Here is a 72089-nt window from a genome sequence, read left to right as displayed (position 1 = left end):
ATAAAGTGTATTCAGACACAGGGAAAGCTTTTTAATTGTGTTTGGCCGAAAATTTGGCTTCCAAGAGGTCAAAGTTCAAAAGATTTGACCTTTGCGGTCAAGCAAACTACTAAGCCAATTTTGGGTCTAAACATTTGAAATTTTACATAAAGAGTATTCAGACATGCAGCAAGCTTTTTAATCAGTTTTGGGCGAAATTTTGGCTGCCAAGAGGTCAAAGTTGAAAGAGTTGACCTTTGTAAACTCTACCAAACTCCACAAATTTTGGGTCTAAACACTTGAAATCTTAGATGTAGGTTACCTGGACATCAGTCAAACTTTTTAATATATATATACATATGCATATAAAGTTATGAACAGTACATAGGGCCCGAGCAAAGTTAGGCTAAACTGCTAGTATATATATATATATATATATATATATATATATATATATATATATATATATATATATATATATATATATATAAATGCAACGTTGTGCGTGTGTGTGAGTGCGTTCTTTATAGACTCCGAAATGACTGAACAGATTTTCTTTAAAATTTACAGAACTTTAGTGTATAAGTCTGGGAGTGATCTTAGTTAAGTTTTGTCTCAGAATACCCCTGATAATTACCGATGTTAGTTCAAACTCTGCACATAAATTTCTTAATTTTATTTCCATTAACTCCAAATAATTTTATAAGACGTGAAAATTTACGTGCTTTTTTTTTTTTTGCATGACGTGTTCAACACCGCACGTAAATTTCTTAATGTGTTTTTTTAAAAATCAAAATATTATATTTAAGCGTATTTTATGACTGGAAAACACCGGGTGGCCTGCTAGCATATAATAAAAAGAACTTTATCTGTGTGCCTGTGAGGTCGTTCCCTATGGACTCGAAAACGACTGGGCCGATTTTTCTGAAATTTCATGGGCCTGACAGTGTTCTTAGATAGGTTTTGTATCAGAATGATAATTATCGATAATCGAAATAATCCGATATAAGAAAGAACAGGCGATTTTGATCAAAATTAGCACATTATACAGCAGCTTTGCACAGAGGCGCAGAAGCTATTCTTGGCCTTCGGGCCAGGAGCGGAAAGGGAAGTAATCAGTTCTGGTCAATGTGGGGGCAACCCTTCATATTGGACAATTACTTTTTAAGGCAATTAGTTTGGTCAATGTGGGGGAAACCCTTCATATCAGAGAATTGCTAATTTTGGACCCTGCCAGAGTGCCCCCTTGGGGAAGCTGATTTTTCCTCTCCACACTAAAAAACGGCCTTGTGCCTAATTTGCTCAGTGAGGAAGCAAATAAATAAATAACACATTACACAGCAAAGCACCGACATATAAAATCAATAGTAGGTTCTTTGTTATGGCAGGGACGCATTCTGAATGAATGTCCCTGTTTAGAGCACAACTGGAGTATGATATTTGACCTTTTCATTTTAAACTTTATTTGAAGTCATTATATATAAATGTAAATATATTTTTATAAAATCAATAGTACGTTCTCTACAGTGCTATGTAGACTATAATGCATTGGGAAATGTGGACTTCCTTTCCGTGCACCGCGATGGGTCCCTAACTAGAGCAGGCAATCAATCGATTTAATTGAAAATGGGTGATTTCACCGATTTCGATGACAATAAAAATATGGGAGTGTGAAATATTCGTTGATCATCTTTCAATTCCGGGCAACGTCGGGTCACCATTCTAATATATATATATATATATATATATATATATATATATATATATATATATATATATATATATATATATATATAAACCATGCTTATTAGCTCTTCACGATTTCTCTATTTTATACTGAACCAAAACCCAGATCAATTCGAAACCATCGTAACAGGAGAATTGTTTACAGCAACAAATAAGATTGAGATGAACTTTGCTTTCCGACCCGCATTGATCGATGTTCATTCTAAACAATAGACCCTGAGGTTGGGACCAATCAAGCTTATAAGGGTTTCTACCTATCTTTTTTAAACCGTGAAGCAAAAAAAAAAAAAAAAAATTAAATAAAAATCTGATCATTTTTATTTAATAAACATGTTTTTTTTTCATATTAATATTTTGTAAATTTTCTTAACGATTCAATTTCATAATGGACCGCCTCTCCCCCTGATCTTAATCAACTATATACACTGTCTGCAAGTAATGAATAATACACACACTAGTTATTTACGAGAGACGTTCCAACAAGTAATTCCTCCTATTTTTTTTATTCCGCCATAATGGATTAGAGAGGACTGCAAATTACATTGTTATGATGACTGAACTAATGCATTCATGACCTGAAAGTTTCACCTATCTGTTGCAAATATTGCCGGTATGAGACTCTAAGAAAACAACCCCTGTCATGGACATGCTTCAGAAGCAGAGAAGCGTCATTGAATTCCTCCATGCAGAAAAAAATTGAACCGATCAACATTCATTGGCGCCCGTCGAACGTTTAGTCGAAAGCCAATGTAGTTGATGTCAGCGCAGTCAGGAGATGGGTTAATTGATTTAAGAGTGGCAAAAAGATGTTAGTGACAAGGCGCACTCTCGATCCTACGATCAAGGTATCGTATAACAGAGCGTGGACGCGGATATGACAAATGACCGAGCCTTGTGCGAGGTGACGTGACGGCAAGGTAGAAGGAAAAAAGATTATGAAAAAGAAGAACTTGTGCGCAGACCGATAATCACGTTAGAAAGAGGACAGAGATGGGTCTAGAGCGAGAGGTTTGAAAAAGAGACAAGGTGTTATTCAGAAAAGTACTCGGAAATAGAAGTTTGTTGTTTAAACTGGAAAAAAAGGAGTTGAATTCTTTCCTTGTCTTTGTCTCCTTGCGACGGTGTCTACATGTTAACATGTATGTAAATGTGTACTACGTTACAGGAGCATCGTTCATCACTGGCTAAAATGCATTGAGAATGCTGGTGACTATGTCGAAAAATAAATTCTGGAGCACAAAAGGTCGTCCGTTTTAATGGTACACCGATGGTCTTCGTAACTCTTCAACGTTTTAGTTCAAAAATAGGAGGCATTACTTTTGGAACGATCTTCGTATCTTGGAGATTTTCTAAAATCTGCTCCTAATGAATCTGAGAACTTTTATAGCTTGACTTTAAAGTCCAGAAACATTTGAGAGACCGGCGTAGACGTGTATCCAGCTAGTATATGGGGGATGATATCAGTGTGCACTATTAAATAGCTTAATTTGTTTATGTGTGCGGCTGCGTTAGTGTGGCGCATTGCGAGTGTACTTATACGTGTTCTTAGTATGGAAGCACAAGTGTATAAATTAAGCCCGCGTTTGTAAATGCACTGAAGGGCCCGTTCTTGTTAGCAAATACCAAAACCTTGTCTGTTTGTTCCGTCTCATGTTATTACATGACCGGTTTTTTTTTTCCGAATTTCCTTGGGCGTTGGTAATACGTGAATCTCGCGCGAGATTGACGAGACTTTTAAAAGGGCGCGAACGTGGCGCTACGACCTCCCTCTCTCTCTCTTCCTATCCAGTTTTCAATCCGTTTCTTTTTCTCAGTCTCTTTCTCTCCACCTCCATCTGTGAAGCGATTTTTTTTTTATACATCGTCCCTTCTTCCGCACCAACCCTCATCCCGCGGGCGTAAGCATAAAATTCCAGCTAACAGGCCAAAAACAAATATCGTTTTCGACCATTTATCAAACTTTTAATAAAAACCTTTTTTAATATTGCAGCAATACGCGAGAAGAACCAGGAGAACCTAGCTTTAATAGACGGCCAAAAAGAAACGCAGCTGAGAAAACGTCCTGGGGCAATTGGATGCCATTATATATATATATATATATATATATATATATATATATATATATATATATATATATATATATGTGTGTGTGTGTGTGTGTGTGTGTGTGTGTGTGTATGTGTGTGTGTGTGTGTGTTTATGTCTATATATGTATTCGTCTGTGAGTGTCTATCATTCTCTCTTCCATTCGAATCCCTTTCTCTTTCTCCATCTTTTTGTCTCTACATGCGCGCGAATAGCCAAGAGGGCACGTGCTATTACTTCCGTGTATTTGTGTTTATTCCACACCTTTTTTTTTGTACTCAGGATAAATTGTTCACCCTTGCTTCCACCCCTTCTCTCATTACACAGTCAATTGTAATTTGGCGGGAAATTGGGGTTCCGTGTTGCTTTTTCGCGGCAATGCAAGCGAATATTTTGATTTGATTCGCCGCACGCGGAGGCCTATTTATGAACCCAAGGACGGTACTGACGCGCTAATATAATCACGTGTCGACGTTTCTGAGATTGCGGGTGTGCTCACATGCGTGCATTTATACTGTCTGCTACTCAACAGATCGAATGCAGATTCGAATGATCGAAGTGCAAATTTTATGTGCAGCATCCTTCGAAATTTAGAATCGAAAATATTTCCATTATATTTTATTTTTAGAAGATACGAAGATTTTATTATCTTTTGTAATTTTCGTTTTCTAATGTTCCCTTTTCTTAATTATCACTCTTTTCATTTCATACCAATTTTTCCTTTGTTAACTCAAACCACCTCCGCCAGGGCACCAATAATGTAATCGGAAGTTGGTCCCGGCACACTAGTAAAATGTTCCACAGTCAACATAAATAGCAAAACTTGAAGGTTGTGGTCGAAGAAGAAAAAACAAAGACAAAAATAAAACAGAAGGTTCTTAATACGAAGTACGAGTTTATAGCTATGTGTAAGCATTAAAATAAATATCTTTTTTGTCACCTTGAAACAGAGAAGCGGGTCTAGTTAAGTCAATAATATAATGCATCACTCTCTAAGTACACGACAATAATAATTCAAACTCTCATAATAACTGAATAAAAATTAACTGTTGCGCATCATATTATTTGGCAAGGTTACTTGGCACTGCCCGGCTAAATTCGCACATATTTTTCCTAGAAACATTTGGATTGGTTCCTTACTTTACCAGTGACCCTTCTCTGGCGGCTTTCTGAGACAATCACATATCCCCAATTTTTCCCAAGGAGAGTAGAAAGTTGATTTTGGGATAACTGTCGACAGCCTCGTAACTCATGCCTCTCCTTATTCAGTCTCCAAATTTCATGAGCGAGATTTCTTCTTACACATTTTAATTTCTTCTGACTGATTTTTAACCACGAAGTATCTGTTTTAACTCCTTACATCAAGTGGCTTCATAGCTTGTCTGTAGCGACTTCTATAATAAAAAATGCGATCGAAACTAGTCACATCGCATTAATAATGCACTGTACCACTAGTTGGTACGCAACACCAATAATGTAATTGTCTGTATTTTTGAGATGAGGTGTTTTCATTGCAACATTTGAAAGTATATCGCAAGCCTACCTTCACCGGACAATACCTTAATTAAATACCTTAATTAAATACAATTACCTTGGGAGTTGAAGTGAAGGTATTATCCGGTGAATGGCTGACCCACTCAAATAAGACTGATGAGGAGGGGAGGTTCTGTCATGATTTTGCAATTGCCTATGACCTCACTCAGATTGTCCACGAGTCCACTCGTGTGCCCGATAGTACCGGTCAGTTCGCAAGCCTCCTAGACCTTTTTCTATCCACTTCCCCTGAGCTATGCTCATGTTCCGTTCTATCTCCTCTGGGATCCTCCGACCACTGCGTAATATCAGTTAAGATAAACATGAAATATAATAAATTTACAGACGTACCTCTCCACCGTACTGTATACCGATACTCTATGGCGGACTGGGATAACTTCCGTACATTCATATCTGATCTCCCTCTCCATTCCATGTTTAAAAAGGATGTGTCCTCTATAGTATCAGATCTGACCGAATAGCTAATTGTAGACATAGGCCAATTCATACCATCCAAAAAATTCCAACAAAAACCTAACAGCCAGCCATGGTTATCCCCCGAATATGCTGCTGCTATCGTACACAGAAATCACTTTTTCCATAGCTACCAACGTAATAGATGCACTGAAACTAAAGCTGCTTTCAGAACCGCCAGCAACCATTGTAAAAGAGTAATAAAAAATGCAAGAGAACTATATGCGCAATCCGTTAAGTCCAAAGTAGCTGAGCAGCGGCTTGGTTCCCACCAGTTCTGGCAAATAGCAAATAGGATCTTGAACAGAAACGTGCGTTCTATCACAACCATTATCAATGGACCAGAGGTCATCTCGACAGCATCCGACAAGGCCAAACTATTTGCCAAAAACTTTGCGGCAAATTCTACCCTATGTGACGAAGGCCATCAACTCCCCATATTCCCTCCTATAACAGACAACACGCTATGCAAAATACAAATATCTGTGCAGGAGGTCGCCAAGCTAATCAAGAACCTTGACTCCAGTAAAGCAGCTGGTCCCGACGGTATTCCAATTATAGTGTTAAAAAAATTACAACCAGAACTTGCCCCCATACTTTCCAAACTGTTTAAGCGTTGCCTTAAGGAGAAGTGCTTTCCAACACCCTGGAAAACCTCATCAGTATGCCCTGTATTTAAGAATTCAGGTGATAAGTCATCCCCCTCTCAGTACAGACCAATAAGTCTCCTGTGTGTCATGAGTAAGTTGCTGGAATCCACATTAAATAGAGAAGTAGTCAACCACCTCAGCAGAAATAACCTTCTTAGCGACACGCAATATGGTTTCCGCTCTGCTAGATCTACAGCAGATGTGCTAACGGTTATATCTAATAGGATTAGCGAATCTCTCGACAAAGGCTTCCTTTCTAGGGCAATTGCTCTCGACATATCAAAGGCCTTCGATAAGGTTTAGCATAAAGGCCTACTACACAAGATTTCCAGCTACAGTGTAACTGGAAATGTTTTCTCTATCATTAAATCATTTCTATCTGATAGGCTCATAAGAGTAGTGGTTGATGGGCAGAAATCAGAGGCCCACAGTATTAATGCTGGAGTCCCTCAGGGGTCCATACTGTGCCCAACTCTCTTCCTGATCTACATCAATGATCTCCCAAAACACATACTAAAATCTTTCGTTGACATCTATGCTGATGACACGACCATCTATGGCAACACATCAAAGGCCGTAAATGATGATGTTCTCTCTGATTCTCTCTCCTCTGATCTGAAGCGCGTGGTACAGTGGGGAAAGAGGTGGCTGGTTACCTTTAATGCATCTAAGACCAAGCTCCTATCTCTACATCATAAACGCTCTGATCGCCATCTGGCATCAATTGAAATGGGTGGCTCTCATCTAAGGGAGGCCCCAGGATTTGATAAGCTCCTGGGTTTGACCTTTACACCTGATCTTAAATGGAACACATACATCAAGTCTGTGGCCAAGGTCTCTGGGAAAATGGTGGGATCCTTCTACTGCTCCAGAAGATATCTCACTAATGATGCAATTCTCTATCTATATAAGAGATAAGTACGTCCAAAAATGGAGTACTGCTGCCACATCTGGGCGGGGGCTGCAAAAAACAGCCTATCCTGACTTGACGGAGTACAAAATAGATTCCGTGGGTTGGTGGGGGATGCCCATTTCTCTACCCTGCAACCTCTTTCCCACAGAAGAGACGTAGCGAGCCTGTCATTGTTCTATCGTTACTTCCATGGCAGGTGCTCGTCTGAGCTCCATTCTCTGGTCCCCCCCTCGCCAATCTTTCTAAAAAAACACCCGACTAGCTGAAACCACCGTCAATAATTTTCCCCACTCCCTATCTGTGCCTAAATCAAAACGTAGATACCATGAACAAAGCTTCTTTCTTAGAACTGCACGCCTGTGGAACTCTGTTCCGCTTGCCTGTTTCCCTCCCGACTTCAACCTGGATGTCCTCAAGTCCAACACAAACAAATTCCTGATGAACCGCCCCCCCTAAGTAATGACACCTTACCAATTCTCCAATACTATTGCTACACTATCCCTTTGATTACTGTACACACAATAACCCTTATCCCTGAGTGGCCATTGGGCCTTGATAAGTGGTGAACTTATGATAAGTGGTGAACTAAAAAAAAAAAAAAAAGTCAGTCCGACAATCTCAATCAACCAATAATGTAACTGTGAAACTGGTCACGGCACGTTAATACTATAATCTGTATCTTCAGACAGAAAACCAATAAAATATATGACAATCCTTTATTGCGGTCAATGATGAAGTTTTCACGCTTGGTTGCTTGTATTGGTTGATATGGTATTGCTACTTTGACCTTATTCTCAGGACACCAACTATGATGAAAATTTCAGTTTCCCTGAAGAATATTTGTATTTAACTTAATTCAATTTATTTGACAAAATAAATAAACAAATAAAAATATAAAATAAATAAATAAAACAGTTCTGCCTCTCTTGCAATGTAAAGAAAAGGTGGTAAAAATTTACAAAGAAGACCCAGTAATCCAGCGCCTTACATTGAATTGTTGGGTTACTGTTGCATTTATTATCTCACTTGAAAGTCTATTCTACAGACCAGGGATTCTGTTTGAGAACTTAGTCTTTCTTCGGTTCAATCGAAAAGTAGTATCATAACGACTTTGTCGATCGGGCTGGATCTCCCCTATACTGTTTTGATTGATCAGAAGTCGGAACCAAGTTCAATTAGAGAATTGGACGTCAACCGAGGAAGCAGAAATACATCTGTTATATACATCTCAGTTGTCTGTTTGTGTGTGTGTTTATATATTCTCGCTAAAACTTTCGAAATCCAATTCGAATAAGAATGATTCCGTCACTGTCTTAAAGAACAGGGACTCGGATGCATAATATGTGAAATTTAGAACAAAATATTCATTTTTTCTACCTTAACAACGGAAGAATCTGATAGGGGGTCACGTAAAATCGTCTTTTTCGAAACGATTTCATCATCTGCGCATGCGTGAACCGTTCATTTCTCGGATACGTTAAATACACAAATTTTCAACACCATGCTATGACCATCGCAGTAGTCGAATGAGTTAGAGGATTGTTTCACATTTATTAGTTTTTGCGTTCGTACCCATTTTACTGGCGGACGTTTTGTTGTTTTATTTTTAGCATATTTTTGAAAACGTTTATTTCTGTTTAGGGTTAAAAGATCTCAAAAAAAATTTTTTTTTTGTACTTCATATTATTTACTTGGCATTTTTTTTTAAGGGCGTTTAATTAAATTTGAAACAAAAATAATTTTTCTTGATTCAGCTGGGGGTTGATTTAAACATCAGATTACTATTAAATGCATGGTCACTAGGGCTATGGCAACAGCATACTCTTTTTCTTGTTTTAATTCTCACGTGTGTATCCATTGATATCTTATATGTTTTTATAGAGTGATGTGGTTCTCGATTGGTTAACTATATCTAACAGTGTCGAATATATACCCAAGAGTCAAAACAATAAAAACAATATTATGTTGTCATAGCCGTAGTAGTGATCATTAGGACTATGCCAACAGCATATTCTTTTAATTGTTTTGACTCTCAAGTATATATTCGACACAGACACAATTAATCAACCGAGAACCATATCACTCCACATAAAAACATATATCAATGGATATATACCTGAGAATTAAAAACAGGAAAATAATATGCTGTTGGTATAGCCCTAGTGACCATGCATTTAATAATAATCTGATCCTTAAATCAACCCCCAGCTGAATCAAGAAATATTATTTTTGTTTCAAATTTAATTAACCGCCGATAAAAAAAATGCATAGTAAATAATACAAAAAAAAAAAAAATCTTTTAACCCTGTTTAAACGCAAAAGCTAACAGAAATAAACGTTTTCCAAAATATTATTAACGGATACACACTCGAGAGTCAAAACAATGAAAAGAATATGCTGTTGTCCTAGCCCTAATCATTATTTATGTAAATAACAAATATTAAAAAAAATGTTTTAAATCGTAACCGCTTAAGACTTCTTTTTTTTTTTTTTTTTAAAATATTTTTAAAACTTTTTTTTTTCTCACTCACATGCCCTGTACCGAATTCGTAGCAGTGGGCCGGCATCAGTGGATTTTTTTTCAAACTGATATAAATTATTGCACAGTAAAGATAATTAAATTAACGCAACTTCATGTTCTTTTCTTATATAGCCCGGGCAACGCAAGGTACCGCTGTTAGTTTAAAGTAAGTCAGGTATAGAAAACTCGACGAAAAATTCTTCACATGAATTTCTTTTTTTTTTTTAGAAATCGCCCCAGACAAGGCGCGAAGCCACTTGATGCAATGAGCTAACAAGAACACAAGATGATTATTTAAAGACAGAAAATGCTTATTGATATTAGTCTTGAAAAGATCAAGGTTATAGATAGGAGGAAAACAGTCAGCAGGAAGAGAGTTCTACAAGCGCGTGGTTATCTGAAAGAAGCTTCTGAAATTTGTCACGCTTTATTCGAATGCGCAGTTTACGTTGGTCTACCAAGTTTTGGTTTGAAATCGCATTTTGGCATGCTTGTCATGTTTTAGTTTAAAAATAATATGTGCGTCGATTTTTCACGTTTAATTTGAAATAACATTTCCTTTCTATGATTTGTCACGTTTCCGTTATATTCGTCTACTTGATTTTTTTTTCATTCTAAACTCACAGATTGACTGTACATGCCGTTGTAGTTCTATTTTTGTTTGTCTTGTGCATAGCTAATGCTTGCATAGAATGCAACGTGCGCAATATTACTCATTCATTAAATATTTTTCTTACTCTTCAACTTCCGTTTTCCCCTTCTCTCTGTTCTTTTTCTATGTTCCACTCTGTCTTCAACACTCGTACATACAAACATACACACAGGCGCACACACACAAACTCATATATGATAAGTTTTGAAAATATATATGATTATTAAATCTGTTGCCAAGGCCGCTGGAAAAATGGTCGGATCCTTCTATCGATCCAGTAGATATCTCATTGCTGATGCAATTCTCTATCTATATAAGAGCCAGGTACGTCCAAGGATAGAATACTGTTGCCACATCTGGGCAGGAGCTGCTAGAAAGGACTTATCCTGCCTTGATAGGGTTCAAAATAGACTTTGTTGCCTCGTAGGAGATGTCCTTTTTCTCTTCCCTGCAATCTTTACCTCACAGAAGAGATGTTGCGAGTTTTTCTCTGCTTTATCGTTATTTTCATGGAACGTCTTCGACTGAGCTTCGGTCTATGGTCCCCCCCCCGCCAAACTTTCACAAGAAATACTCGTCTAGCTGAAAACACTATCAATAATTCCCCCAACTCTTTATCTGTGCCTAAGCCTAAACGTAGACTCCATGATCAAAGCTTCTTTCTTAGAACTGCACGCCTGTGGAATTGTCTTCCATATTCCTGCTTTCCAACTGTCTATAATATGGTTGTCTTCAAGTCCAACGTGAACAAGTTTCTGATGAGCCGTTCCACTTGTTAACAAATTTACTGAACTTCCATTACTATCAATTACTATATTGTCCTTTTGACTACTGTACACTCTTTAACCCTTATCCTTGAGTGGCCTCTCGGCCTTGATAAGTGGTGACTCCTATGTAAAAAAAAGAAAGCTACACAAAATTTTCCCCGTTTCAGCCTCACGAGAATTCGTTACGCTATTGCATAGAATTGAGGTGGCTACGCGTTTTTATATGTCCTCGTGGTACTGTTCTTTTTTTTTTTTTTTTTTTTTTTTTTTTTTTTTTTTTTGTGACCAGCCACTCAAGTTCTTTTAGTGATTCGCTAATGTTGTTTTTATTTGGCGTTTTTCGTTTTTGAATATACTTCATAGAAGTCTACGTTTAAAATCCAAGGATGTCATTTCTCCACAACGGGGAGCTCAATGACAAGTAGACGATCGTCGATAGTAGAGTAGGGAAATAGTACGGCAGTTCAGCACATATAGGAACTTAGACAACGTGTAGACTATATTTAAATGAAAAATTAGCTATCCTAAACTTTAAAGAACTCCGATATTTAACTACAGGAGTGAAATAGCAAACGTACGTCTACAGAGAATAAATTTTACCTTAGAATAACAACATACATATAAACACAAACATGAATAAATGATAATAATAATAATAATAATAATGATGATGATGATTATGATGATGATGATGATAATTAATAAATAAACAAATACCTAAACAAATACACTAATTTACTATAAAATGTAAGTGAAAAACACCCCGGGTTAAAACTAGATCAGTTCCCAACACAAATCAAAGAAAAAAGAGACAGGTGAAACAGAGGCCAAATTACCCTTGCCTGAAAAACGCGCGCCTATTTGCTACAATAAATAGATGTGCGAATAGCAAAGAATGTGATTGGCTGACTAGAAAACCCAATACTACGGGAACATAAAACGCATAGCAACATCGATTCCATGCAATAGCTGACGAGTTCTGTGTACCTTAATTGCCATATATATTTACACAAACTTACCGCCCAGCTCTACTTACGTATCGAGCACTGCGGAGTAAATACTGAAAATAGATACAAAATATTCTATGTAGATACACACACACACACACACACACACACACACACACACACACACACACACATAGACAAATATTACATAGTCGCTACACTGAACATGCTAATGTATTGGTATATATATATATATATATATATATATATATATATATATATATATATATATATATATATATATATAACTACTTCATTTACTCACATAAATTTAATATACGAAAGTATAGATTTATGCGTAAACTTTAAGTATTTACTTCGAAAGTGCTCAATACGTAGGTAGAGCTAGTTAGTAATTTATAAAAGCCAGGCTTTGCGCATAAGCCTGACGAATCCTAAAGTGGATGAAACGCAGAATATTCAGTGTAGCTTAATCGCCATATATATTTTATAAATTACTATATATATATATATATATATATATATATATATATATATATATATATATATATATATATATGCATATATTTTTTCAATTATTCACCTTTATTTCGTATACCTTGTTTTGAATAAAATATTGTAAATTCAATTCTACATCTTGACTTTTTCTACTTATATATATATATATATATATATATATATATATATATAGTCTCGCACGTATGTCTGATGTTTCGCATTCATAGAATACATACCAATTCACACAGCTGTTGTGACATGGATCCATCCCTTTTCCCAAGTCTCCATCTTCATCGAATTTGCCATCACTGAACAATGGACAACGGCAAAAGACAAAACCGAAACTCCAACTTTTTTTTACATCCTGGAAAGAACTGAGCGGATACTGATAATGCTGACCATGACGGTGATGCCGACTATGATAGCCGGACAACGACGGTCACCTGGCAATGGCAGTCGTTGGTGACTCCCTGTTGCGTCCTGTTTGGACCACCCACCGTGTGAACATTCACTGGCGTAATTGGTCACTTAGATCTGATTCGGACTCAGCGGGACTGGATACACTTGTCCACAAATTGAATCAACTTAATTAATCACACAAGATGCGTTCATTTTGTTTTTTTGCCTTTAGCTTTTTTTCGTATATTTTTATTTACTTTTTAACAAATTTATTATTAAACTAGAGATAATTAACAGAGTTGATGCGTAAAAAGAGAAGCCATCTTGTCACGTTCAGCGTTTTGTAAGACTCAGTGCGAAAGGCGGGAAGGTAAGGATACGGAGGATCACGGGAAATTAAGCTTGAATACAAAGAAAGGAAATTGGCAATTAGACCAAATCTCAGCCATTTTGTGTGTTTGTATATTTTTTGAGGGGGGGAGTTAGACACGTCCAAGCAGCTCTGCAGACACTAGCCATCGTTTGGTCTGTCACAATTACGTTATAAATAACATTTCCTTTGGTCTGTTATGTTTGTTTTAAATTCTATTAACGATGCATTTATTATATTTTCAATATATATATATATATATATATATATATATATATATATATATATATATATATATATATATATATATACATGAGTCTTTTATCGCCGCTCATCGTCGTTTCAATTTTTCATTGAGATTTCGCTGCCGTATTGATTCTTCAAATGGTCGTTGTATTCCATCGTCTCATCAGTTTAGCTAACTTCTTTTTATGCAGGAAGAAATACAGAGATGTTCCTGTGAGTGTCTAAAAGATTTTATTTTTGGAGAGAACTGACTCACCCTGGAGAGAGAGAGAGAGAGAGAGAGAGAGAGAGAGAGAGAGAGAGAGAGAGAGAGAGAGAGAGCATAGCCAATTAATTATTGTTCTTCAATCTTTGGTTGATGTGCGAACAGATGTTAAGTCGGTTATTTCGCTTTTAGCGATTACCAAAATTTTCTTACAGCATTATCGGCAGTGTGTTTTGAACTCGCTTTTATAGACAGCTGATTGGAAAACCTTTGTTTTCTTTTAGTTCGAAAAATGCGAGATCATTCGCCATCTCAACTAATATCCTTTGTTTTGTTTAACTGATCTGATCTCTCGTTTTGTTTTAAGCTCATTCATCTTTGATTCAATTCTGATGATTATTTTTTTTACAAATTTGGGTCATTATGATATGTACTCAACGTGCCAAATGAAAAAGTTATGCTAGCTAACTTAATTGCAATTGACATAATAGGGTCTCTAATATGTAACGCATTGACGCATCTTTAAAAACGGCCGTGTTTGTCATTCAATCAATGCTTCGATCTGTCACACTTAAGTTAGAAATAGCATTTTTCTTGAATTGGAAGCCATGTTTAATTTCAAAAGAGTTTCCAATGGGTAACTATTCTGTACAAGCCTTGGAGATGAAGAATTTTCAGTTATAATTTTGCATGCAAAGAGCAAAAGATCCTTCTTGTGTTAACAAAAAAAAAAAAAAAATAAATATGTGCTGAAATGCTCAAAGATTCTAAATTTTTATGAAACAATTCTGGTTTTTGATTGATTGCCAGCATAACGTAGCTTAATTTGATTCGTCAGTTCCTATCGCTAGTGTCTATACGTAGAATATTCTAACTTTCAGTGATCATATCCTTAATATATAAAAAATATTGTAACAATTTTCACCTTTATATGCGTGAATCCAATAACTGTACCTTATCTTAGATGCGTCCATGCATATCTGCTGTTATATATATATATATATATATATATATATATATATATATATATATATATATATATATATATATATATATATATTTCTGCGGAAATATATTTTATTTCCTTATAATATATACCAGTCCTTATTTAAGACGCTCAATGTAATTACAGAGCAATATAATGAATGAATGACAAAAGTCTATATTGCAAAGTTCATGATGTTGACGATCTTACAATTTATTCCTTTAATTCAGTTGACATTTACAATTCTTGACAGTATCTGTTTCGTAGCACAAAATCAATTACTTAATTATTATATCAATCAGTGAATTTATTTTGCTCATAACCCATCAGAAGAAATAGCAACAGTCAATCCATCAAAAGCAGATAAAGTACGTTTTGACATGATTGATACAACCGGAAATTGGAAAAAAGTTTTTTTTGTTTAGTTTCGTATATGCAAACATGTGTTATATATTATAATTATTGATGTTGTTTGGGTAAATATTAATTTATAAATAATAAATTTAATAATCAATAAATAAAACATTTCTGGCAAAATATACTTAAATTAATAGAATTTGTTAGAACGAATAGATGGGTTTTAGTGACTTTATTTCTAAATTCAAAATGGCGTAATGCAAACATATTATAAGGTATTCACAAGTTCTCTTCAAAGCCTTTGGATTTTTGATAATGTAAAACGCACTTTATCTCTTTTTGATGGATTGATTGTTGCTATTTCTTCTGATGAGTTAAGGGCAAAATAGATTCACTGATTGATATAATAATTAAGTGATTGATTTTGCTACAAAACAGACGCTGTCGAAAATTATAAATGTCAATTGAATTAAAGGAATAAATTGTAAGTTGGTCAACGTCATTAACTTTGGAATGTAGACTTTTGTCATTCATTCACTATATATATATATATATATATATATATATATATATATATATATATATATATATATATATATTCATGAACAGTTAAAACCGCAGACACTTCGAGAGGAAAAATGCTTGGACCTTACATCCATACGTTCGATGTATATACAAAAAAGATAATACGAAAAATTGAAAAAATAAAAAAAGATATCACTAAACAGAAGCTTCCTGTTATTTTTACCATTATTATACCTGAATATATATATATATATATATATATATATATATATATATATATATATATATATATATATATATATATAATTTTTTCTTCATAATTTTGGTTTCGGTTTCGATTAAAACTGCTGCACTCAGGTCATATGGCTATATTTTTTTATTCTTGAACTCACAATTTTATATTGTACTAGAACGCCCTCTGACATTGACCGATCGTAAAATACGCTTAAATATGATATTTTGATTAATACAGATTTTGTATTTATTATCATATTATATTGGACCCAATATTTAGTAATCTATATACTTATAAAAATGAAATTGTGTGTGTGTGTGTGTGTGTGTTTGTGTGTGTACATTTCCTTATTAAACTACTCTGTCAATTTTCAGTCTACAGACTCGAGATTTGACATAAGGGGTATTGAGATATAGGAAAATCTTTTTAATCGGTTTTCGGCAAAAAATTTGATTGTCAAGGGATCTAAGTTCAACGATTAGCCCTTTGAAAACTCTACCAAACTCTTCCGCCAATTTTGGGTTAAAATTTTAGATGTAGATTACTTGGACATGGATCAAACTTTTTAATTTGATTTGAGCCCAAAACAATAAATGTTAAAGGGTCAAAATTGGGACCTAAGTTAAAAAAATTGACCTTTGCGGTCTCTATCAAATTACTCAGCCAATTTTTGGTCTAAACATTTAAAATTTTACATAAGTGTATTTAGACATAGGGCAAGCTTTTTAATCGGTTTTAGGCCGAAAGTTTTGCTGCCAAGGGGTTAAAGTTCAAAATATTTTATCTTTGCTGTCTCTAGCAAACTTTGCTGTCTCTAGCAAACTATTCAGCCAATTTTGGGTTTAAACATTTTTTCATAAAGGGTATTAAGACATGCAGCAAGCTTTTAAATCAGTTCTTGGGCGAAAATTTGGCTGCCAAGAGGTCAAAGTTGAAAGAGTTGACCTTTGCAGACTCTACCAAACTCCTCCGCCAATTTTGGTCTAAACACTTGAAATTTTAGGTGTAGGTTATCTGGACATGAGTCAAACTTTTTAATATGTATATATATATATATATACATATATACATATATATATATACATATATATATATATATATATATATATATATATATATATATATATATATATATATATGCATATAAAGTTATGAACAGCAGATAGAGTCCGAGCAAAGCAGGGCTGACCTAATAGTCATTTAAAAAAGTTTAAAAAATTACTTGTGCGCCACGACTGAAAATCGAAATCAAAACCATTAGTTTACGATTTACTTTTTCTTTTCTCGTTAACGACATTCATTTCACGTGTGGACATGTTTACTGTAAGACTAAAGATTAAAACACGAACCAGTAGCTATGACATTACGCATGCATATTCGTAAAACCGTTGTTCGACCTTCACCTGGCAAATACCATTTTTTTAATTTTCACACTTTTGCACCGATTTTCCGCGGCTAAAACCTAAATATAAAGTTTCGCATGGGTTCGAATACCCTATATATTAAGTATCATGTCTGTAAACTCTAGGTAGGCAAATTTTTTTAAACAAATATATATATACACATACATATATACATTCTATATATATATATATATATATATATATATATATATATATATATAAAGATGTTAGTGTTTAATATAACCTTTTTACGCAAATATTACGCAAGTAGAAATCATGTAGAATATCTGCATAAATATAATTACATCGTCAATATCTGCAACAGAGAGATGAAACTTTTAGGTCATGAATGAAGTTCAGTCATAATAATAAGGCAATTTGCAATCCCCTCAGATCCATTTGGGCGGAATAAAAAATACGAGGCATTACCTTTGGGACGGCTTTTCGTACGTATATGTGTGTATTTATATCTTACAAGGTTGTATGCAATGCAGAAAAAAAATAACATCTATTTCTTTTTCAATTACTGTTAATAGAATCCAGACAGACAGACTTAAAGCCGTTTATATATTAGATTATACAAATAAACGAATCTCGTGATGAACCCATTTAGTAAAAACGTGTAGTCAGAACTTGTATTTCGTTTTCTTTGTTTTATTCAAATTATCATTAAATGCAAAATCGATGCCTCCGTTCGGTCTCGAGAGACAAAGGATGCCTCCTGTAGGGGCAGCTGCGCGTGTAATTGTGAAGCAAGGGTTGCGCAATCACAACCACACCTCTCCTGAATCGGCACTGCTTGAGTCTTCAAGAAGTTCAGGACGACTGGAAACAATGCCGAGATAAGCGGAGAGCACATACAGCATCTGGAAGTCCCAAATGGTCACCCATTTGATACTGGCCAGACTCATTGTTACTTAACTTCGGTGATCTGACGTGAACTGGTGTGTCAAACGTGATTATGCCGTGAAAAACATTTCGATAAAAATTGTCTGAAAAAGAAAAGACGCAAAAAAGTTGTCTTTTTTTTTTCTTTTCTTTTTCTTGCATCAAAAACTATTAAAATGTATTTCGTTTCCTATATCCGGATTTCGCAATTTTAAGTTTCCAAGTAACGTCAGCATCGGGTGGCCATGTTTTCTATTTAACCCACGAAAGACCAGAATGCCGAAAAATCGTACACGAGTACAAGAATTACATCCTTTCAAGAAGGTCGGACACAAAATGTTTCTGTGGAACTGGGTTCGAACTTTTTTTTTTTTTTACATAGGCATCACCACATTATCAAGGCCAAGAGGCCACTCAAGGATAAGGGTTAAAGAGTGTACAGTAGAAATTGGACAATATAGTAATCATTAGTAATGAAAATTTGTTAAATTTGATAACTTATATGGAACGGCTCATCAAGAACTTATTTACTTTAGACTTGAACACAACCATATTGTAGTCAGCCGGAAAGCAGGAAAACGGAAGACAATTCCACAGGCGTGCAGTTCTAAGAAAGAAGCTTTGTTCATGGAATCTACGTTTAGGTTTAGGCACAGATAAAGAGTGGAGGGAATTATTGATAGTGTTTACAGCTAGACGAGTGTTTCTTGTGAAAGTTTGGCGAGGGGGGACCATAGATTGAAGCTCAGTCGAACACTTTCCATGAAAATAACGATATATCAAACTCGCAGCATCTCTTCTGTGAGATAGAGGTTGCAAGGAGGAGAAAAGGACATCTCCTACGAGGCTACGAAGTCTATTTTGAACTCTATCAAGGCAGGACAAGTCCTTTCTAGAAGCTCCTACCCAGATGTGGCAACAGTATTCCATCCTTGGACGTACCTGGCTCTTATATAGATAGAGAATAGAATCAGCAGTGAGATATTTACCGGATCGATAGAAAGATCCCACCATTTTTCCAGCGGCCTTGGCAACAGATTTGATGTACGTGTTCCATTTAAGATCAGGAGTAATGGTCAAGCCCAGAAGCTTGTCAAAACTTGAGGCCTCCTGAAGACGAGAGCCATTCATTTCAATTGATGCCAGATGTGGATTAGAATGTTGATGATGTAAAGAGAGAATCTTGGTTTTAGATGCATTAAAAGTAACCAGCCACTCCTTTCCCCATTGTACTACGTGCTCAAGATCAGAGGAGAGAGAATTGGAGAGAACTTGGTCGTTTACTGTCTTAGATGTGCTACCATAAATGGTAGTGTCGTCAGCATAAATGTCTACAAATGATGTAAGGATGTGATTTGGAAGATCATTAATGTAGATCAGGAAAAGACTTGGGCCCAGGATGGACCCCTGAGGGACACCGGCATTAATACTGTGAGCTTCTGATTTTTGCCCCTCAACTACTACTCTTATGAACCTATCAGAAAGAAATGATTTAATAATTGAGAAGACATTTCCAGCTATACCATAGCTAGCGATCTTATGAAGTAAACCTTTATGCCATACCCTATCAAAGGCCTTAGATATGTCAAGAGCAATTGCCCTAGAAAGATTGCCACCGTCGAGAGATTTGCTAATCCTATACGATATAACTGTAAGCACACCTGCTGTAGATCTAGCAGAACGGAAACGATATTGAGTGTCACTAAGAAGGTTATTTTTGTTGAGATGGTTGATTACTTCTGCATTTAACACAGATTCTAGCAACTTACTCATGACGCACAGGAGACTTATTGGCCTGTACTGAGAGGGGGATGAGCGATCACCTGAATTCTTAAATACAGGGCATACTGATGAAATTTTCCAGGGAGATGGCAAACTATTCTCCTTAAGACAACGTTTAAACAGTTTTGTAAGTATGGGCGCTAGTTCAGATTCAAGTTTTTTGAGTACTATAATTGGAATACCGCCAGGGCCAGTTGCTTTACTGGAATCAAGGTTTTTGATTAGCTTGGCAACATCACGTACAGATATACGTATATCACATAGCGTGTTTTCTGATACAGGAGGAAATATTGGGGGTTGGCGGCCTTGGTCGCAAAGGGTAGAATTAGCTGCAAAGTTCTTGACAAAGAGTTTGGCTTTGTCTGATGCTGACGAGATTACCTCAGGTCCATTGATAATAGTTGGGATGGAGCACACGCTTCTGTTCAGGATTCTGTTTGCTATTTGCCAAAACTGGTGGGAACCAAGCCGCTGCTCAGCTACTTTGGACTTAACATATTGAGCATACAACTCTCTTGCGTTCTTTATTACTTTCTTACAATGGTTGCTGGCAGTCCTGAAAGCGGCTTTAGTTTCCATACATCTAATTACGTTTGAAGCAGTGGAAAAAGTGATTTCTGTGCGCAATGGCAGCAGCACATTCTGGAGAGAACCATGGCTGGCTGTTAGGTTTTTGCTGAAACTTTTTAGAGGGTATGAAACGGTCAATACCTACAATTAACCATTCAGTCAGGTCTAATACTATAGAGGACACATCCTTTTTAAACATGGAATGCAGAGGTAGATCAGATATAAATGTACGGAAGCTATCCCAGTCAGCCTTAGTGTATCGATATACTGTACGATGGAGAGGTACGTCTGGGGACTTATTACATTTCATTTTTATCTTAATTGATAAAACAGAGCGGTCGGAAGATCCAAGAGGCGACAGAACAGAAACTGAACATAGTTCAGGGCAAGTTGTGAGAAAAAGGTCTAGTAGGCTCGCATACTGGCCGTCATTGTCGGGCACACGGGTGGGTTCCTGAACAATCTGAGTGAGGTCATAGGCAATGGAGAAATCATGACAGAACCTCCCCTCATCATCGGTCTTGTTTGAGTGGGTCAACCATTCGGCGTTGTGAACATTGAAGTCTCCACATACGTGAATGTTAGCTGAAGGATAAGCAGATAGGACTTGGTCAATTTTCTCAGATATGCTTTTCAAGATAGTAACTCCGCTGTTGTGGGGGCGATAGAGAGTAAATATAAATGCAGTAGTGTGAGCTAAAGCAACCCGGAAGCACATATAGGGTAAGTTAGGATCTTCCCTGGAGATGTCCCTACCACATGGAAAGCTATCTTTAATATAGGCACATATTCCATGCCCATGGTACACCCAAGTTTATCAGTTCGTGCCGTTAACTATTTAGCCACCGTCAACCCCATGCACGAGTACATAAACATTAATCAGAAACGCCAGTTTATTCAATCTAAGATGTCTCACCAGTTTTCGGTTTAATACTTTTAATAGAGAAAATGTTGTACTTCCAAATATTTTGTTAAAAAACAGCTTTTCGGCAAACGATGTAAATGAAGAGTTTTTTTTTAGTATTAATTATATTTTTACTCATACGAAATATTTATTTTGCTTAAGGATGTCGTAACCAAATTTTTCTCCTGGTGTTACCAGATTAGACTGTCTGAAGTTATCGGTTCATAACCAAAAGTGCACCAAACATTAATCTTATTGCTTTTTCTCTTTTTTACAAAACTCAATCATGTTCTGCAAAGTCATAAACAAAACCAACAATTTTTCCTGTACTAAACAACTAAAACATCATAAATAAATATTTGAAGATATAAAGAACTTGAAACATAAAACTGTTTCCCACAATTACTTGATTCGCCATTAAATCACCCGAAAAGTGTTGATATGCCGTAAAGCAAAACAACCAAACTAAACCAAGCCAAACCAGATTTTCTCCACTAAAAGTTTTCTATTTTCTTGATTTTCTATTTTTTTTGTCGTCAAAATCTGCGAATTTTCTCAGTTTTCTATATTTTTTTCTTGATTTTTTTTTTACTTTTCTTACTTTTTCATATTCTCTTACTTAACTTTTTCAACATTTTAAATTCGATTTTTATTTTATTTTCATTTTTCCTCCATTTGTTTTCTTGTTTTTTTTTAATCCTATTTCGTTTTCATATTTTTTCAGTTTTATATTTCTTCTTCATTTTTATTCATTTATTTCATCTCCATTTTTTCTATTTTATCAATTTTATTACCCCTCAAGACTACTACTACTATTACTACTACTACTACTACTACTTATTGTTATTGTTATTATTATCATTATTTTTGTTGTTGCATTTGGTTGTTTTTTTTCTCTCAATTTTCATATTTCTTCTCCCATTCTTCATTTTATTCATTTTCTTAAATTTCTTAATTTTATTAAGTCCTTCTCCCACTTCTCCTCTCTCCGTACTACTACTACTACTACTACTACTACTACTACATATTATCATTTTTATTATTATGTTATTATCATTGTTGTTTTTGTTGTTGTTGCATTTGATTGTTTTTTCCATATCTGTCGAGTTTTATTGTTTAATTTCATTCCGAAAAAAACCTTTTATGCTTTAATCGTAGTATTCATTTCAAGGCAAAGGTTTCGTTTTTCTTTTATTCTCAATTCTAATTCTTTATATTGCCGACGAAACTTAATTTATTTTTATTATCATCATCATTTATTTTTTTAAAAAAACTTTCGTCAAGGTAATAGGGCGCCATGTTATTTTCAATTGTCGTCGTTGTTAGATTTTTTTTAATTACATCCAAGAATGGCATTTAAGGAAGCATAACTGTGTCAGGCACATCAGAATATTTTGCCTACAATAAAATAAACGCCGCTTTAAAAAAATGAAAGAAAATAAAAACGGAACAAAAAGATCTGACAATCCGACCACGCGCCATCCGCAAAACCCCAATCCTTCTTTTTATACGCCAACAAATAACCACAATAAAAAGAATAGAAACAATAACATTGTAAATACAATGCAGTGTCAATCAAAACACAACAAAGTTGCGGTTTAACAATGAGAAAAACTCAAGTAAAACATCATATTACAAAGAAGACGTTTTGTAATAATAATAAAAAAAGAAGATGGCGACGGACGAGGCTAAATGACGAGACGTAGCGAAGATAGAAACAAAACAACATAACTTGGGAATTATTGGCGAAGACACATAAAACGGTCGACAATAAGCACAGATAACTGGCAACTGATTGAAAACGAATACGGATGCATTCAGTGGCGTAAATCACATTAAGATATGCTTTTTTTTTGTCTAGACATTTTGTTTGCTGTGTGCACAAGTCGTGAAAATGAATCAACTGGGCTTGGTTTGAGGAATGGATTAATTAATAGCGTTATTGCACTTTTTTTTTACTTTCTAAAAATAAGGAAAACCATGATTTACGTAATCAGAGAAAAAAAATCATATGCTGTAGAAATAAAATAATATGTCGACAAATCTAATTCACGGAGATACGATGTTTACGTTTATAAAATAATTAAAATAGAGATCAACGCTCACACAAAAATATATTTATAGTCTAGGTACGGGCAAAATGAATGCCGATGCTCAAAATGTATAAACATTTTGACCCCTCCTTTACTTAAAAATTCACCAAAAATCAGGCAATTAACCAATTTTAATGAAATCTTCAGTATTTATCAAATTATGATCGTAGAATATGATGAATTGATTATTTTTTTTTTATTTAAATCTGAGGGAAAATGTATTATTTTGTTTAAACAAAAAATACCTTCACTAAAGTTATGGTTTTCAGTAGTAAATAAAAAACGCAAGACATTATTTTTGCTTTTTTTATATAAATAAAGTATTGTAATTTGTAACAATAAAAATAAAATAAAATAATTTTTACGAAAAAAGCCCCTAAAGTCCGTATTAATGAATTCGATATAACTCGAAGAAAAATCAATTTCTTGAACTACCAATATTACCATTGAATTAAGCATTGTGTATTTCATATTTTCACACAAAAAATTATAATAGCAAAAATATTTCTACTTTTTTTTTTTAAATTACAGATTTCGCATAATTTTTATATGCAAGATTTTAATAATTTCCTTGCTCGCAAGAATGTGAAACTTTCGGCGTAACATATTTTTTTATATAATCTCGAACAATAATTAAAAAAAAAAGTAATTTAAAAACAGGAACATAAAAAATAATTAAATAAAAAAATGATAAAAATTGATACAAACGTTCGGAATAGGAATGTATGGATGCACCTCTGGAGGGGGGAGGGGAGAAATCGGACACCCCTACCTCCTTTTACTATCATGACTTAATTTTGAAACAGCGTTTCGATTGGCTGAAATTTTGGGCTTCCTTATAATCGTGTTTTCAAAAATTTAGTTTGTTGCGTTTTTGGCGAACGGTAAATTACTTGCTTTTTGAGGGCTAATTCAGTTATTTTTGCACAAACAATGTGTTTTTTTTTATTTAATTCAATATCTTAGGACTTTACTAATTATCTTTGAAATAGGCCCAGAAAACTAATATTTATTTTTTACAATGAATTTATTTAACTTCAAAATTTAGCTGAATTGGTTAGCTCGCCGTGAAAACATTTTTCATAACTTCTTTTTCACGTGTACAGATAATTTTTTCTTTAGGAAATTAACTTTAGTCTTTAATCTTTCAAATGCAATCAAAAAGTAGTCGGAAACCCACAAAAAAATTATGATAAATCGGCTTTCAAAACTTGGTCCCCCTATTTTTACCGCCCATTTTTGCCCGCACCTATTATAGGCAATTACCGATGCTTCTAAATAAATATAAAAACAAAAACAAAAAAACAAAAACAAAAAACACATGTAGACATAAAGCATACTTTATAGTAGGGTTTCTCAAACTTCAGGACACCATGGAGCCCCTGAGCAGAGCAAAGGTTTTTCATGGAGCAAAATAATAAGATAATTTCTAAAATAAATATGAAAAACATTAATTTCAAATTTTAACTTATACTTGTTCATTCGTTGTTTTTGTTTGTGATTTTACTATATTTTCGAGTTTACAACCATTTTTTGTTTTTGATTAATAAAAATTGGCGGATTTTTGTGAATGTATTTCTTTTATTTTCTTTTTCATGAGCCACCCTGAAACTATTTACACCTGTATGCATCATATCTTTCCAATAAAAAAGATCAATAATTAAATGTATGCTGTCGTTTAATTTCCGAACAACTTAATTGATGTGGCGGAAACTCATACGTCGAAATTTACGAGTCCATCATATATATATATATATATATATATATATATATATATATATATATATATATATATATATACGGTTGACAAGAAATTTATTGCGGTTTTTAACTTTTAAATTCAAATGAACAGATCTTGGTTCAAGCAAAAGTTATTGATCGAAATCAGCACCATCAGAATCAACCCACTTTTGCCAACGCAAAACAAGTGTATTTACGCCAGTAACGTTCTGATGACGATAAAGTCGCTGATAGCGTTTTTGATATCTCTTGGGGTTTTGAAGCATTTCTCACGCAGAAAGTTGTCGAGATGCTTGAAAGGTCTGGAGAGTATGGCGGACGAGGCAGAGTTTCGTAGCCCAATTCATTCAACATCTGCAGGGTGGGTTCAGCGGTCGGGTATTGTCGTGGAGGAAAATTGGGCTTTTCTGTGTGAGTGTTGGGTGTTGTTATCAAAGTTTCTGATGCATTTCATCCATTTGCTGACAGTACTTCTCCGTCGTAATGTTTCGCCTGCATTCAAAAACTGTAATGGATGAGACCGGTCGTCAGTAAGCTTGACCTTCTTATGGTGCAACTCTGGCTTCGGGAATTGTGGAACTTCGTCGGCGTCTTACTACTGAGCTGAGTGTCAACGGTTGTCGTAAAGCACACACTTTTTATCGCATGTCACGGCCCGATCGAGAAACAGGTGGTTTTTGTTGCGTAAAAAAGGGGCTATGGCACTTCATTACAGCGTTTCTTTTGGTTGTCTTTCGATTCATCAGGCATCCATTTATCAAGTTTTTTGTCTTTTCAATCTTTCTCAAGTGATTGGAAATAATCTTATACATCTATATACGTCTAATTCAGAATCAAGCTCCCGACCAGTTGTGCGTGGATTAGTTTCGACTAAAGTTCTTAATTGATCGTTGTCAAAATCCGATAGTTAACCACTACGCTCATCATTTTCAAGACTCTTGTCGCCGCCACGAAATTTTTTAAACCACCAGTGTACTGTGCGTTCAGTAGTGGTTCCTGAGCCAAACGCTTTGTTGATATCGCGAGCTGTTTCATCAGCTTTTAGACTTAGCTTAAACTGAAGTAAGAAAATTGTGTGAATTTGCTTTTTTGCCTCTTGTATTTAACGTTCTAAAAAGAAGACATAATTGCTTTAAAAAGACTCTAATTTAAATGATTAGATAGAGCGGAAAATTCTCTTTAAAATGATATACGAAGTAAAGGTATTATAATGACAACTTACTTGAAAATACACCATTTGAAATCAAAATTAAAAAGTCCGCAAATACCTTCTTGTCGACCTAATATATATATATATATATATATATATATATATATATATATATATATATATATATATATATATATATATATATAATATAAAGCTGAATGTGTGTGTGTGTGTGTGTGTGTGTGTGTGCGTGTGTGTGTCTGGTCACGAATAGGCTCCTATATGGTTGACTATTTTAAAAAACTGATTACATATAATGATAGAAGATGTATTGAGACACAGGAATGGGTATGTTTGATCTGGCAGAACGGTGGTTCATTAAAATTGTGGGGTCTGCGTTCGCGCCTTGTCCACAAAGTATGGAAAAAAAAAAATTAAAAAATTAAAAAAGAAAACGTTTACAAGTGTTTTTGATATAGATGTACATAAGAATACTTTGATAAGTATGCTCTAACTTAAATAGGGATGATATAATAAAATTGTGGGGTCTGCGTTCGCGCCTGGCCTCCATAGAATGGAAATAGGCACAGACTTTAATAAAGACTTTTCATATCTATCTGCGTAAGTATACTTTGATAATTATGTTTCAGTTTTAAGAAATATGGTATAATAAAATTGTGGGGTGTTCGTTCGCGCCTGACCTCGATAGAATGGAAATATGTCACAAAGTTTAACAAGGTTTTTTAATATAGATCCACAGAATATTGTGATAAGTGTTTCAGTGTGAACAGGTATGGTATAATAAATTATGGGGTTTATCTATTTTATTTTTACTTTCATCATATTTTGCTTTGGTTTTGATACCCTCAAATTCGAAGCTATCTCTTTACAACCCTTCCTTTTCATAACCTATCATACTTTCATAAATCAGAGTCTATTTTCTGTAGGCTGTTTTTGAACCCAGTCAACGACGGGTACTTTTGCTAGTATATATATATATTTGGTAACACTGGTAATTAGTAAAAACATGAAGAGAGTGCTCAATACTATTGCAGAGCAAATATGTGTTATATTTTTTTATTACCGTTTTATCTGTTTGGTTACATATGTTTCGGATGTTGGACCATGTTTATATATGAGTATATATTTGTATATCTATATCTATGTGCGCATGTATGTGTATGCCTGCATCTGGATTGTTTGTGTCTGTATGCATATGTGTATCGATATATATGCATGAGTGAACGCATGTATGCAGGTGTAGCTATATCTGGATTTATATGCATACCTTTAACCTTTAAACTTTTTATACCCCATTTTAATTTTTTCCCTATCCAATAAGCAATGCAAATCAATACAGATCCCTAAATATTAAACCAACAACATGTATTTTGAACATATCTTACAATACGTCTACCTAACCTCACATTATTAACTATGCCCGCTTATTTCTTTATCCTTTATTTGTTTATTTATTTATCTACCCTAACTTTACTTTACTTATTTAGTATAAATATACACATCTCTATGTATGTATATATATATATATATATATATATATATATATATATATATATATATATATATATATATATATGTGTGTGTGTATATTTATACTTTTATGAATATGTATATTTATATAATCGTATATACGTGTATATGGGTACGTGTGTCTGTGCACATGTGTATGTATTTGTATGTACATCTACATCTTACTGTACATGTATCTTCATATGTATATATGTGTATATGTGCGGGCATGGTTGGGTCTATATATATTCTTATGTGTGTTTATGTATATGTTTCTAAGTGCGCGTGTATGTACTCATGCGCCGTGTGTATATACATGAATGCATATTGGTATATCTATATTTATGTGCATATGGATGCGTACATCTGGGTGTTAATGTGTGTATAAGCATATGTGTGTATCTATGGGTATGCATGGCTGAACGTATGTATACAGGTATAGCTATATCTGAGTTTATATGCATGTATTTGTATATATGCATATGCCTGTATCCACAATACATTTAACACGAAAAATAAAATTAAACATAACCACTGCCCAAAGCACCATGTTAGGAGCCCACCCCATATATATATGAACTTAACGATGCGTCTACCTAACCTCGCATTATTAACTACACCCATGTATTTACTTATTTATCGATTCTTATTTATTTATCCTAACTTTACTTTATTTACTTGGTATAAATGTACACTTGTCTGTATATATACGTATATATGTATATGTCTATATATGTCTGTAGATTTATATTTTTATAAATATATATATTTATGTTATTGTGTATACGTGTATGTGGGTACATGTGTGTGTATGTATGTATGTGTGTATGTATGTATATGTACATCTACTTCTTACTGGAGATCTATATCTCTATGTATATGCATATATGTAGTTGTGTGTGTATATATATGTATATGTGTCTATGTATATGTGTGAGTATGCATATGTGTATGGGACTTGTGTGTATGTGCGTGTATGTCTGCATATAGATGCAGGTATGTCTTCATATACATCGTTTATATATGCGTTTATGTGCGTATGTGTCTGCATATGGATGTGTAGAAATGTACATATATATGTGTATGTATGCGTATTTGCGCGTGCGTTAGTGTATGTATTAATTCTAAACTACATAAAAACAACTCATTGTCAACTGAAATGAACAAGTCGACCTATAGCGACTACGAAAATTTTAAATGGAACCGTGTACTTGTCAAACACATGACACCTCCAAAAACCTTTCTCTCTCTCTCTCTCTCTCTTTCTCTCTCCCTTCATCTCTCTCTCTTATCTACTTCATATACATGGCTCAACAAGCAAAAAGCAGTCAAAATTTAAAACCTAAAAATTGAAACTACTCCCCCTCCTCTCCTTAATCCCCTCTTTTTTCTTTACCATCCCCTCTTCACCTCCCCCTTCCTATATCCATATATCTCCACCCACGCCTACCTGAATCTGCTACCCCCACACACAATACAATCTAATGTATTTTAACCTTTTTTCTCGTATTTCTTGTAAAACACTTCTTCTAAATACGAACAACCATTTCTGCAAGGTCTGACGAGGTTGCTAGATCCTAAACATGGTCCAACATCCGAAACATATGTAACCAAACAGATAAAACGGTAATAAAAAAATAAAACATATATATATATATATATATATATATATATATATATATATATATATATATATATATATACTAGACTACCCGTGACCCGTTTGGTCAGTATGTTATATTAGCTATGGAATTCATGTATGAGCGTGACACTTGTGAAGTAAAGAAAATGTTTTTTTTTTGCCATAAAAGAAACATTTCTATCAAATATATAAAAATGAAAAATAACGGACCGATCACTCAAACATGAAAAAAATCCTCCCTATTCGTGTAAAGTTACCTATTTTTCCGAATAATCGCTCCAAAATCGAAAATTAAACATGATTTTCCTACGAATCGAACGCCGACGAAAGTCATTTAGCAGCAAAAACGCACATGAACCTACCCATGAGAAATATAAGAATGAAAAACCCATATTGGAATCTTTCAACCAAGTTATAGAAACTTAAAATCTAAAAATAAAAGAATAATTAATAAAACCTGAAGCAAAAAAAAGCCTAAATAAATAAAATAAAACTAATATTGAAACAGATTAGTAAATGTGTCAACAAATTCACCGTTCTCACACAACTATTTTGTATCTAGAAATGTAAACAAAAAGTAAAAAAAGAAGGAAGGAAGAAAAAGGGACGGATAGAGAGCAGTAGTAGTAGTAGTCTTGGCTTTACTACAATTGTTCTTATCTTTGTCAACGAGTTAAAGTTGTTTAGTTGTAAGAAAATAGCGGCAGTATAGTTATAATAAAGAATAGTTGCAAAACACCCCCACTCTTCGCATGTTAAATACTAATTTCGAAATAATAACGTTAATATTTCAGTGCGCAGGTCAAAATCTGCAAAAGAGGCGATTTGTGTTTATTTATTTACGTTGTTATGGGTTAATGTTTATGCGCGCATGCGCAACAGGATGTCGTAAACCGGAAAGTGGGTTACATCACTCGTTACAAGGTCATTTGAGTTTTATAATTATATATATATATATATATATATATATATATATATATATATATATATATATATGATATGACATCCCCCACTAGGCTACGAAGTCTATTTTACAATCTGTCAAGGTAGGATAATCTGCTTCTAGCAACTTCCACCCATATGTGGCAACAGTGCTCCATCCTTGGCTCTTATACAGGTGAAGAATTGTATCAGCAGTGAGAGATATAATGGAGCGGTAAAATGATCCCACCATTTTCCCAGCAGACTTGGTACCGGATTTGAGATGGAACACGTACAGGAGGAGTAAAAGTCAGATACAAAAAGCTTGTCAAAACATGGAGCTCCGCAAGACGAGAGCCATTCATTTCAATTGATGCCAGTGTTCAAGATCAGAGGAGAGAGAATCAGAGAGAACTTGGTCGTTTACGGCCTTTAAAGTGTTGCTACAGATGGTAGTTTCTTCAGCATAAATGTCTACGAATGATCTTAGCACGTGATTTGGGAGATTATTGATTAGATCAGAAAGAGAGTTGGGCCCCCCCTGAAGGACTTCAGCATTCATACTGTGAGCTCCTGATTTCTGCGCACCAATCACTAATCTTATGAACCTATCAGAAAGAAATGATTTAATAATTTATAAATGTTCGTTGTGGGTGGTAGTGCGCGTGTTTACACATATTGAGCAGAAATGTTCGCGTAACATGAACAAGGTAACAGTCATTAATTCGGGAAGGTTCAACAAACATGACACATAAGCACAAAATGGCCGTTTGATAAGGGAATTCTAACCTTAGGTTGTGACTCCCTTCGTCCCTCGGATACCGCAAGAAAACAATTCACTGTGAAGCAATAGCAACAAGATGTGTTTTGGTTTTCCTCGTTTATTCTTATTTTCACAGTTAGGTGTTTCTCTTGGATCTACAAAGCGTTTTCTTTTTATCTTTACATCGTTTATTAGTTAACTAACTCGTATGCTTCCACGGCTGACAAAGTAAACCTGCTTTCGTCGACGCCATCTCTTACTTTTACCTATATATCAAAACCTAGTTTTTCTTTATTACCGGGTAAATTCCGTTATTTATTGTTTTTAAAACATTGAATTTCTAAATCTGTTGTATTACATAAATATCTCTGTATTATTCTATTGTTTATAAATCTAACTCTTAGTTAAAATTCCATCGTTAGATTTTAACATATTTTAGCCAAACATTCTTTTCTTTCAAAACATTCTCTCCGCATATCTTTTTCTCCATAACAGTTAACAAATTAATAGAAATAATCGTTAAGACTTTTTGCATTTCCTGCTACAACATATCACAGATACTACGCTGTGATTATAGCCAAATGCCCAACATAACACTAAGGAAGAGAACCTGACATCAGGTCTAATTGATTAATCATCAATTTATCTCTGGAAAGGATTCAAATATAGGTTAATAATTAATCTCTCTATCTATCTAGTTTAAATTCAATTTCTTATATATATATATATATATATATATATATATATATATATATATATATATATATATATATATATATATATAAGAAATTGAATTTAAACTCCGTTAATTAGAATTTACAACAAATTTATAAATCGACAAGGAATACAAGGTTAAAACTTAAAAATTTTCCTTATTCCATGGACTTTCAAATAATAGGTCTTATCTTCAAAAGAAAGTAGTTAGCAAAATAATATTCAGAGACAGGCTATGAATTTAGCGGGTCAGCACATAAATTGAAAACTACAAATTATGAAAGATATCAAATTTGTATGAAGGTTGATAATACTTCATAAATGTATAGATTAAAAAAAGATATTCCAAAGGGATCCAGGCTTCATGAAGAAAAAGTTGAAAATGTTGTACAATACAATAATGTAAAAAAAAAAAAATGATTAAAAAGTAAAGTTGAAAAACATGGTACAATCCAAAGAAAATGTTGATTAGTCAGATGCATAGACGCACATGAAAAAGCCAATAGAAATTGTAATAATCCAAGTGATTGAAAAGTAAATTCCAAACATAAAGATGGCCTTCGTTAAGCATGCCTTACATAAAGGTGGAGGTTTAGTTCGCACCGGACAACCTTTAGTAGCAAATAATTCACTAGTCCAAACTTAGGTTCTGTGACATCCTGAGTTAATCTCCTTTCCTAAGCAACGATGAGGCATAAGTTATCTAGTAAAATATAAAATAAACGTTAAGAATCGATTACGAGTAAATTAAATACACTTAATTCACTGCGGTTTCATGCCAATTGACCAGATAGGTAGATAGGTAGATAGATAAATAGAGAGATAGATATGTAATTAGGTAGATAAATAAGGAGATAGATAGATAGATAGATGGATATGAACAGAAATACATACATGAAACAACTATGAGTCATTATGTTGCTTTACGGTGCGTCATTATTTTGCCGTTTACGCGAATTATCTCGTCACACGGACAAGGATTGTCGCGTGATTATTTTTATACTCACCAACAAACAAACGTTAATAATAAAATCAAAACAAGAATACATTTTTCTTCTTATCCAAATAACAGAGAAATGACATGAACATCTTCTGCAGGGATGTTCTGCGAAAAAAAAAAATCTTTGTCGTCGTCATCGAAAGAATGGCGGGGTGCGTACGATAATAAAGAAGAAGGAAGTTGGAAAGCGAAAATTCTTGTCATGGATGAAAACAAACACACTAATAAATAATACACAGTTGACACAGTTGAAATAACAATAAAAAAAAAAACACGGATGGGAAGTGGAAGAAAGCAGAAGAAAAACACACAAGTTGTCAATTATAAATAAAAGAAAATAAACATTTTTTGTGAATGAAAAAAAATTTCCGTCAATTGGCAGTTGATTCATAATTAGTCATCGAGCCACACTAGGACACACACAAACCCAACACACACACACACACACACACACACACACACACACACACACACACACACACACACACACGTACATGTGTGCAAACACAAAAATTACCTATACAAATTCATTCACACACATATGTATTCGTAGAAACTTTTTTTTTTTTTTACATAGAGATCACCACTTATCAAGGTTCAGAAGCCACTCGGGGATAAGGATTATTGCGTGTACAGTAATCAATGGGATAGTGTTGCAGTATTTGTTAGTATTGGAGATTTGATAAATGTTTACGAATATACATTCACACACACACACACACACGACACACACACATTCACACGACACACACACACGACACAAACGCGCACATATACAAGAACTTGAATGCCTACTGGAGAGATCTTCAATGCCTACTAAAACTATTCTGGTCATTCTGTACAGAGATTTATCGGGACAACCTGGCATAAGGATACTTTTCCCTACAAATACTCTACCAGACTAGACGAATTCTTGTCATAGAATCCAATAAGACCAATAGAGTAAAAGAAAATTATACTATAATAGTTAAACCCTGACTGAATATTCAAAATAATATAATATTCGGAACCCAAATAAAATCTCAGTATGGCAACTATATGTTGTCGCAAAGAAAAAAAAAAGAGTACATAAAACCTCAGCTCACTGCAGCGTCGTCCGTCGGTATTTTCCGTAGACACGTTTTCACGTCTGTTCCATCTGCTCCAGTGGCCTGTTTTTTTAATTTTTTTTTATAAAAGACAGAGTCCTCCAAATTTGTATATTTGCATATGTGCGCAAGAGCACACGAGATTCTGCGAGACTGCATTGTTATATAAGGCCGCAGACGCCATCTTGGATCATTTTCCGCATCATGACGCTGCGTCAGCAAGGCACACACTGAGGCCGTTTAAGAGGTGAGCCTGTGTTCCCACAATTTTCGCCACACTATACATTGGCATATAAATCATTGGTGCACCTTCTCTAAGTGATGTTGCTTATCGTAAAAGCATTACACTGGATACTCCACTAGACTAGATTAATTCTTGTCATGGAATCCAGTAAGACCAAGAGACCAAAAAGAAAATTATACTATAACATAGTTGACTGGTCAATAAGTGGAATGGAAAATTAATATTTCTAACTCAATATTTGAGACTCAAAGAAGACTTTAATAGCATATTCGAATATCTACATATGTATTAGCCCCAGGAAAGGGTCCTTTGATTTTTGAGAACTTCAATTAAAGTAAAATGAAACAAAAACGTACTGTGCACGTACTGATACTTTTTCAAGAATACATTCACTCATACAAAGATGGAGTCGCCGAAAGAAATCGTGCTTTTAAATTTTGATATTGTTGACAACTTTTTTTTTTTTACTAATATTAACCCCAAACAAGGCAAATTCCCACTTAGACATAAGAGGCAATAGTGAATTAGGGGTCATGCTTACAATAAACACTCTAAGTAGGGAGTTGAGCAGCAAAATACGCATATACTTGTGCCATTGGAATTGTTTACAAATAATATAAATGCTCTGCAAGTGCAATCCATTTTTATTGAGTCCAAATAAATCTGGCATTTTTTAAAAAACAACTTTATTGACTACTAACAGGCCGCCCAGGGTTGACTGGTCGTAAAACACCCATAAATATTATATTTTAATTAATACACAAACTGAGACATGTGCATGCGAGTATTATGTTTTTCTAAAAAGTCCACTTCTTGTAAATAATAAAAAAAACCCACTCAAGCTGAAATCGAAACCAAAGCCTAAAGACAATACGTCAAGTACGATAACTATTATATCAGCTTAATACGAGCTTTAAAAAGTGTTTTCAAACCTACTTATTGTTAACATAAGGGATTTGTAATGTGAATGACGCTCGCATGCGCATTCGTGAAACAGTTAGCAAACAAATAAAAATCTGATGACTCCTATGTACCAATTTTTCAATTTTTACCTCTTAGCAGCTTTTTTTTTTCCAGATGACAACCAATTAAAAAGTTTTCCACGTGTCTGAAACCCCCATGAACCAAATTTCAAGTTTGTAGATCAAAATTTTGTTGAGTATATAAGTTGAGAATTGTCTTTACACACTTTCTCACTTATATAGATATATGGATATACATTAAAAGTATGTGTCGTTTACTATTAAAAGGTATATATCGATCGATCGATGCCTCCGTTCAGTCTCGAAAGACAAAGGGTACCCCTGTAGGGGCAGTTGTGCGTGTAATTGTGAGGCAAGGGTCGCGCAATTCCTAACCACACCTCTCCTGAATCGACACTGTTTGGGTCCAGTGGCAAGGAGAAGACCAGGAAAGCGCATACAGCACCTGGAAGTCCCAAATGGTCACCCATTTAGTACTGACCAGGCTCAACGTTGCTTAACTTCGGTGATCCAGCGGGAACCGGTTTGTCAACGTGATTATATATATAAATGCAACTTTGTCCGTGTGTGTGAGTCCGTTCCTTATAGACTCCGAAACGGCTAAACAGATTCTCTTTAAAATTTACAGAACTTTAGTGTATAAGCCTGGGAGTGATCTTAGTTATGTTTTCTCTCAGAAACCCCCAATAATTACCGATAATCGAAACCGTTATTTTAATTTATCTATCATCGGTAAAGCCATTTTTTCCATGTCGCATCGCTTAGCAACAAGGGTAGAACATTTAAAATTCTACTGTGGGTAAGTTGATAGCGTGTTTTTTTGTTGTATGACGTGGTCTGTAAGTTCCAACTCCGCACGTAAATTTCTTAATTTTTTTTCATTAACTGTAAAGAATGTTTTACGGTCTTTTTCTTTTTTCTTTTTGCATAACGTGGTCTATCGGTCCAAACTCCGTACGTACATTTTTTAATGTTTCTTCTTCGTTAACTGGAAAGAAGTTTATATAAAATAATTTTATAAAAGAAACAGTAGGTTCTCTAGAGTGCAATGTAGAATAACATATTTTGGACTAAGTTACTGCATAGAGGCATATGAAGCTTCCTCCCGGGCCATTTCACAGATTTCGATGACATATATATATATATATATATATATATATATATATATATTGTCATCGAAATAATATATATAATTATTTCCAGAGCTCAAAGAACACAGCAGCCCACAAAAGCCATGCCAGCCAACGAACCGGCTGTCGAAATAATTATATATAATCTCTAACATTCTGACAATTATATATATATATATATATATATATATATATATATATATATATATATATATATATAAGAGCAAACAGTTAATAAAACATGTTAAAAAACACTTTGAAAAAGAGTTAAAAACATATTTAATCTGAAAAGGAAACACTTGATAAGTGGATAGCCCTTAATCCGCGGAGTTTCCTTCTCATCAGAGGGTAGGAATTAGCAAAATGCGGGATCGGATTTTGCATACAAAAGTATTTGATGAAACTACAAGTAAGTCAAAGATCTTAGTTGATAACAAAAAGTGAAGCAGAGGGAATATGGTGAAGAAAAATGTGATTACACATGAATGGATAGTCTGGTGAAAGGTAAATAATTCAATGACGGTAATATATATATATATATATATATATATATATATATATATATATATATATATGACTATTTCATTTAATCACATAAATTAATATACGAAAGTATAAATTTACGCGTAAACTTTAAGTATTTATTCAACAGTGCTCAATACGTAGGTAGAGCTACGTAGTAAGTTATAAAATATATATGGCAATTATGCTACACAGAATATTCCGCGTTTCATCCACGCTAGGATTCATAGCTTAATTGTCATATATATTTTATAACTTACCATATATATATATATATATATATATATATATATATATATATATATATATATATATATATATATATATATATATAGTAACAAGGTTACTAATAAGTAGGGCTGTGACAAGCATATTCTTTTACAAAAGAATATTCTTTGCATATATTTCGTTAGAGAATATTCTTTTAACAAAAAGCATATTCTTTTTTTTAAAGAATATTCCTTTAACAAAAAGCCTATTCTCTTAAAAAAAAGAACATGCGAAATATTTATGGAATAAGTTGTGCCGAAAATATGTTGAAATAAATATTTGCATACGAGTCTTAATTTTCTTTTTTATATAAATTAAATTAAACATGGTAAAACCTTCGTAGTTGTGAATTTACAATAACCTTTGGTTCCTAATGAGAGCCATTCTATTAGAGGATTATATTAGGGACGAAATATCCGCGTATCCTTTTTGCCCTAGGTCTCCAGGGCCGATATATCGGCCCTGTAGTGTCCAAAGGATTGTGACTACAATTTGTATCGAAAACATAGCCAGGTTTAAATATGGTCCAGTAATCTCCTACGGTTGGAACGAGTTTTTTTTTCATTATAAGGCTATTTTAGCGGACAACCAAAGAAGCTTTAATTTTGATAATTTAAAGACTAATTTAATTATAAAATGCAATGAATAAAATATTTAAGTTCCATAGGGTGTTCAATTGTTCACAGTATATAAACAGTATATACATTAATGAGTAGGGCAATGTCAAGAATATTCTTTAATAAAAAATAATTTTTTACATATATTGGGTTAGAGAATATTCTTTTGATAAAAAGCATATTCCTTAAAAAAAAAAAGAATATGCTTTTTAAAAAAGAATATGCGAAATATTTATGAAATAAGTTTTGTTTTGCCAAAAATATGCTGAAAGAAAATATTTGGATAAGAGTTTTGAATTTATTCATTTTTTCAGATGAATTAAACGTGGTATAACCCTAACAGATGTGAATTTACATAAAAAAGGGTCTAAAATTTGGTCTGTTGAAAAAGAGTGATATTATAGGCATATATATAAATATGTACAGACATCTCGTCCTTGTAGATACTCAAAGCGTGTTAGTACCCAGGACGAATTTACAAGATCTAAAAAAACTAAACAAAAAATGCCGAAAATAATTAGCACTCCTGCTGAACGGATGGCAAGATATGCCGATGAATTTGAAGATTACCAGTTAACTGGCAATTGCTTAACCTGCAAATACTGCAATATCCAGGTAGGAACAAACTTTAATACATAAAATTTGCAATATAATTGACTAATAGATTGGCGTTGTTATAGTAGTTTTGTTTTTGAAATTCTATAACGGTAAATCTAGCTGTATTAAACTTTGATTGAACGTTGAAATTTACAATTTATTTTATCTACTTTTTACGTTAATTAATAAATGTTAATCGGCTTCAAATAACTTTTTCCACCCTTCCTTTAAATGTATATATTACCATTAAATAATTGATTTTTATTTTTACAGATCAAAAGTTGTAAAAAATCTCTAATAAAGCAGCATTTAAAAACCAACGCACATCTGGCAAAAAAGACCTACACGGCAACGTTAGGCGAAGTTCCTACTGCAGCAACTGATTTAGGAGCCAGTACGAATAATTTGTTCAACGCTGACTTATGCAAAGCGTTGATTGCAGCGGATATTCCGTTTTATAAACTGAGCAATAATGTGTTCAAAGACTTTCTTCATAGGTACACACATAGAAATATTCCAAATCAGACTACACTAAGAAAATATTATGTTAGTGAAGTGTACGAAGCAAAAGTGAAGTCACTCAGAGAAAAAGCTGCTGGAATGAAACTGTAGGTCTCGATTGATGAAACCACAGTTGAATTAACCAGCATCTGTCTTTATATTTTGTTCTTTGATTATTATTTTCCCTATACTAGGGGCTAATAATAATTATAATAATAATAATAATAATGATATATTATATATATATATATATATATATATATATATATATATATATATATATAGTAAGACATAAGGAAATTTGAAAAAATGCAAAATTAAAACAATCTTTAATTATGAAAAATAATGTCCTTTAAATGTTGCCCATTTTCAACTTTGCATATTTGTACTCTTTCTAAAACATTCATTTCAGATTGCAGAATATCTGGATTGCGATTTAACTCACTTATTTTTGGTAGCTGTTTCACTTGCCTATTTTCCAGTATTTTACGTTTTCTTTTATTTTGCCTTTACGTTTTTTACAATTATAATTGTTTACAACAGTCATTGTAAATCATAAAATCATTTAAAATATTATCGTTATAATAGTTGTTCAATTTCGCCATTTTATTTGTTTTTCTTTTGGCAGCTGTTTAATTTGCCTATTTTCCAATATAATATTTAACGTTTTTTTGCGTTTTCTTTTATAATTTATTTTGCCTTGGTCTTTTTCTTACCATTTTAATTATTTACAACAATCATTGTAAATCTTAAAATCACTTTAAATATTATCGTTATAATAGTTTTTATTTAATTTCGCCATTTTGTTTTCTTTTGGTATCTGTTTAATTTGCCTATTTTCCAATATAATATTTTAACGTTTTTTTTGTTTTACGTTTGCTTTTATAATTCATTTTGCCTTGGTCTTTTTCTGTAAATTTAATTATTTACAACAATTATTGTAAATCTTAAAATCATTTTAAATAATATTGCTATTGTAGTTGTTTAATTTCGCCATCGTATTTAGTTTTTCTTTTGGTATCTGTTTGCTTTACCTATTTTTCAATACAACTTTTTAACGTTTTTTTAAAATTTATTTTATAATTTATTTTGCCTTGATCCCCTTTTTACAATTATGATTATTTACAACAATAATTGTAAATACTATCGCTATAATAGTTGTTATTTAATTTCGCCATTTTTTGTTTTCCTGTGGTAGCTGTTTCACTTGCCTATTTTCCAATATTTTATGTTTTCTTTGATAATTTATTTTGCCTTGATTCTCTTTTTACAATTATGAATATTTTACAACAACTATTGCAAATCTTCTGTCTCACTAAAAAACATAATCATTTCGTTTGAATAATATTTTATTAGGATTCGTTTATATTGTTATTTTTGTATTTCTTTCTTAAAGTTGTTCTTGTTAATCTTTCGTCTTAAAAGCGTCGTATTCCAATCATTGCTATTTTTGATATCACAAATGAGCGGTTTCATTGGAGTGGCACCACAATTAAACGTCACTGTATAATGTCTAGTTAAGAAGCGATTAGACGAAATGAAAAACGAATAATCAACTTTTCATTCTATCGTCTGCCGCCTTTTGACGACAGATCGCTGTGTCTCCCTCTGTCTTAAATGTCGGTATCTTCATATTTCATATTGGCGACCGGTGTTGCGTTTCATGTAAACAATAATAATAATAATAATAATAAAAAAAATAAAAACATGTAACTCAACACTTAAAAACGCATAGGCATCGACGCCGCACATACACCGGTATACACACAACAAAAGTCCCCTTTCCGCATTATTCCATTAAATCATAACAATTAACAATATTGGATTGTTAAAATGTCCGTTCATTTTTTTTTTTTTTTCAGAGGATATTATTGCTATTCATTTTCTATGATCATTTTGAAAATCTTGAAAACGTCTGAGATTTGCCTGTTGTCAAACAACAATCTTGTTCAACTACGGTTTTCACTTGATCATTGTCAATTATCTTTGGCAGATCCAAGATCATCTCTCACTGAAAAAAAATTACTTTTCGAAATCGAGCAAACCATTTTTGGCACATCTTTATATTCAGTTTTCTATAACTTTTGTTTTCCTTATATGTAGAAAAAAATAGATGCTGATAGAACTATGCTTTCGTATTATTTGGATTCATCGGACTACTATTCTCATCTTGAGTGATTTTTCACAACGTTTCGGTCGATGTAACCTACGACCTTCTTCAGGTGTATCTTGTCGAACTCAAATGTTTCTGTCGAACAGTCGAATATTTTTGTCGAACTCTAAAATTTAGACGGAATTTCGAACGGAACCCTTTATTTACTCCACGGGGGTTACGTGCTCTTGTTCCGTCAGACATGACTGGATAGAGGTTCTAAGTAATTCTCAATTATATTTTTCGGTCGCCCACACTGTAGATTGAGCCTTGAACTTTCAGGAGAATATCACTTTTTACAATTGATTTTTCAAGTCCTCTAACCGCTACGTGGTCCCTGCGGACAATTCTGGTACGAATTTTAGGAGCCTTAAACCTATTTTATTTCTATTTGTAAATATCATTATTTATTACTAATTATCATTCCAATATATTAACGTATATCTATCTTCATATATATTAATGTGCCCCCTCAACGTACATATCCCCGACAACCCCGCTTAGCAGCAAAATGACACCCCTTCACTGTTGAGGTCCCTAAATGTCAAAACTTTCTACTCTAATAGCTTCTTCACTAGAATAGTTAGACTTTGGAATTCCCTTCCTGCTATCTGTTTCCCTCAACGTACCGATATGCAGAAGTTGTAGCCCCCTTACGTCCAAGTGGGATTATACCTTTTTTAAAGGTGAAGATGAGTCAAATAAAATCCAAATAATACATACTAGAATATATATATCTCAAATGACCTTGTAACGAGTGATGTAACCCACTTTCCGGTTTACAACATCCGGTTGCGATGCGCGCATAACCACTAACACATAACAACGTAAACAAATAAACACAAATCGCTTCTTTTGCAGATTTTTACCAGCGCACTGAAATATTAACGTTATTATTTCGAAATTATTATTTAACATGGGAAGAGTGGGTGTGTTTTGCAACTATTCTTTATTACAACTATACTGTCGCTATTTTCTTACAACTAAACAACTTGACAAACATAAGAACAATTGTAGTAAAGCCAAGACTACTACTACTACTACTACTCTCTATCCGTCCCTTTTCCTTCCTTCCTTCCTTCTTTTTTTATTTTTTGTTTACATTTCTAGATACAAAATAGGTGTGTGAGAACGGTGAATTTGTTGACACATTTATTAATCTGTTTCAATATTAGTTTTATTATTTTATTTATTTAGGCTTTATTTTTTTTGCTTCAGGTTTTATTAATTATTTTTTTTTTAGATTTTAAGTTTCTATAAGTTGGTTGAAAGATTCAAATATGGGGGTTTCATTCTTATATTTCTCATCGGTAGGTTCATGTGCGTTTTTTCGTCGGCGTTCGATTCGTAGGAAAATCATGTTTAATTTTCGATTTTTGAGCGATTATTCGGAAAAATAGGTAACTTTACACGAATAGGGAGGATTTTTTTCATGTTTAAGCGATCCGTTCGTGATTTTTCATTTTAATATACTTTCATAGAAATGTTTCTGTTATGTCAAAAACAAAAACAAACCCTATTTTCTTTACTTCACAAGTGTCACGCTCATACATGAATTCCATAGCTAATACAAGAACGGGTCACGGTTAGTCTAGTATATATATATATATATATATTTATTATATATTATATATATATATATTATATATATATATATCTATATCATATATTATATATATCATATATTATATATCATATATATATATATATATATATATATATATATATATATATATATATTATTACGTTAACCTTAATAGCTGTAAAAAAATCAACAACAAAAACTACGTAAACACATAAACGATAAAAACTGGACAGTAAATTGTCTATGGCATCATAACGTAATGGGTTAGGGTGCTGGACTGAAATACATAAGGTACGGGGTTCGAATTCTAACAACAGTCCAGCTACACTGAATAGGAGTAGGACTCCGAAACACGCGTGCCCGCAGATTACTATTTTTAATAAATAATACGCCCAAATAAAAAAAATGGGCGACTTTCTAAGAAAAACGCCGGAGCTCCGAGGCGGAGACAGTAACCTTGATATCGTTTAAAAATCATCAACAAAAACTACGTTAACACATAAACGATAAACTAAACAGGAAATTCTCTAAAACTTGTTTAAAAATAATATATATATATATATATATATATATATATGTATATATATATATATATATAATTTTGAGGTTATATTTTCAGAGGTAAGGTAACTAGTGAAGTATAACCAGGTTAATACAAGAGTACTTAATACCGAAGTAGAGCAAGGTATATGCTTATTTGTTTTTACATAAGCAGTAATGTATTGCTACACTATCATGAGCATATTTCGGTCAGGTAGTATTTAGTAACTAGAGACCTCATCAGGCGATCTGGCTTCTATGAAAGAAAACTTTGAAATGGAGATCTTGGGCCAACTTTTGGTAAAAGCCATTTATAAATAGAAACAAGAGATGGAATTAATACGTGTGTAAAGCAAGACTAAAAAGGGGCGTGGGAATAAAGTAGATAGAGTGGTGATTTAAGAAGTTAAGGTGGAGACATTAAAGACAGAAAGAGATGTTATCTGCGTGTGTGCGTGTTAACTTGTCTAAGGCCTTAAGTATACTTGTGCATATCAGGTTTAATTTAGAGGTGGGTGTGAATTTTATTATTTCATAATATTTATGCGAAATTAGTTTCAGGTTTGAAGACTGTCATTTGGTTATAAGTGCTAGTAATATGACCCGGGTTCTGCTGTAGTAGGAGAGTATGCTCCTCATCAGCTCCCACTACCCATTCTCGCTATACCCTTGTTGTATTAATAACATCTCTTTCTGCCTTTCAATGTCGCCACCTGAACTTCTTAAACAACCACCCTATCTACTTTACTCCCACACCTCTTTTTAGTCTTCCAAAATTCTTAAATTTTTTTCACGCTCAACGGCTTATCCTAAAACAGTCATTCAGACAGATGGTCAAGAGCATTTTTACTCTTACGCTAACGCTCCATGTCACCTGGACTCTTCTTAATATCATTATTTATTATTTGACAGGTTACTCAAGAAGAAATATAATACTTCTTTTCACTTATAAACTTAATTCTTACTTCTTGATAACCCCCCCACACATATATATAGTCGTTGTTGTCAGCATGCATTCGTGTCCGAATATCATAGTTCCTAAGTCCAATACAAAAAAGAATCAGAAGAGAAAGCTTTGAGTTTCGTAAGAATTTTAGTCATTATCAGGATAATGAGTACTTTTGTGGCTGGAAAACCAATTTGGGCTCTTAACAGTCAGGGCATTGGTCACATTGTATTATGGGGGGAGGGTTCGGTTGGTTAACTCTAAGGGCTCTTTGTTGCCGTTTGATTATTAGATTGGCTCCTATTTTCTTCGAATTGGCTTGTACCCACTTTGACTCTGTTCCTCCATTCATGTCTGTTGTTCGATGAGGCTTCAAAGGTGTTTGGGTCTATATTGGCCTCCTCTAGATTTCTTCATCTGGTTTTTGAATCTAAGTAGCAGGCTGCCTCGGAGTCGATTTCCTGCATTTAGTTGACTGAATGACACTTGTTTCGGCAGTCTAGTGTCCTCCATGCGAGCCACATGGCCAGACCATCTCAATCGGTATTTCATGATCAAGGCCTCGATGCTGGTGACGTTGGCTCTCTCGAGGACAGTTATGCTGGACATAATCTTTCCACTTAATCCGCATGATGTTCCGCAGTTTTTTCTGGTGAAACTGTTCGAGTTTTTAAGGTCTTTACTGTAGATGGTCGAGGTCTCGCACGCATATAATAGTGGAGATAACTATGCGTTGTATATCATCACATTTGTCTGAATGATTAGATCCTTGTTTTTTGAATATCCTGGTGGACAGTCTCCCAAAAGCGGCGTGGCCTGCCTGTAGTCGATTTTCGATTTCTTTCGAGCAGTTAGCTTGAGTGGAAAGAATGCTGCCCAAGAAGTGCTCGACGTATTTTCTCTCTCTCTCTCTCTTATACATATATATATATATATATATATATACATATATATATATATATATATATATATATATATATATAGCTTTATTCGAATAGCAAAATTTTAAAATGATGAGAAAGAAGTGAACCATAATCGGGTGTTATAAAATAAGTCGATTAAAAAAACAAAAACAAACAAAAAAAAAAACACGAAAAATATAATACACCCCAAGAAAAAAATGGAAAATCTTCGTATCTTATAAAATAAATAAGTCGATTAAAAAAATCACGAAATGTAATAAAATCCGAAGCGCTGTTCGTCAGACAGACGTTTCAAGGATATACGTCTGAAAGAAGGAACAGAAAAGTTTTTTTGTAGAATTGTTGTAATAATAAGCGAAAAGGGATAAAAAAACAAACCTTAGATGGAATATGTCCCGCCAAATAGTTCCAATTGTAACCGAAGGTTTCTCTGCTTGCACAAAATAGGAGGGCTAAAACTGATGGCAAGCGCCTCGAGGACAGACAGGTGGAACTTAATGCGTCCTCTGTGTAACACAGAAAAACAACCCGGAAAGAATGTAGAACTACAGTCCTTTTCGTCTACTAAGTGTTGTCCAATAGCGGATTCTACTAATTGGGAACTCCTGGAAATAGGTTGATGATCCCGGATGAAACGAGGCACATGCTGGGCGATTCTAACCTGAAGACGCTGGGTCGTCTTGCCTATATATATGACACCACACCGACATTGAAATTTATAAACAATATTGCTTGACTGCGAGATAGGCCAGACGTCCTTACAAAAAAAGGGAAATGCGCATTTTGTAAAAAAGCAAGTCGGAGGGATAAAGCACCAAAATTAGAAGTGACAAGAGAGCAAATCTTGTCTCCAATACGTTGGCCTTCAGGACCAATCGAAGGTAACTCGAGGTATACTAGAAATCTAGATGGACCATATTTGGGTTGATCAGAAAAGGCTTCTATTTTCTTGTTTACAACTTTGTTAACCAATGGAGGTGGATATCCATTCATAATGAAAATCCTTTTAATATTATCGATTTCCAAATCGATACAAGAACGAGAGCAAATGGCAAGTGCCCGATGAGTTAAGTTTCTAATAATGTTGAGCTTCTTAGTTGTTGGTGCGAAAGAATCCCAACTCAGGTAAAGTCCAGTAAAGGTAGGTTTTCTATAAATGGACGTAACAAAGGAAGACCCACATTTAGAAACTAAAACGTCTAAGAAAGGAAGGAAGTTGTCTTTTTCCACATCGTAAATGAGATGGAAGTGTGCAAATTATTTAATAATTTAAAGAAAGACACAGCTTCGTCATACGTAGAGAAACAAGAAAAAGTGTCGTCAATGGAACGCATGTAAAAGGCCGGTCTTGGGCACTTATTGAATAACTGTTCCAAGAAACCGACAAAAATATTGGCTAGAGTTGATCGGAGAGCCCATCGATATATCGTCAGCCTGGCGATACATAACGTTGTTGAAACTGAAGGAAACAGACTTAGTAACCAGTTTCATAAGTTCAACAATTTTTTAAATCGATTTATTTATTTTATAACATCCGATTATGGTTCACTTCCTCCTCCTCATCATATATATATATATATTGAAAAGGGAAAATTTTTCCGAAATTAATAATGGAATACGTCGCATGAATACAAGTAAGACATTTTACCATACAACTGGATAAGTATATATATATATATATATATATATATATATATATATATATATATATATATATAAAAATAATAAAATATATATATATGTACTTATTGATTTGCAAATCACCACTTGTTCTCGTCTCCTCTTATCAACGGCGACTATAATTCATTCCTCGCATTGTGACAGCCTTCTAAATCTCTTTTACATACCTATCCCACACAATGCTTCAAGCAAACTACATATCAATATATATATATATAACCATATATATATATTAATCTTATTTTATTTTAATCACTCTTTAACATTTTTAAAAGAACCTTTTTCTGTTTACATACTAAGTTTTTCTTTCACCCCCTTAGCTTGATTTATTTTCATTTTCTATTTTTTATTAAATACCGAAATCTTAATACTCCTCTACTTCTCTCTATTAAACCATTTTAAAAACTTTTTATTGCTATTTTGCTTACATATTCATCTTTTGTATTCATTTTTACACCCTAATTTTCTTCATTTTCTTTCTTTTATTAAACCACTTTATGTCTTATTTATTGCCCTTCCTTCTTCTCCTTTACCTCTATCACTCCAATTCTTTCTCTCTTGTCTTAACTGCAGTACATCTCGCCGGCTATTAGCTGAATGGGCAATTAATGACGTCAAAGCAAACAAGAATCAGGTAAAAAATCTACCAAAAAAAAAAACAAAAAAAAAACAAAACGAAACGAAATATTAAAATAAATGTAAACACTAAATATAACTAAAAAAAACAAAAACAAGACATGTACTTCCGGTTAAACGGGAGCTCATGGGAGACAAACAAGGGAGGCCACTGATGACTGTCGTTATTTGCCGGTTTAGGAAAAGATTGTTCGACAGGGGCGGAACGGCAATGAAAAGCGAACGGAATTAAACAAATATTATAAGAGGAAAAGTTGCAACTCTGAAGTTGCAAAAAAAAAAAAAAAAAAAAAAAAAGGGAAAGTATAAAAAAAGTATAAAAACTGGAAAAGCTGAGCATAAAAATCACAAAATGGCATTGGCGAATCATGGCGAAATAAACACGAGACGGTGTGATCAGTAAGACATAACGTGGTTTTTATTTAACCTGTGTCAATCAAAATTTTTTTTCTTTGCAAGAATTGATTAAACAAAGAAAATGTATGAGGTCAGGGTTTCGCATGCCGGGCAGCAATCTCGAGTAACTGACACAATCTACAAATATTTACCAAAGAACTTTGAAGTGAACTTCATCTTTTTAACATGTATTTTTGAAAATCAGGATTTATTATAGTTTTTTTCTAAGGTGTCACCGCTTATCAAGGCTATTAGTTAGATGATGAGACAACACGATCATGATTCGTAATGATGGTGATCATTGGGCAAAATTGGGTTATTTAAGATGGTGTCTCAACAATAATTTTTTTACATTGGTTTTGAAGACAACCACGTTGTAGTCAGTTGGGAAGCACCCCCACGGTATTGTGTTCTACAGCCGGGTAATTCTAGGAAAGAAACTTTGCTGATGGGAGTTTCGTTTAGTTTTGGGTAGAGATAGAAAGAAGGGAATAATATTGACAATGGTTGTGGCTAAATGAGTTCTGTTGCAAATGTTTTTATAAGAGTGGATTATTGCTTATCATGGCACAGAGGCTACTCGAGGACAGATTAATCATTGAACACCGTGATGATTGGTGATGGTGAAAATTATGTAGAAATTGATTATTCACGAAGATGGCTAAACAAGAACTTGCTTACATTGGACTTGAAAACGACCTTGTTTAACGGGGAAGCAGCTCTGTGATATTGTGTTCTGAAGACGGGCAGCTATAGGAAAGAAACATATAGACTTTTCGTTTAGTTTTAGGTATAGATAGCGAGCAAGGGAAATTATTGACAATGGTGGTAGATAGACGAGTGTTTGATTAGTAAATTTTACAAGAAGGGACCAAAATTCAGTCGAGCACTTGCATGAAGATAACGATAGAGCAGAGATAGACTCGGAACAGCTGTTCTATGAGACAGATATAGTAGGAAGGAGAAAATAAATTGCTCACTAGATTTCGAAGCCAGTTTTGTATTTTGTCAAGGCAGGAGAGAGAAAAAGGAAGATACAAAAAAAGTGTGCGAATAAAAAGCGGGGGATTATTTCGTTCCCTCCCACTGCAAGAACTGTGACAACAGGATCGAAAAGTGGGATTGAGAAGTCAGTGCCATCTAGGAGGAGCACTCTAGTCTTCAAAAAGTGCTGGAGAGTAGATAATACAGTGGATGTGTTATCGGCAGCTCCAGTAACTCTCGCTTCTCCTTTTTTGTCCCTCAGTCCTCATTCAATGAGTGATTTTTCTGACAAAGAGTGAAGAAAAAGCTGCTTAAAGGTCGGTAGTACTTGGTGAACAGTAGTCTGAGATGTCGGAATTTTTTTTTAGAGATATAGGATACGCTCCGGTGTGAGTAATTTTCTATCAAGGTAGAGGGAGCCCACCTTCTTTGTAGCAGCTTTGGCAATGTCATCTGGATCCTATTTTAGAGGGAGAGACTGAGTGAAAAATACAACCCATCTAATGATTTGCACCAAGGTGAGTCAGGCGTGCATGAGTAAGCTAAGATTCGAACCTCTAAGTTAAGATGACGTGAAGAACCCACCTGTGCAAGAGAGAACATGAGAAGTTAGGGTTAGGGTTCAGCTAAATATCAGCTGGGTTAGTGTTAACTGGTTATAATTTAAATACTCATCGACGCAGTAATTCGCACCAACTCGATGTGTTCTCCCAGCTGCCAAACACTCGACTTATTGTCCTTCCAAATTCGCCCTTCTTAATATACTTATTACGCTTATATTCGAATCAATTGTTCTTTTATTTTTAAACCACACGCCCCAATGATCATTAAAGATCATTTACCATCACATAGTTCCATGCTCAGATCGGCACATACATATCTAGTGCTTCATACATGGCCAGATATAACTGCGCTTCACACACGGCCATACATAGCTTGTGCTTCATACACGGCCAGACATAATTAGCGCTTCATCTTGCGTTTCAAACACGGTCAGACATAACTAACTCTTTATACAGAACAAATCCAAACGTCCGACTCTCAATTGTGAGTAAAAATTCTCCAAAGCACGACATCAATACAATCGTTTTTCTTTTTCAACGTAAGCCCAACTGTATCAGCTTTACTCTTCTGACAAAATAGCTTGTAATCTAAAAAAATGTACAGCTCACTTTTTCACTCACTCCGTCATTAACTTCGATGCAAAAAAAAAAAAAAAAACTCGACTCATCATCCTCCCAAATTTCTTTTGCACTCGTATGTAAATTAATGCCTTTATAGGTGTAAATCACATTGGCATTTAGCAGTCAAGTATCTAAGCAATCGAAGCTGCTGTGAGACCATACTGCGTTTCGTATAACAGCCACAAAATCGATCTCTTTAATAAGTTATATATATATATATATATATATATATATATATATATATATACTTAAGAATAGTTTTTATTTAACAATCAGTTGTTATGGAAACGTGAGATTGTAAAGTTTACAAAATATTACTGGCAGTAATATTCTATAAGTTATCCCATCTAAACAAGAATTGCTCGATATGCAAGATAGAGCAAATAAATTAAATTGTGATTCAATGAATTTCAAAAAACTCTCATTGAAATGAAATAAAGTGGTTGAGTTTCATATCAAAGAATTTTTATTATTCTAAGCAAGACAAAGAATGCTTTAGAAAGTTAACCTCCTTAACCTATAGGATTTCGATGTCTACCATCTCATCAAAGGAGAGAAAATATTAGCAAATATTTATAAAGGTATGCACCCTATTTGCTAAAGTCAGTGAGACATGGAAAGTCAAAGTCAAAATAATAAATTTATCAGAAGTCCTGTAGCAGGAGGATTTGCAGAAAAAGGATATGAATGCTTTTTAGATCCAGCTTGCTTGGTTAAATCCATGTTATGCGTTCTTTACATCCGTTTGGTAATAAGGTACAAGTTATGTATTGGGTAATCCGCATAGCTGTGTAGATATCCGAATCGGGCAAGTGCTTGTATAAATTTGTTTGTGGGTCCAGCGATAATAATTCAAAGTCTGGTGGAATCCTTTTCATTAGAAGTCTATATTATTTTTAGTGGGGCGAGGTGTTAATAGTAGGGAGAGTAGGTAGTGGTGAATGGTAGGAAGTGGGGTGAAACATATGTGCATATTCATCCCTATATACACATGAACACACATATACAAACACACACAATATACATATACATACACACATACACACATATATATATATACATATGTATACATATGTATGCATGCATATACATATACACACATAAACATACATACATATATATATACAGTAGAATAGATATCTCTTTAAATAGAATTCAAAGAATCATAAAGTTTGACCGGTCGCTTAATTGAAGTCAGGTCGTGTACTGGATATAGAGACTTGGTTCGGAAAGGAAAGAAGGGGAATAAGAAGATAAAGATAAGAATAAAAATAAAATAAAAATAAAAGGATGGGCCAAATACGTAAATGGAATAATTCGTTTTTTCAAGATTTATCCTAGTTTCATCTCATATCCCTTTGTCAGTTTAAATCGTATTTGTTCCGTCAACTCAAGTTATATATATTGCCCATGAGGTGCTAATTATTATTAATTTTATACGTATCTATATTTCTCTTAGAAAGGAGGATTGACATAAGGATTAGAATATACTAATGTTTATGAGCTAATTGTGAAACCAATTCTAAGATTATTAATGGAACGTTTTATCTTTATTTTATGATCCTTACGGTAATAGTTCAATGCTAAATAAGCTAAAACAAAGGTAATAAAATAATAATAATACCTTACTGAAAAACGTTTAAAATCAGTAATATCCATAACATTATACTATTTAATAATATTTAACTTTGGAAATTTTCTACACATGCATTCAAATACACACAAAGTTACCTATAAACAAATGAATATATATATATATATATATATATATATATATATATATATATATATATATATATATATATATATATATATATATACATACACACGTACACATGCATGCACGCATACAATATATATTTTTACATACACGCGACCATACAGTTTATACACTCACTTACACTATATATACTTACATCTAAGCCCATATATACCTACATATAACACGTATGCCCATATATACCTAGATATACCCTCATATATACAAAAATATATATTTAGACATAAAGAAAGTATACCATTATTTAACACTATTAATTATAACAATAATTAGTGTAGGTAACTTACCTAAGTTTATCATAGATAATTTTTAACCCCTACAACTACTAATGTAACATTAATAAGATGAAAAGAGTGGGATTGTGTAACTGTGGTTATAGAATTGAATTACCCTTGTACCAACAGGGATGACGCATCATTGAGTATAGTCCTTTCTTGTTTATACGTGCGGATCTGGAGATTAACATGCAATGGGGAATTTTTACTCCGTTTCTGGTTAGTAGACGGGGGCGAAATTTTAAATTCTTTAATTGGGAAGCTATATGTTTTTGGAAATACTATTATAATTAGATCTTTGAGTGCAAATTACATCTAAGAAATTTAAAGTGTAGTATGTTAATGTGCTTATAGTAAGGCCCTACTTAACATATGCATATATACAAAAAGAGAAAGTTATTATATGGTTTAAAAGAGGTGATTAAGAACCTCTCTGTAGAAAATGAACATTTTTATATTAGCAAAGTAATAGTTTAGATTTTAGTCAAAACTGATGTGTATTTAGTCCTTTGTTTTTATCTATTTATCAGTTATACAGAGAGTGTATGTCATTTTGTTTTAAGATGGCTGTATTTAAATTTTTTCTTGTGTTTACATCTGGACACTAGCTCATTCTTGGTATTTATTATGGGTTTGTTGAAGGTTATGATGTTAACTGCTTAGAATATACAAAGATTGCAAAACTTATCCCCTGGGGCATATGATCTAGATTTATTCAGTATGCTCCATTTAATTGAATATGGAATTTTCGTGTCCTCTAGGCTGTTGATTAATTTAGTTAAGGATGTACTATTATTATCATTGTTTTGAGCTCTTTCATTTCTGAAGGAATATAGGTGGTTTGAGATTCTTATTTTTTTAAAGCTTGATGATGCACCTATATACGTGAATGCTTTCCTTGTTTTCTTATTGTTTATTTGTTCATCGGTCCCATTGCTATTGAGTCTTATATTGGGGGCTGGGTTAAGATGGGGCCTGGGGATTCATAGCCTGGGTTCTGGTTAATCCTAATCTGGTATTCACTGGGAATTATATTATTGGATACGTTAGCCTGGCTGTTGTTGTTTCTGTTGTTATTATTAGAGCCCTCACCATATGTTTCCCTATCTATGTTTGCGTTCTGAATGCTTCGACTATATTCATTGTTTTCCTCATTTGATTGGTTGTTTGCATGTTTTGGTAATTGCGTGACTGTGCAGGCGTATACCACGTCTTTGTGTATGCAATAGTTATTAAGGGGGCATTCATTTTTATTTTGGCAGTTACATTTGTTAGTAGGTATTAGGTCAATTGGTATATCCAGCGCTTGTTTAATTTTCCTGTTATTTGTCGAAATTGTCTGTGCTTAGGCATTGTGGAGTATGAGATTTTTATGGAGTTTTTGTTTAATATGGTACTATACTTATGAGGGTATTTAAAAGATTTTTCCACTATTCTGAAAAATTATTTTGGAATGTTAGTTTTTACATTGGAGCTGAAAGGAGGATTGAACCAAATGACATTTTTAGGTCTTACTTTTCTCTTATTAAATTGTTTTTGGTTTGGGATTGTGCTGGGGGCTGTGTATTTAGTGAGGAAATTTGTATTATTTTGGCTTGTTTTGTTGTTAGTTTTTATTGTCATATTATGAGTAATTACTGAATGTAGTTTTCTCGCTAAAGGGTGTTTTTGTTATATTCTATGCGTTCTTTATATCCGTAATTCCTTAAAGCATTATTGTAGAATGTCGATACCTGATCAAAGGCTTTTTTTGTCAGCTGATAGATTTGATATTCTTTTGGAGATAGATGGAACTATTGATTTGATTATTGACTTTGGGTGATTAGATTGTTTGTGTACATAAAATAGGTTTAGATTTGGTTTATGGTACGGGGTGTAAGATTCATGACATAGATTTAAAGATACGTCTAAAATGTTGGAGTTTTTTTTATTTGGTTCGACATCTATTGTTAATCCAAAGTTTTTGAAAAATTCATGCAGTTTTTTGATAGTGTTGTTGTATTGTCTTGGTCTTGCAGGGGTGAAGAATAATGCGTCATCCCTGTATAGCCCCCCCCCTTGTATGTTGTTGAATTCTATACTAATTTCTTTTAATAAATAAAGACCCACTAAGTCGTTTACTTGTGCACTATCGGGAGATCCCATTATTATGTCGAAGTCATTAGGTGTATCTTTTCTTGTCCAATGTTTACCTTCAAAATTAATTAGGGATCGTCTGGCTAATAAGATTAATTTAATTTCTAAATCCGTTATGTCCGAATGCTTTTTTACAAATATAATGCCTTATTTAATAGTATTGGGGAGATTGAGTGATAGTAATTATTTATATCGAAAGTGATAAAGCTTAGTTGTTGCTTATCATTAAATTTTAAGAACCAATTTATAACTGAGTCCATACATAGCCACAGTGGGAATTTAAATTTGTCTCTAATGGAAGGTATGATTTTATCTAAGATTTTCTTGCTTACTAGACCAATGTCCGACCTAGATGAACAAATTAGTCTAATGGAAGGGTTCTCGTGGAAGTTTTTGTGGTCTTTCAATGTAAATCTGGGAGTGCCAGGACTGACAATTTCTGTATGTTCATGGGTATTCATAATGTTAAGTAAGTTTTAGCTTCTAAGTTGATTTAATCTATTTTGTTTTCGGGAGCAGGTTTATAGGATTTGTTTAATTCTTTGTATATAAATTTCTTATAATTGCTGTATTCTAGTTTATAATAGTTTTTGGTTTTATCGGCTGGGACAAATATATGCGAACTTTTACTGACTTTTTTCGCAAAGTTATTTATTTTCCTAGTGGTACTGTTATGTGTATGCCAGTTGTTCTTAAACTTTATATTTTTGACTAAGTAAATTATCATGTTTTCAAAATGTTCAAGTTCTAGGTTAAACATAGGGTGCTGATTTGTTTTAAGCCCGTAGAATTTTGCCGCAGTTCTTTGTAATTTCTTCTGTTCACTATTAGAGTTAACTGGGAGGCCCATTTTGAGTGTTTCAGGGTGTTGAACTAGTTTTTTTGTTATGTTTTTCTTGTTGGTGTTTTGGTCAAAGTGGTAGGCTTTCCATCTGATATTTATAAGAAATTTGTTGATGGACTGTACAAGCTTATGTATGTATGAACGTTTAGAGGGAATAGGTATATTTTTAGCGGAAAGTGGTAAGTATTCCTTGTCAAACATATTTAGGAGGGATAGAAAAGCTCAACCTTATTTGGAGGGAGCTTAATATTCTTCAGAATAGTTTTTATTTAACAATCAGTTGTTATGGAACTTATGAACTTTAGCAAATAGGGTGCATACCTTTATAAGTATTTGCTAATATTTTCTCTCCTCTGATGAGATGGTAGACATCGAAACCCTACAGATTAAGGAGATTAATTTTATAAAGCATTCTTTGTCTTGCTTAGAATAATAAAAATTCTTTGATATGAAACTAAACCACTTCATTTCATTTCAATGAGAGTTTTTTGAAATTCATTGAATAACAGTTTAATATATATATAGTGTATTACAAAAGTGAGTACACCTAACATTTCTTCAAATATTTAAGTATATTTCTTCATGGGACAACACTGAAAAAATGATGTTTTGACACAATGAAAAGTAGTCTGTCTGCAGCACATATAACAGTGTTAATTTATTTCCGCCTCAAAATGCAGTCATTAAAAGCTAAATCCCTAACAACAAAAGTGAGTACACCTCTCACAAAAAGTTGTCCATATTAACATACAGCATGTCAACTCTCAATATTTTGTGTGGCCACCAATTATTATCATAAACAGCCTTTACTCTCCTGGACATAGAGTTTACCAGAGCTTCACATGTAGCCACTGGAATGCTTTTATACTCTTCAATTACGACGTCGCGGAGCTGGCGGATATGAGACTTTGCACACTTCCACCTGCTTGAGAATGCCCCAAAGATGTTCTATTGGTTTCAAGTCTGGAGGCATGCTTGGCCAGTTCATCGTGATTACCCTCAGCCTCTTCAGTAAATCTGTGGTTGTCTTGGATGTGTGTTTTGGGTCATTGTCATGCGGGAACACTGCCCTGCGACCCAGTTTCTGGAAGGAGGTGATCATGTCTTGTTGCAGTATTTGACAGTACATGTTTCCCTCAATGAAATGTAACTCTCCAATACCTGCAGCACTAATATACGCTTGAATATGATATTTTGATTATTGCAGATTTCGTATTTATTATGATATTATATTGGACCCAATATATAGTAATGATTTAAAAAGTAAAAAAAACAAACAAACAAACAAACAAAAAAAAAACAAACAAACTCGTGCGCCATCACCGAGAATCGAAATCAAAACGATTTACTTTTTTCTCTGATGTTAATGCCTGAGCTATAAAAACATGTTTGCGGCAAGGCTAAAAATTAAAACATGAACCAATAGCTATTACGTCAAGCATGCATACTCGTAATGCCGTCATTCGACCTCCACCTGGCAAATTTCATTTCTTTAATTTTCACTTTTGTACTGATTTTCTCGGGCTAAAATCCAAATATAAAGTTTGCATGAGTTCGAATACCCTATATATGAAATTTCATGCCTGTAAATCAAAAACTGACAGGAGTTTGGTAGGTAAAATTTTAAAACGAATATATATACACATACATAAATATATATAGAAAGAGGGTTGTGTTTAATATAATGTTTTTACGCAAATATTACGCAAGTATAAATCATGTAGAATATCTGCATAAATATAATTGCACATAATAGTTAACTAAAGATGATCATCCCATGAGAAAACCGAAAAACTAATATGGAATTAATTAAAATGAATGTTTAAAAGAATATGAAAATTAGCTAGATCTTTTGCAGATGAATGCAATTCCACAACCCATATATAAGAAAATTTTCTTCTCTTTTTAAATAAACAGAAAAAAAGGTTCGCCTTTTCTCTTCTTGGCCTTCGGGTTAAGATCTTTTTTCTGTTATCAAAGTGTAGTATCTGTTTCCGCGGATATTGCAATCAAAGTAATATGTGGTGGCAACCCCACATATCGGACCATTTCTCTTGAGCAATCAGTTTTGGTCAATGTAGGGGAAACCTTTCATACCAATTGTCACTATCCAATCCCCTCTTGTGGGAACTGGTCCCCCTCTCCTCACTCTCCACATTAAAAAAACGGCCTTGTGCCTAATTTGCCCAGTGGGAAATAAATTAATAACTAAATAGAAAAAAGACTTTTTTCCGTTGTTCTTGGCCCTCGGGCCAGAATCAAAGGGGGTTTGTTCAGTTGGAACTTACTTTGTAATTTTAGCTTGAATAAAGAATTTAATATCTCAAAGTGTAGTATCTGTTCTGGTGCTACACTTAAGGTAATTTGTCTCGGTCAATGGAGGGGAAACGTTCTATACTGAGACAATTATCATTTTCCGTCTCAACCAGAATGCCCCGTTTGCCTTTTTTGGGGGAGCTGATCCCCCCCACATTAAAAACGACCTTGTGTCACATTTTGCTTTCCTGGGGAAGCAAATAAATACTAATAGAAAAAGGGTTTTTAATATTAATATCAATACACAAAAACCCAAATTTATAGGAGTATATATATATATATATATACAGTGATGATCATATTTATTGGCACGGTAAAATAAAAGTTAAATTTTGTCTAATAAATTCTAAAAAAGGGATTAAATTAAAGAAAATAACAAAGTATATTATGTATTTTTAACTGGCCTTTCCGATGCAGCAATCGGATTTTAGAAAAAAATAAATAACAAAGGAACAACAAACATAATTGCAAAAAACCCTTGTTCAAAATTATTGGCACGATTTATTTAATAATCAATTGTATAGCCTTTGGCCTTGATTACCTTCCTCAGTCGCTTTTCATAGTTTACAACCAAGTTGTTGCACTCTTCAGTAGTAATTTTAGCCCACTCTTCCTGACAATAATCCTCCAATTGAATAAGATTCTTAGGCTTCCTTTGCATTACCCTCAATTTTAATGTTCTCCATAAATTTTCAATTGGATTAAGGTATGGGCTTTGTGATGGCCACTCCAAAACATTAATATGATTGTCCTCAAGCCATTTCTTAGTCAGTTTAGCCGAATGCTTTGGGTCATTATCTTGCATGAACCACCAACGACGACCAAGTGAGAGCTCTTTAGCAGAGTCTTTCAGGTTTTCATCCAATATTTTAACATAATCTTCCTTTTTTATGCTACCTGTGACCTTAACAAGTCGCCCTGGTCCAAAGGCAGCAAAGGATCCCCAAAACATCAAACTGCCTCCACCGTGCTTCACTGTGGGTATGGTGTTCTTAGGCAGGAAAGCTTCGCCAGATTTTCTGTAAATATAAGACACTTTATTATGGCCAAATAACTCTATTTTCGTTTCGTCAGTCCATAGAACACGTTTCCAGAATGCAACATCTTTATCAATATGACGTTTTGCAAAGGCTAGCCTTGCTTTCAGGTGCATAGGCTTCAATAAGGGAGTCTTTCTCGGACGACATGCTTTTAAACCAGCTCTCTTCAAAACTCTACCAACTGTATGTCGAGATACATTCACTCCAGAGGTGCTCTGTTCATCAACAATCTCCCCAACAGAGATCCTTGGGTTTTGTTTTACTTGTCGAACAATTTTCCGTTCATCTCTTGGGGAAAGAATCCTTTTTCTCCCTCTACCCTCTAAACTCATAACGTGGCCTTGCGATTTGAACTTGTTTATTATGGCTCTAACAGTGGATTTGGGAAGGTTTAGCTTCTTTGAAATCTTATCATAGCCCTCCCCATTGGTATGGCATGCTACAACAAGCTTCCTGACGTCTTCGCTGTGTTCCTTAGTTTTAACCATGGCGAGTGAAAATTATAATTTAGTCACTTATAATAGTTTAAATAAATCGCTATCTAAAAATTATCTGAAAAAAATTATTCACTGAATTAGCGTTAAACAAGCATAATATGGCTATAAAAAAATTCAGAAAGCACGTAAACCGGAAATTGATTGATATTATACTGATACTAAAAGAAAAACAAAGCCGTGCCAATAATTTTGAACAAGGGTTTTTTTTGCAATTATGTTTGTTGTTCCTTTGTTATTTATTTTTTCTAAAATCCGATTGCTGCATCGGAAAGGCCAGTTAAAAATACATAATATACTTTGTTATTTTCTTTAATTTAATCCCTTTTTTAGAATTTATTAGACAAAATTTAACTTTTATTTTACCGTGCCAATAAATATGGTCATCACTGTATATATATATATATATATATATATATATATATATATATATATATATATATATATATATATATATGCATATAGAAATAAAAAGGAACAAACCGTATTATGTGTTCATCAACGTTTCGTCTTTATTTCGAGACTTCCAGACGAAACGTTGATGAACACATAATACGGTTTGTTCCTTTTTATTTCTATATTTTGTCCGAATACTATTTCCATTATTTTCATCATATATACATATACATATATATATATATATATACATATATATATATATATATATATATATATATATATATATATATGACGTAAATAGTCATTAGAATAGTTTTGATAATTTACCAGTTTTATCAGTTTGCTCTATCGCTTATTTACTGCGTGACAGGAAATGAGATGAAAGGAAATTAGCGTACTCTTCCATATTCCAATTACTGTCAAGAAGAGAGGCACACACTAATTATAACTCTCCCTTTTTATAATTTGTCTATTTCCTCCGCTTGTCTACCTTCCCATTGAGATCTTTTCTATTGTCTCTTTTTTTTTAATGTTAACAATACCTTCCCTTGTAGTATAGTGGACTGGTGGATATGTTGTATATATATCCCCCAGTCGTTAGAAAAAATAGGAGAAAGGAATTGAATTGAGAAAGGAAAAATGAATTTGAGGAAGGAACGAACAACGCGTTTACTTGATTTAAACAAACTAGAAACACATGAAAGAAAAGGGTAGAACACGTGTTCATGTCCGCGTTCGTCTCTCGCTGTTTACTGGTGAGAAGGAAAGTCTATTGTAGTATATATATAGAGAGAAAATGAGAAAAAAGTCAATCCAGTTTTGTGTGCGTCTCTCGCTATTAGCTGGTGAAAAGGAAAGTCTATTGTAGCATAGCGAGAGAGAGAGAGAGAGAGAAAGAAAGAGATAGAGAGAGATAATGAGAAAAAGTCAATCCAGGCCATGGAGAAAGGAAACGTGTAAGGTGTACGTACTGTCAGTTTACTCTTGCCCCCACACACACAGTAGCAGGGGACGTGACATGCACGGGCGCGCGCCTTCCGAAAGGGAGGCGGCTGGTTCGTCGAACCTCTCAGCTCGAGAGCTGGTCCGAAAAGAAAGATGGTGCCTATTGCTCTTGTTTTTATAATTGTTTCCGGTGGTTTTTTTGCGCATGTGTGGATTTCCTTTGAAAGGGGAAGTGACGTTGTCCTTGTGTGCGCATATGTATGCATACATGTGTGTACGTTAACGTGTGTATGTATAGACGTGAAGTTGAGTGTATATACGCGAACGTGAATATATGTACGTGTGTGGACGTGCGAGCGTATGTTTGTGTGCGCGCATGTATATGACAAGTAATATAGCTTGAGATGTGAACGCGGGTTTTTGTGAGACTAGAAAAGGCTCCCACAATACTCTCCTTCCTAGGAAAAAATATGCAGTGTATATATATATATATATATATATATATATATATATATATATATATATATATATATATATATAATTTTTAAGTAATGTTTTCAGCAATTGACTTTTCGTCCTGTTTTTTTGCTGTTGGTGTGGTTGTTTAAAAAAACGTCAAAAACGGAACGTCAAAAACGGAGTGTGTTCGTAAAAAAAAAGTATTTACTTACGCATGGAAAGGCGTTTACTCTTTTTTAGGGTGACATTTGTTTGTTTGGCTTTTGTTGTGTGCTGACATGTGCAACGAGTTGCTTGGACAGTGAAGTGAATTGTTCGTTTGGAAGGACAATTTTTGTTTCGTGTTGACGTCGTGTGTCAAGTTGGCAGTGTCTTCGCAAATGACTCCGCGGTAGTGTGTGTACGGGCGTTTGTTGTGCATTCATTCGTGTTCAACATGTTTCCAGTTGCCGTTGTCTTTGCATGTGAGTCTGTGGTAGTGTGTGTACATTGTCTGTCCGGGCGTTTGTTGTGCATTCGTTCGTGTTGAACGAGTTTCCAGTTGCTGGTGTCAACGAAACTTCCAGTTGTGAGTTTATCCGTGTGCGTGGTGCATCTCAACTCATTGTTAATTCAGCTTCTTTCTATGTGTTGATAGGGATGTCCTGTAATTGTTTCTTTGTTGTTGCGTCTGCTGTGCGGGAGAGAATTGCATAGGCCTATGTGATTTTGCTCCTCGCGGTTGTTGCAGGGTAATGTCAGGAAACCGTGAAAAATGTTTGTCGAGCTCGAATTTTTTTTTTTAAATTCGGTATGAAGTCGACAGCTCCGTGTTTATTTTTCTGCCGAGTCTTACGAGGGGTTTCGTCATTGTTGTTTGTAGTTCGTTGATGTTCTTGTCGATAGTAGTTCACTTGTTTTTCTTTGTTGAAATGTTCGTTTTTTTCTTTATAAATAAAAACGCGCATCTCGCTCAAAACAATTCCTTTAAAAAAAGTAGGGTCACCATGCATGTTCATTTCATGTTAGTCGGGCGTCAGTTTGTTGCGGGACTTGTGGTTTAGAATGAAATGCGTGTTCATCTCACGTTCGGGTGTCACCAATTTGTGGTGGTGGTGGTGGTGCAAAATAGGGAAAATGAATTGAATTAAGAAAGAGACGAACTACGTGTTAAATTGAATTAAACGAACTAGAATTTATTTAGTGAAGAAAAACATGAAAGAAAAGGGTACAACACGTGTTCATGTCCGCGTTCGTCTCTCGCTGTTTATTGGTGAGAAGAAAAGTCTATTGTAGTATATATATAGAGAGAAAATGAGAAAAAAGTCAATCCAGTTTGGTGTGCGTCTCTCGCTATTAGCTGGTGAGAAGGAAAGTCTATTGTAGTATAGCGAGAGAGAGAGAGAGTGAGTCAATCCAGGCCATAGAGATAGAAAACGTGTAAGGTGTACGTACTGTCAGTTTACTCTTACCCCCCCCCCACACACAGTAGCAGGGGACGTGACGTGCACGGGCGCGCGCCTTCCGAAAGGGAGGCGGCTGGTTCGTCGAACCTCTCAGCTTGAGAGCTGGTCCGAAAAGAAAGATGATGCTTATTACTCTTGCTTTTATAATTGTTTCCGGTGGTCTTTTGCGCATGTGTGGATTTCCTTTGAAAGGGGAAGTGACGTTGTCCATGTGCGCGTATGTGTGCGTACATGTGTGTACGTTAACGTGTGTGTATACACGTGAATGTGAGTGTATATACGCGAACGTGAATATATGTACGTGTGTGGACGTACGCGCGTATGTTTGTGTGCGCGTATGTATATGGCAAGTAATATAGTTTGAGATGTGAACGCGTGTATTGTGTGAGACTAGGAAAGGCTCCCACAGTAGCTTTTACGGATTTTATTGAATACAATTGATAAAATTAGTATGAAACGTCAAAATCTTTCTTCTTTCATGACTGGCTGGCAATTACATTACTTACCTCTTATTTATATAGGCAATTACATTACTTACCTCTTATTTATATAGGCAATTACATTACTTACCTCTTATTTATATAGGCAATTACATTACTTACCTCTTATTTATATAGGCAATTACATTACTTACCTCTTATTTATATAGGCAATTACATTACTTACCTCTTATTTATATAGGCAATTACATTACTTACCTCTTATTTATATAGGCAATTACATTACTTACCTCTTATTTATATAGGCAATTACATTACTTACCTCTTATTTATATAGGCAATTACATTACTTACCTCTTATTTATATAGGCAATTACATTACTTACCTCTTATTTATATAGGCAATTACATTACTTACCTCTTATTTATATAGGCAATTACATTACTTACCTCTTATTTATATAGGCAATTACATTACTTACCTCTTATTTATATAGGCAATTACATTACTTACCTCTTATTTATATAGGCTAAATTCCCTCGTAACCTTCCATGGCAGAAATTTTAAAAGTAAGCGCAAAGTTCGAATTCTTAAACTTGTTTGAATATAAAAATAAGTAAATCTCTTTAGCAAGCTAAGCTGAAACAAAATGATTTCATATCCAAGAATTCGCGCCTTGATTGCCAGTCGGCTTCATGCCAGATCAGAAGCATGAGGGGGGGGTTATGAAATCCCCACTGTCCGTTTTACTCTCCTGTTCTTGATTCTCAGACTTTCACTTCTTTCTCAGCCATGAAATTGTTTTAATGCATCTAAAACCAAGTTTCTATCTTTACATCATCAACGCGTTCATCTCCATCTGACATCAACTGAAACGAATGACTCTTGTCTTAGGGGGACTCCATGTTTTAACAAGCTTCTGGCCTGACATTTACTTCTGATCTGAAATAGAACACGTATATCAAATCCGTTGCCAAGATCGCTGGAAAATGGTGGGACCTTCTAATAGATATCTTACTGCTGATGCAATTCTCTACCTATATAAGAGCCAGGTACGTCTAATGATGGAGTATTGTTGCCACATCTGTGCAGGTGCTGATAGAAAGACCTTATCCTGCCTTGAGAGAGTTCGAAATAGACTTCGTAGCCTTGTAGGGGATGTCCTTTTCTCTTCCCTGCAACATCTTTCTTACAGAAGAGACGCCGCGAGCCTGTTTCTGCTTTATCGTTATTTTCATGGCAAGTTCTCGTTTGAGCTTCAATCTATGATCTCCCCTCGTTCAACTTTCACGAGAAACACTCGTCTAACTGAAAACACTGAATTTCCCCCCACTCTTTATCTGTGCCTAGACCTAAACGTACATTCCATGAACAAAGCTTCTTTCTTAGAACTGCACACCCGTGAAACTGTCTTCCGTTCGCCTGCTTTCCAGCTGACTACGATATGGTCGTCTTCGAGTCCAACGTAAACAAGTTCTTGATGATCCGTTCCCTTTAAGTAATTCAATTTACCAAATTTACACTACGACGATTCCTATGATATTTTTCATTAACCCTTATCCTCGAGTGGCCTCTGAGTCTTGATAAGTGGTGACTCTTATTAAAAAAAATTAAATAAAAAGAATCATTTTTTCCAGATGATGCAGCCTTGATTTCTACAGTCAAGTTGTGGTTGTAGGACCAACTTAGAGTATTCCACAAAAACGGTTTCCCGAACTGCATTAAATGGGGGAAATACGTAACTCTGGGTCGTTCTTACGTAGAGAAAGACTAATAACTCTGCAAAGTTTCGTTGCTCTATTTCTATGACAAGAGGGTAAGGGCATTACTTACTGACGCCCTTTGTAACCCCTATTTATATGGGCCAAACGTTCAAGTAACCTTGCAGAGCCGAGAATTTAAATGTCTATACAAAGCCCGAATTTTAAAACTTGGTTGAAAATAAAACTGAGTAAGTAATCTCATCAGCAACTAAAGCCGGGACAGGCTTATTTCATATCCAAGATCAGAAGTACGGGCGTGTAACAAAGTCTACATAAACTTGTATTAAAAAAAAAAAATAATTTCATTACAAAGTAAAGCCGAGACAAGATGATTTCATATCCAAGATGGCGCGCTTCGATTTCCAGTCGGCTTCATGCCAGCTTTTATAGACGAAAACTCGTGGTTCACAGGTGTGACTATCTGTATTTAAGAATCCATACGGAAATTCTCCCACAGAGAAATTAAGTAGATGCGCTTTCTTTGGTTTTCCAGCTGTTGTAGAAGCGCAACGATGCATGTTTTGAATGTCATTTGTACAACAGACCTGGCCAGCCCTCGGGGAAAAGTGCAAAGAGATGCGGACAGAGGAGAAGGGTGGGAGGAGAATGGCCCCAATGCTGTACAAATCTAAAAACCGTTTAGACCTGTTAAACGAGCGATCTATTTATGCTAATGAAAATGACATCGGCGCATGTCTCCGATGAGGCATTCGACCGGTGCAATAACAGAGAAAGCGAGAACGGTTTCATTCAATTTGAAATTAAACTACTGATAGGACAGCATCCATCTTTAATGAGTGGATGCGATCAGCTCCGAAATTAACGTGTTAAGCGAGTCCACGTAATGAATTGAATTAAGCTTTTTTTTCCCCTAACAAGCAACAATCCTTCGTTCAAGCAATTAATTTCATCAGTTGATTTACATCGAAGCCGAGAAACAAAAGCGGCTGACAAAGAAAGACGACATGCTTAGAATCAATAGATAATCTACTTAATCGACGTTTCCTAAATAAAGAATTACTTCAGAATTCATCGTAAGAAATCTAAATGTATCGTATACGACTTATGTGTTGCATCAGCAATATTATATGTAATCTATCTTAATATGTATAGTGAATATATGTTTATATATAAACTGTGAACGTATGTAGTATATATATATATATATATATATATATATATATATATATATATATATATATATAATTTGGGGTTGTTATTTTTCAGAGGTAAGGTAACCAGTGAAGTATAACGAGTACAAGAGTGCTCAATACCGAAGTAGACAGAGTATAGTTTTACTTTGTTTTTACATAAATAGTAATGTGTTTCTACATAGTTGTGAGCATGTTTCGGTCTTCCAGTATTTAGTAACTTTTTGGTATATATATTAGGTAATCTTTAATATATATTATTAGGTGGAGACGTAAGTTCTTGCATAATTTTTAGTTTGAATTTCAAATGATGTATTTTCAAATAAGTTTTCATTATAATACCTTTAATTATATATCATTTTAAAGAGCGTTTTTTTTCGCTCAATCTAATCTAATCATTTACATTACAATCGTTTGAAAACAATTATGTCTTTTTTTAAGATGGAAAACAAGAAAATTTGCAAAATTTTCTTGTTTTCAATTCAAGCTAAGCCTACTTACAAGCCTAAGGCTACTGAAGCAACTTGAGATATCAACGAAGTGTTTGGCCCAGGAACCACTACTTAACGCACAGCACAATGGTGGTTTAAGAAATTTCGTGACGGCGACGAGAGTCTTAAAGATGATGAGCGTAGTGGTCAGCCGTCGGATGCTGACAACGATCAATTAAGAGTCTTAGTCGAAGCCAATCCATGCACAACTGTTCGAGAATTTGCTTCTTAATTACACGTAAAGCATACGACGATTTCCAACCACTTGAGAAAGATTGGAAATACAGAAAACTTGATAAATGGGCCCTTTACAAATTGAACCACAACCAAAAGAAACGCCATTATGAAGTTTCATCTTCCCTTCTTTTACGCAAGAAGAACGACCCGTTTCTCAATCGGGTTGTTACTTGCTATGAGAAGTGGATTCTTTACGACAGCCGGTGATGCTCAGCTCAGTGGTTAGATGTCGACGAAGCTGCACGACACTTTCCGAAGCCAGAGTTGCACCAAAAGAAGGGCATACTGACTGTTTCGTGGTCTGCGGCCGATCTCATCCATTGTAGGTTTTTGAATGCAGGCGAATCATTACGGCGGAAAAGTACTGTTAAAAATGGATAAAATCCATCAGAAACTTCGATGACGACACCCAGCATTAGTCCTGTTTTCGTTCTGATGAGAACCAATTCTCCTCCACACCAATTCTCCTCCACACCAAGCCGACTACACGTTGCTAAACTAGCCCTGCGAAAATTAATCGAATTCGGCTACAAAACTAATTCATTCTTCATACTCTCCAGACCTCTCACCTACCGAGACCGATTACCACTTTTTCAAGCATCTCGACAACTTTCCGCGTGATAAATGCTTAAAAACCCCAAGGGATATCAAAAACGCCTTCAGCGATTTCATTGCCGCCAGAACGCAAGATTTTTACGTTACTGGTATAAATACATTTGTTTTGCGCTGGCAAAAATGTGTTGATTCTGATAGTGCTGATTTCGATCAATAATTTTTTTTGTACTGAGATATGTTCATCTGAATTTAAAAGTTAAAAACCGCCATTTTGATCTGAAAATGGAAAGATCCAGGTAGGAATTCTCCAAAAGGGAAGGTAATTAGTGGAATTCCAAGAATTGGTAGGTTTCAATCTCGTCAAAGTAAAGGAATTTATATTTGGATATATATGTATATATATATATATATATATATACATATATATATATATATGTATATATATATATATGTATTAGATATAGATTATTACTATAATTATTTTTAATACCTACAGACACTAATGTTCTATCCATTTGGGAATCCTCGGTGCAAGGAGTTACGATTACAGCTGGAGGGGAGATTAAAACCCAACCACGAAGTAATTTCTGACTCAATTAGCAAGGAACAATCCAAACAGCCAACGTTAACCGCGAGAAATAGGGTTGAAATTAATATTTATATAAATGTCTAAACGGCTAGAGTGATCTTATTATAACATTCAGATCTGTGGATGCGAACTTGATTGACAGAATTTAATTTCAACTTAGAGTGCTGAACAATAAGAACCGGGTTCTTAAAGGTGCTGACATAATTATTACTATAATTATTTTAATACCTACAGACACAAGTGTTTCATCTTTTCGGGAATCATCAGTGCAGGGAGTTACGATTACAGCTGGTCGGGAGATTCGAAGGCGGCCACAAACTCATCTTTGACTCCATTAGCAAGGAGCAAACTACATGGTCAGTATTAACCGCGAGAAGTACAAGAGAAATTAACATTTATATAAATGCTGTATAATCACGTTCACATACCAGTTCTGGCCTGGTCACCGAAGATCAACAATGACGATCTGTGTATCGCGCCCATGACGTAGAAATTTCCAAGGTTCGTTTAATTCACTGGGAGAGATGCACTCCTAGTCTTCTGAATCTAAGAAAACACCGGTTTACTGTCTGCTCTGTTTTGTGGCAGCTATTGCATCGTCAGACATTAGCAGTTTTACCAAAAGTGTGGTTGGTTCTACACAAAGCGTTCACATTTGTGTGGATTTACGAGCAACTTAGTTCTTGTCGTGGAGCTCGTACGCCGTAATCGATGGGATATATATATATATATATATATATATATATATATATATATATATATATATATATGGTAGAAAATCTGATTGAACACGACAGAGTTGTTTTTTCCGATATCTTTTCGATTCCCCGGGCGGTCATTTTTATTTCATTGTTGTATATTATGGCACCCAATAGTTGTTGTTCGGTCATATTCTTCTCAAGCGCTGTCTGTCGGTACATCCGATTGTCATCAGGAGCAGTTGCCAATAATAGAAGAAGAAAATTAAAAAAAATAGGGAAGATAGAAGGGAAAGTGAAAAAAAAATGAGAGGAGGCAGATAAAACAAACAGGGGATACGGAAATACATATAAATAGATAAAAATATATAAAAAAATACATAAAAATAAAAATAAAACAATCTGGAAGTGGAAAAAAATGGAATTAGAAAAAATATTAAAAAAGTGTTCAAAATGAGTTCAAAAATAAAATAAGTTCAGAAATAAATTAAAAAATAAAAATAATTAGTATAATACAAAAATAAAATAAAACAATACAGGTTTCAGTGAAGTCATTAGTTTATGGTTCCAGAAGGCGAAGAATATGGTAATTGGTTACAAATCCAGCAAAGTAAAAAAAAAGTTTGTAGAGCATCAAGTCTTATCCCTGAGTGGCTTCCGGGCCTTGATAAGTGGTGATCACTGTGTAAAAAAAAAGTCTTAGTACAATCCTCGTAATTCCAGAAAATATTTGAACCATATAGCATAATCCGTAGGATACCTGTATAATCCTGTGAATTGATATGAAAATGAAAAGATCCAGGTAGGAATTCTTCAAACGGAAAGGTAATTAGTGAAATTCCAAGAATTGGTAGGTTTCAATCCCGTCAAGGTAAAGGAATTTATATTTGGATATAAAATCTGGGGTATCGTACAAAATGCATATCTCAAACCACTTCCAAAAAAGGGGCTCGGTAAAAAATTAATATCAAAAGATTCAGAAGATTGAGCAGCTTAATGCTAGTTTAACCGAAAATTTGACCAAAAGAAAAGATTCTACGTCATCGACGTTGTTTCTATGTTTATTAGAATAATCGCAGAAAAGTGGAAGGGGTATCCGATCATATCAAAGATATTTCTTTTATGCGATTATTCTAATAAACATATGCAGAGACTAAGAGTTTATAGTCGAAATAATCACTTGATTAAAAAACAGTCTAGAATCAGATGTGCAAGCTTATATGTGCTTTAGATTTACTTTCCAACACAGCATTAGTTATTTATATATCATCTAGCGTTCTCTTTCGACTTATGGTTGTACTCTGCATGATTTTGTCTCTGATAGTATAGATGCAGCACTCTCATTAGACCCAAGCACCTAAAATATATGTATTTGTTTAATGTCAGCCATCGTAATTGGCTTGGTTTCCCTGTGACCCCACGTGGCCCAACCGACCGCCCAGACGTCGTGTGCCGTGGATTTTTTGTTCACCGTCTTTTCTTATGGCTGTATCTTCATTTTCTCATTGTCGACTGTCGACGAGGATGCACAAGTCTACAGGTATAAAAATAAAACAAACACAACACAAGAAAAACACAGAATCCGATTCTGTACATTTACTGTGTGTGTGTGTGTATCAACCCTCTGCGCATGCACGTTCTGTCGAGACTTTCAGTAACTTGCCGTCAATTTATCTCTGCATCTCCCTTCTGGAATTTCTGTGCAATCAGCTGTTTCCAAAATCCAACTGCACACCTCGGAATTCAGGCCCCAACTCTAAGCGTCCGACTGCCCCTTCCCCGCGTAAAGTGTTCTTCCCATTGTTTGATCCTTAGTCCGTTGTTTCTTATCTTTTCAGGGCTGTATCGTCATCTTGTTCATTGGCAAGAGTCTATAAGGACGCACGCGGGTCCATAAGAATAAAAATAAAATAAAACAAACACAGACGTCAAGGCTTCGCATATATCTTGGTTGAAAACTTCCCTATACATGCTGAGGTCCACATTTATATCTACTCTCAAGGCCCTCTCCGTCAGTTAGTTGATGCTCAAGGGCTCGCGATCTGGTACAAATAATGATCCATTTTCAGTGGCGTTTAAACTCCAACTGTCCATCTCAGAGTTCAGGCCCCAACTTTAACCAAGCAAAGCGTCCGACTTCCCCCCCCCCCCCACACGTTAAGTGTTGTTCCTATTGTTTGATCCTTAGTCCATATTCAATCAGTTTATTATCGTCATTCTTCACACTCTAATTTAAACTCTACTCTTATTTCTCTTTGTCTGCGTTCATGAACAAATTCCTATCCATCGTCTATTGATAAGTTCTTTTATTACTCCCTAAACCTTCTTCCTTTCTTTTGTCATCCTTTGTTATTCTCCTACACTCAGTAATCAACGAACATACTGTCACACCCGAGCAAACACACGTAGCTTATATCAGCATAACATACTCCGTTGCGCAGACTGTTACGTTTCGACTCGCTTTCCTGATGATAAAGATAAGCCCCACTTCTCAACCTATTCTTGAATACTCAGTCCAAAGCTTGCGTGACGAATGCCCATAGCCCACTCGGGGACGATGATCACCTCCTGATAATGGTTGAAATCGCCCTAAACTCCCGGACCGCCGTTAGTCAAAATGATAAAGTACTACAAACGGGCTGATAGGGAATCAATAAGAGATCACATCAAATACATCCTATGGAGCAATTTTTTTTCTTTTCTTTTGTGCACGAATAAGGTAATTGAATGGATACTAAATAGACATAGAAGCACATGTCATCACGCGGAAATTCTATAGCAAACCACACTCTCCTTTATGGTTCATATAAACTGGTGCAGCTTCTATTGCACGTAGACAACAAGCATTCCGTCGATTCAACCAACAATTACAGATAAGCAAGAATTAATAGCATCCAGAAATCATTGTAAGAGTGAAATATCTTCATCTATGTCAGAGATTCTCAATCATCGGTAAATTTACCTCCTAGGGGTAAATTTAAGATTATATAATCGGGGGGGGGGGTAAATTTAAGATTATATAATCGGGGGAGGGGGTAAATAATTGAAATATCTTATAATTAAAAAAATATACGAGGGGCGTGCAATAAGTAATGCCCCTGACCCCTTCCAGTTGTCTGATCTAGCTGAAATTTTGCATGTCCAATGATTTATATCTCTATGGGGTATGTAGCAAATGATAGCTCTTAACTAATTGTGGTTTCTGTTTTACAGGTGTTTGAACTGAGTCAGGTGTGAAATGGAGCCTGTTTTTGTATTTGAAAGGACGCACACCACAGGACACTTTTGATTAAATGAAAGAAACTTATGGTGATAATGTCCTATCATATGACCTTGTAAAACGCTGGCATCGTGAATTCAAACATGGCCGGAAGTCTGTGGAAACAACTCCCAGACCTGGTCGCCCCCCTTCAGTCATTGATGAGGCATCTGTCCGTCAAGTTGAGGCTGCCATTTTGGAAGATCGGCGCATTACTATTCGCAAAATAGCCCAAGATGTCAAGATTAGTACAGGGTCTGTGGAAACTATCATTCATGACCATTTGCATACGCATAAGGTGTCTGTCAGATGGGTTCCCAGGTTGCTCACACCATTCCAGAAGTGAGAACGCGTCGAGTGCTCGAGGATGAATTTGGAGATGTGCCAAGAAGATGAGTCAAATTTTTTACAAAAGTCTGATTACACACGATGAAACCTGGGTCCATCACTATGATCTAGAGACCAACGCCCAGTTAATGCAGTGGAAGCACTTTGACTCACCACCTCCAAAGAAGGCAAGGGTGCAGCCCTCCGCTGGCAAGGTCATGCTCACAGTCTTCTGGGACCAGGACGGAGTAGTGATGAC

The sequence above is a fragment of the Euprymna scolopes genome, chromosome 5 (assembly GCF_053919585.1).
Source record: "Euprymna scolopes isolate OS-2025 chromosome 5, ASM5391958v1, whole genome shotgun sequence".
NCBI lineage: Eukaryota > Metazoa > Mollusca > Cephalopoda > Sepiida > Sepiolidae > Euprymna > Euprymna scolopes.
This window is presented reverse-complemented; position numbering follows the sequence as displayed.